This window comes from Myotis yumanensis, unplaced genomic scaffold (genome assembly GCF_028538775.1).
Source record: "Myotis yumanensis isolate MYYU_CA2020_CCGP unplaced genomic scaffold, mMyoYum1.0.hap1 SCAF_10, whole genome shotgun sequence".
Lineage (NCBI taxonomy): Eukaryota > Metazoa > Chordata > Mammalia > Chiroptera > Vespertilionidae > Myotis > Myotis yumanensis.
This window is the reverse complement of record NW_027223761.1, coordinates 51,430,263-51,502,003: the sequence shown is the minus strand read 5'-3', so window position 1 is coordinate 51,502,003 and position 71,741 is coordinate 51,430,263. Positions and strand designations below refer to the sequence as shown.

Here is a 71,741-nt window from a genome sequence, read left to right as displayed (position 1 = left end):
GTTTTTTAAGTACCATAATAGTGCTGATGTTTGATGAAGTAATACTTTGGGTGGTAAAAAATAATTAAAATATCCAATACATTTTCTCTACTAGTTCCTTTGTACTTCTTCCATGCCACACGTGATATAGTTCTGGTGGATTCAAAGGAAATGGTTTTGATAAAAGGAAAACAGGAACAATACTGCTTGTTCTATGAAGTCTCAGGAGGAGCTGGAGGATGACAGCAGTTTGGGGTTCTCTTAGGCAACTCTCAAGCACAGCAGCTGTAATGAGGGGCCTTACTTTCTAAGAGAAGGGATGAGTACTTTTCCAGCTGTCAATCATACTTTGCTGGATCAGTCTGATATTCTTGGTAAATTCCTTCAGGGATTTCACTTGGTTCACCTTGGCTACTTCCTCAGGCTACACTGAAATCACCAGCTAGTGATTTCATTTTAGTCTCTCCCACCACCTTGAGTCTCCTCCCCACCCCCCGACAAGCATTTATAGTTATAATTTTCATCTCTGAAAGTGAGAATCATAGCTCTTGATTATCAACCCCTCTGTGAAGCCAAGTTCTCACCTCTGTTTACATGCTTTCTCCTACATGAATGCCTCCTGCAACCCTCTCCAGCACTATGCTGGGCACTCCCTCCACATGGACTCTTCTTTACCTTGTGTGGGCTCTGCCATGTCCTACCCATTCCTCACTGTGCTCTGGCTCTGACACTCATCAGAGAACTCCCTCCCCGCCCCCCCCCCCCCCCATGGACTTTCACCTCCCCCATATCCAGCTGCCTCCAGGGATTGGCATCCCTTTCCTGCTTGGGCTCTGATCTCTTACAGTGGGCCACCTCAGTTCTACTCCTACACACTGTTCCTCTGACTGCCAATACAGTTATCAATTTTGCTCTGCCTACCTCAACAGTTTAAGACTGGGTTTTTCAGGAAAACAAAAGGAAGGGAAGGGAAGGGAAGGGAAGGGAAGGGAAGGAAAATGAAAAAATAAAAAAGGAATGGGAGAGGAGGGAAAGGCTATTCCTGCTTTTTAAAATAAAAGAAGGATGAAATTATCACAATTATTTTACTCTAACCTCTACTGTTCTACCTCCCCACCCCTTTCCCTCCTCCTGGCCTCTTTTATCCCACTTTCCTGTCAAGAAGCACAGCTCTCTCCATCCACACCTCCTCTGTGGAGTAGAACCTTTCACAGAACACTAACTTGGTCTTTTCTTCAAATTGCCTCCTCCTCCAACTTTGGACTGACTCCATAGGCAGGGCTTCCAGACTTACCTTTATTTGTGCTGTGGAGCTGGGTCTCTTCCTGTTCTGTGGTAGCTCTGATTAAGGACTTTTCTCTCAGGAGCTCAGGGCTGGGAGCTGGAGGCGGTCTGGGTTAGAGGAAGGAGGTGCAGAGGTGCTGAAAGAAAGGAACTTCATGAGACTGAGGTTCATTCTCTGATGGAATTTGAACTTGGGCTGGGACTATATGTGTGGCATATCTACGATAGGAACAAGTATTAAATTCCACAAAACAATACTGTGAGGTCTTTTATCATCTCTACTTTAGAATATGAAACTGATAACCAGATATATATCTTGGTAAAGGTCATGAACAAAGAGTGCATATAATTAGATAGATTGATTTCCTACAAATTAATGATTAACATCATCAACTGAATCTGAAATGCTGTCTACCAACCACACAAGTTTCCTTGAACATGCTCTACATCCACTTACATACCTTTTCTTTCTTCTCAATCCTCCAACCTCATCCTGTAAGTCTTTTCAACTGCCTCATTTTATTGACCAAAGAAGCCACTGGATGAAAATCTTTTCATCTCCTGTACATCAGATCTAAATACCTATACCCACTCTCCCCAAAACAAAGCCAAACTTCATCTATCTTTAATTTCCTCCTTTTCTGTTGTAATGGAGAACGTAGTTTTCTACCTTCATGCCCTAGGACTTCCTATCATTTTGTGAACTAATAATTTGTGTATTAAATTCTATTCTTCTAAAAGCCTGTAGAGATTTTCCCATTTTCTATATTTTATACTGACTGTTACACTCAAGTCCCAGTTTTCTCATCTGTTAAATGGGTTCAGTAATAATAACTGCAACACCAGGGAGAGATGGGTCCTTGCTTGGGTTCCACACTTTAGAGGCCTCACATGTCACAAATTCATACAAAATGCATTTATTAAGAAAATGTAGACAACACTTTCACATGGTATTCAGTGCTCAGTACAATGTGTATCCTCAAACTTCCATTCTCATAATTAACCAGTATTCAGGCCCAGGGAAACATACCTCCATATTTTTGTTCTACGTCCTCAGAACTAAACTGTATGTGAATGTAGTGAAAGTTTATGGTTTGTATTGTAGATTTTTTTTTTGTGTGTGTGTGTTTGTGTTTGACAATTTCAAATACAGTTTGATTTAAGACATTCCACTTACACTACAGTGCCCAGAAAGAGCAAGGTTATTTCCTTTCTCTGTGCACATGTTCCATATTCATGTATTGAGAATTCTAGTTACTTATGGTAGCAGTTCAGCCTTAAAAGTGCCATGGAATTTGCTATAAACTTTGGTCTTTCGATACTTTGTATGGAACAACAACTAAATGCATGTTCAGGTTGGCATGATGCACCTCTTCTTTGGTGGGCCCAGAAGAGGAACCACCAAGTGAAAGAGTTCAATCACTTGAGAAGCCCCAGGCATTTCTCCTGGCTTACCTCCTGCACTCTGGGACAGCTTGAGAATCATAGGGCTGCAGACTTTCTCCAACTCTTTCTGCAGATACTCAAATTCTTCCTATTTTGCACTCTGATTCCTATCAAGGCAGTTGAGTATCCTATATAATAACCCTGTATAATAAAGAGGTAACATGCAAATTGACCATCACACCAACACACAAGATGGCCCCCCCATGTGGACACAAGAGGGCCGCCACAAGATGGCCAGCAGGGGAGGGCAGTTGTGGGTGATCAGACGTGCAGGGGAGGGCAATTGGGGGTGACCAGGCCTGCAGGGGAGGGCAGTTGGAGGTGACTAGGCCCTACAGGGGAGGGCAGTTGGGGGCAACCAGGCTGGCAAGGGAGGGCAGTTAGGGGTGACTGGACCAGCCTAGAAGGGCAGTTGGGGGTGACCAGGATGGCAGGGAAGGGCAGTTAGGGGCAATTGGACCCATAGGGGAGCAGTTAGGCATTGATAAGGCTGGCAGGGGAGTGGTTAGGGGGTGATCAGGCTGGCAGGCAGAAGTGGTTAGGGGCAATCAGGCAGGCAGGCAGGCGAGCAGTTGGGAGCCAGCAGTCCTGGATCGTGAGAGGTATGTCTGACTGCCTGTTTAGGCCCAATCCCACCAGGATCGGGCCTAAATGGGCAGTTGGACATCCCTCGAGGGGTCCCAGATTGGAGAGGGTGCAGGCTGGAGTGAGGGACATGCCCCCCCGCCCCCCCCCCCACACACAAATTTTGTGCACCAGGCCTCTAGTTTTATTACAGTTGACAAGAATCTTCTGTTTATCCTCATCATTGAGCTTAACTTGAGGTTTCTCATCTTTGGCAGTTGCTTTTATTGTTGATTGTAAAGAATTTAAGGGAATTTTGGGAAGATACCTTGTGCCATCGCTTCTCATATTCAGCTTTGTATGTCACTGCTTCTTGGCCGCATGTGTTTGCTTTCTTCCTTGGTCAAATGGTTCTTGTGGTTAGTGATGGTAATCTTGTTCTCTTTTTCTGTACTTTTATGCATCAAAGACATTGAAAGTGCCATTGGCATCAAGATCAAAAGTCATTTCAATCTGAGGAACACCATGAAGTGCAGGTGGTATATCTGTGAGTTCAAACTTGTCAAGTAGGTTGTTATCTGTGGTTATGGTGCATTTGTATTCATAATCCTGAATGAGCACACCTGGCTGGTGGTCAGAGTAGGTAGTGAAGGTCTGCATCTGCTTGGATGGATTGATAGTGTTGTGCTTGATAAGGACAGTCATGACTCTGCCAGCAGTTTCAAAGCCAAGAGAAAGAGGAGTGACGCCCAAGACTTGCAAATCTCTAATGTTTTCCGAGTTGTCTCCAGATAGGATGGCTACCTGGACCTCTGCACAGCAAGCTACAGCCTCATGAAGGTTAATACTCTTACGCAGTTTCTTTCTGTTGAAGAAGTCATGTAGAAGTTTCTGAATCTTGAGAATATGAGTAGAATTACCCAGCAGAACATTATTATGGATCTGGTACTTGTCTAGCTTTGCATCCCGAAGGGCTTTCTGTACAATGTCCAGTGTGCCACAGAATAAGTGAGCATTCAATTCTTAAACTTGGGCATTGGCAATGGAAGGAAAGAAGTTGTTTCCTCATAGAGTCACTCAACCTCAATACTGGCCTGGATGCTGGACGAGAGAGTACCCTTAGCATGTTCACAAGCAGTACAGGGATGATGGTCAGCTCTTTTGTTCTCACTGATATTCTTCTTATGCTTGCACTTGAACTCTGCCACAAAATGTTTCACCATTCGATTGTAGCAGTCCTTTGCACCTAAGTGGCTGTCTCCAACTGTAGATATAATCTCAAAGATAAGACTCCATCTTCAATGGTGAGGTTTGACCATCAAAACTGCCACCCCTCACTCAAAGATCAGCTCATTTCTTTCAGTTCTAACCTTTAGGTTTAAGCTATAAGCAAAAGCAACAGCAGTTGGATCCATGGCTTTGTCCAGAAGAACATCTGGAAGGTTTCCTGGAAGGTCTCCCAGTTTAATTAGCATATTACTCTTTTATTAGTATAGATATATTTGTCTATAAATATGGTTATGATTGCAGATATTAGTAGGACCAGGTAAAATTTTATAGAATGGGCCTTTTATTACAGATGGTTTGCCATGTATGCATTTTTTCTAAAGAAGTAAAAATTACTTTAAAAAATGTTTCAGGAAGACTTTGAGAAATTTACAGTATCTGCTTTTCTTCCAAGAAAGTCGTCACTTTTATGCCAGAGTGAGAATTATTTGTATGCTTTGTATGTCAGCATTGGGCCACTGTGAGTGGGGGGCACTTAGCTTGACTTGAGAGTAATTATCTTGCTCACTGGCTGGAGGGAGGGTGTGTGGCAGAGGAGATAAATACTCGGTTCTGGATTATTCATAGATTGCTGACTTTCTGGATTGATTGTGCAAGCCCCTCCTTTTATTGATGTCCACCTTCTATTGACAGACATCTACCCTGGGAGAGAAATGAGATGAAACTCTCTTTCTTTTCATTGTAAAAAGCATTTGAATTCCTAAGGTGTGATAAGGCCACCCAGCCATCCACAGTCAAGGTACACATTTTCATGGAGGATGTTCCCACTCTTGAATAAATGAAAACAATTTTTTTCTTTTAATTTAAACTTTCTTCTATAACTGTTTTCTTGTTACTTAAAAGCTAGTTTTTTTGAAAGCTTTTCAAGCTGCATATGTCCTTAGAATGAATTTATAAATAAGAATTGAGCCTGGCCAGTGTGACTCAGTGCTTTAGCATTGACCTATGAACCAGGAAGTCACAGCTTGATTCCAGGTCAGGCCACATGCCTGGGTTGTGGGCTTGATCCCCAGTATGAGGCATGTAGGAGGCAGCCAATCAATGATTCTCTCTCATCATTGACGTTTCTATCTCTCTCCCTCTCCCTTCCTCTCTGAATCAGTAAGAATATATTTTAAAGGAGAGAGAGAGAGAGAAAGAAGAGTATATATGTTTGTAAATAAGAAAACATGTATTTGATGCTCTTAGAAAGTCTTATTTTCTTTCATTAAAACTTGTGCAGTATAGGGAACGCCATAGATTCTCTTAATTTGAAGAAAGTTAGAGGGAAAGGTACTAATTCAGAGTTCCTTGGGAAAATGTGTCACTTATATATTTTTTATGTTTATTTTTTTTAAATCAAAAATTGAAATATTTTCTATTCAGAAAATATATTTGGATCTAAATATCTTCTATAATTTTAACCCTAAAATATCAATTTAAATATTTTAAAAATGGTTGGGATGTTTGTTTGTTTTTAAATATGTTAGGTTACTGGAGTTCTACATGTTACTGGATCACCTGGGGTAATTTTCTGATGGGAAAATTAAGAATTATAGTCAGAGGGGAGGACATGAGAATTTTTAAAGAACATATTCAATTTACTTTAGAAGACGAACCTCTCTTATTATGTGACTTGTTTTGTATGTTTGTTAAACTATATTATCACATAAGCATTGCTGCTATTGGGGCAAACAGTGACAGTTGATTCAGGTCATTTGAATGTCCCTGTCTGTTTTAATTTGTGTGTTCGTTTTGACTTTGTCATATGCTCAAACTTCAGTGGAAGTCATGAGAACCTATTATTTTTGCCTGCTCTCTCCTTTATGTTGGAAATATTTTCTTTTACTCAGAGGGACGTTAACTTTGATGTGAGGGATTGTTTCCATTGCCAACTGTTTTCTTCCTTGCCAAGTAAGAGAGTTGTTGTGAACTCTTCAGTGATGCCTTCCCCAGGATATTTGCAGATGTGGTTGGGAAAAGTCATTTCATCCCCCACCTTTGCATGTCAGGTGCTGGGGTGCTGGGGTGCCGCCTGGCCTGTGCCCCAGCCCTCTCTCCCTCTGATCACCATGGTGACCACAGGAGGCAGGCCAGGTGGCACCCCCGGGCCCCTAGGGGTGCCCCCCGGCCTGCGGCCCAGCTCTCTCTCCCTCTGATTTCTGCCACCCGGCTCTTGCCTGCTGTCTGAGTTTCCAATCACTGTTCTTCCATCCTTCCCCTTTCCACTCCCATCATTGTGCCTACATATGCAAATTAACCGCCATATTTGTTGGTGGTTAACCGCCATCTTTGTTGGCAGTTAATTTGCATATCACCCTGATTAGCCAATGGGAAGCGTAGCGGAGGTATGGTTATTTACCCCTTTTGTCTTTTATTAGATAGGATAGTTGTTCATGGTACTTTCTTACAATCCTTGGTATTTCTGTGATGTCAGTTGTTACTTTGCCTCTTTCATTTCTGGTTTTATTTATTTGGATTCCCTGTCTTTGCTTCTTGGTGAATCTGACTAAAGGTTCATCAATCTTGCCTATCTTTTAAAAGAACCAACTTTTGGTTTCATTGTTCTTTTTTTTTTTTTGGTTTTATTTTTAGACTCTGTTATTTTTTTCAACTGTGATCTTTATTACTTTCTTCCTTATGCTTACCCAGGGCTTTTCTTGTTATTCCTTAGCTAGTTCTTTTAGGTGTAGAGTTAGATTGTTTGAGATTATTTTTGCTTCTTGAGGTATGCTTGAAATGTTGTGAACTTCCCTCTCAGAATTGCTTTCACCATGTCTTTTAGATATTGAGTAGTTGTGAGTTCATTTTCATTTATTTCTAGGTAATTTTTTATTTCTTCCTTGATCTCCTTGGTACCACCTTCATTGCTTAATAACATGCTATTTAGCCTCCATTTGTTTGAGTATTTCTGAGTTATTTTTATTGTAGTTGATTTCTAGTTTCATGCTTTTGAGATCTGATATTTCATATGATTTCAATTTTCTTGAATTTGTTAGGACATATTTTGTGTTTTTTTTTGTTTTTTTTTTAATTTTATTTTTTATCATTTTGGGTTTAATTTGCTTTTTTATTTTTATTTTTGGTGGAAACTTTCGTCATTGATTTTATTTTATTTTTTTTATTGCTTAAAGTATTACAAAGGCTATTACATATGTGTCCTTTTTCCCCCCACCCTTGACAATCCCCTATATTTTGTGTTTTAACATGTGTTCTGTCTTTCAGAATGTTCCAGATATACTCAACAAGAATGTATATTCTGCTGCCTTGGTTCAGCATGGTGTTTAAGGTCGTTAATTGTTTATTTGTTTTTTTGTTTTGGTCTGGAAGTGCTAGCCAGTGTATTGTAGAGCAGTGCTAATGTCCCATACTATGATTTTATTGTTGATTCTATATTGAGTGAGTGTATTTTATGAGGGTATGTTTTCTTGTTGGATTGATTCCATTAGTATTATGTAGTGACCTTCTTCATCTCTGGTTATGGCCTTTGGAGGTCTATTTTGTCAGATAGAAGTATTGCTACCCTAGCATTTTTTTTCCATTTTCATTTGCATAGAAAAATTTTTCCCTTCATTTTCAGTCATTGTGACTCTTTTGTTCTGAGGTGGGTCTCTTGCAGATAGAATATACATGGATCATATTTTCTTATTTAGTTAGTTACCTATGTCTTTTGATTGATCATGTAATCCATTTAGATTTAAGGTTATTATTGATAGACAATTATTTATTGCCTTTTTAAAATACATATATTCAACTTTTGCTATTTCTTCTTTTTCTTAAAGCAGTCCCTTTAACATTGCTTGCACTATTGGTTTGATGGTAATGAGCTCCTTTAGCATTTTTTCGTTTGTTTGTTCTGGGGAGCTCTTGGTTTCAGATAATCGCTTTTCATTACTTTGCATACCATGCCAATTCCTTCTGACATGAAGTTTTTTTGTTGGAAAATCAGCTGACAGCCTTGTGGGACCTTCCTTGTAGGTAACTAACTTTCTCTCTTGATGCCTTTAAGATTCTCTCTTTGTCTTTAACATTTTTATTTAAATTATGATGTGTCTTCCTGTGGGTCTCTTTACGTTTTTCTAGATTATCAGTCTAGAAAAAGTTGTGCCAGAGCCTGGATCTATAGCTGACGTGGACATTGTGTATGGGAAGTCCAGCAGACAAGTCTCAGAGGTAGGAGCTGTAGTTGGAGCTAGCTCCAATGGCTGGTAGTCCCAGGAGAAAGCCTGCTAGGGTCCAGAGCTGAAGCTGGAGTGGATATGAGCCACAGAGAGTCCTGGGGCAAGCAGGGGCGATAGGAAGTCCTAAGGGCAAGCTTCTATGGGCCCAGAGCTATGCCTGGAGAGGGCATGGGCTACGGAAAGTCTTGGAAGCATGGCATAGAACTGAGGTGGGTCTGGGACTATGGATGTACAGGATAGCCTTGGTGGGCCATCTAGAGTTCCTGGACTATACTCTTTCTTGTACAATCAAGGTGGACAGAGAGTGCAACAAATGATGTTTTCTGGTACCTCTGAAAAAATGAAAGGGTACACTCAGAAAGATTCCTGACACCTCATGCCTCACATTAAGAATTGCTTAATGTGGCCTGTGGTGCACTTCACGCAGTTACAGCAACAAAACACCAACACACCCAGCTCAATGCTGACTAAATGGACTCAATCCCACACACTAGTGGCTTGACAGATGGCAAAGTGAGCTATTTAAATGTATAAATATTACTTCTCTCATTTTCTCCTGTTCTTTTGCATACAATGTCCATCATTCAGTCAAAAATTATGAGATATGCAAAAAGCAAGAAGAAAGAAAAAGTTATTGAGAAATAAGGCAGTGAATACAACCAAACAAGATAATGACCAAAATTTGGAACCACCAAGCAGGATTTTAGGTTAACCATGATTTACTGCTAGGGTACAAGATTGGTACAATATTCACAAATCAATTAATATGATACATTACATAAACAAAATGAATGATAAAAATTATATGATTATATTAATAAGTGCATAAAAAGCTTTTTTACTAAATCCAGCATCCATTTATGATAAAAATTCTCAGCAAAGTGAGAATACAGGGAACATGTCTCAGCATAATAAAGGCCAAATAAGACAAATCCTCAGCTAACATTAGACTCAATGGGGAAAATCTAAGAACATTTCCCTTAAGAGCAGGAACAAGAGAGGAATGAGCACTTTCACAACTCTTATTCAAGCCACAGCAATTAGACAAGAAGAAGAAATAAAAGGCATCCACAATCATTTTTTAAAAAATCTTTATTGTTGAAAGTATTACATATGTCCTCCTTCCCCCCCCATTGACCTCTTCTAGTCTGCTGTCACCCTACAAAAGGCATCCAAATTTAAAGAAAGAAGTAAAACTGTTATTATTTATAGGAGAACCCTAAAGATTCCATAAAAAAAATTCTGGAACTGATGAGTGAATTCGTAAAGTAGTATGATACAAATAAATATTTAAAAATGCTTTAAAAATATGTTTTTTAAAAATAATTTCAGAAAGGAAGGGAGAGTGAGATAGAAACATCAATGGGACGTCAATCAGCTGTCTCCTGCACACCCATTGGGTATAGAGTCCACAACCCGGACATGTGCCCTCACAGGCAATTGAACCAGCAACCTTTTGGTGTATGGGATGACACCCAATCAACTGAGCCACACCAGCTAGGGCAGATTGGTTGCATTTTTTTTTTAATTAAATCTTTATTTTTCAGATTATTACAGTTGTTCCTCTTTTCCCCTCCCATAGCTCCCCTCCACCCATTTCCCACCCCCCTCTCCGCCCTCACCCCCCCACCCCCCTACTATCCTCATCCATAGGTGCACTATTTTTGTTCAGTCTCTTCCCACATCCCCCACACCCCTTTCCCCCCCGCAAATAGTCAGTCTACTCCCTTTCAATGCCTCTGATTCTATTATAATCACCAGTTTATTTTGTTCATCAGATTATTTATTCACTAGATTTTTAGATTCACTTGTTGATAGTTGTGTATTTGTTGTTCATAATTTGTATCTTTACATTTTTCTTCTTCTTCCTCTTCTTAAAGGATACCTTTCAGCATTTCATATAAAACTGGTTTGGTGGTGATGAACTCCTTTAGCTTTTCCTTATCTGTGAAGCTCTTTATCTGACCTTAAATTCTGAATGATAGCTTTGCTGGATAAAGTAATCTTGGTTGTAGGTTCTTGGCATTCATCATTTTGAATATTTCTTGCTACTCCCTTCTGGCCTGCAAAGTTTCTGTTGAGAAATCAGCTGACAGTCGTATGGGTACTCCCTTGTAGGTAACTGATTTTCTTTCTCTTGCTGCTTTTAGGATTCTCTGTTTGTCTTTTGCTCTTGGCATTTTAATTATGATGTGTCTTGGTGTGGTCCTCTTTGGATTCCTCTTGTTTGGGGTTCTCTGCGCTTCCTGGACTTGTAAGTCTATTTCTTTCACCAGGTAGGGGAAGTTTTCTGTCATTATTTCTTCAAATAGGTTTTCAATATCTTGCTCTCTCTCTTCTTCTGGCACCCCTATAATTCAGATGTTGGTACGCTTGAAGCTGTCCCAGAGGCTCCTTACACTATCTTCGTATTTTTGGATTCTTTTTTCGTTTTGCTTTTCTGGTTGGGTGTTTTTTGCTTCTTCATATTTCAAATCTTTTACTTGATTCTTGCGATCCTCTAGCCTGCTGTTGGAACTCTGCATAATATCCTTTATTTGAGTCAGTGTTTGCTTAATTTCTAGTTGGTCCTTTTTCATAACCTCGAGGGTTTCACTAGATTTCTTGAGGGTCTCACTACATTTATCGGTGGTCCTACCAGTCTTTTTGAGGTTCTTACTAAATTTATCAGCGGTTTCTAGAAAGTTCTTGAAAAACCTTAAAAGTGTGATTTTGAACTCTATATCCAGTCATTTGCTTTCCTCCATTTCTGTCATCAGTGACCTGTTTCTTTGTCTCTGCATTTTTTATGCTTCCCTGTGTTGGTAGAGTGGCTTTGTGTGCTAGGTGTCTTATAGGGCCCAGTGGCTCAGCCTCCCCAATTACCTGAGGTAGACACTCTTGGTGCACCCCTTTGTGGGCTTTGTGCACAGTCTTGTTGTAGTGAAGTCTTGATTGTTGTAGGTATCAATGGGAGGAATTGACCTCCAGGCCAATTGGCTGTGAGATTCAGCTGTGTCTACGGTGGGAGAACTTCTGTGCTGAAGACACCCTTATGAAGCAAGGCTTGCTTCAGTGGGGCTTTGGTGCTCACTGAGTCTGTCCCCTGAGTGTGTCCCTTATGGATCTGAGGAGTTGTAATTGGATGGTCCCACTCTGACCACTGGGTACACTGGCTGTTGGATCTAAGGAGGTGCTAATTTAGGCTCTGCCTAAGGCTACCCATCAGGAGTTATGAAGAGATATGCAGATTCCCCTTCCTTCTTTCTGGTTTGGACGTGCCCAAATGTGGTCCAGCTGTGAAGCAATGCAAGCTGCTGTGGGGACTTGGGCCTTCTCTTGGAAGTTCTGGGTCTGTCTGGCCCAGCTTCAGTTTGTTAGGTAATTTTCAGATTGCAGAGGGCCAGGGCATTCATATGCAAAAGCCTCTGCTGCAGTTTGGGTGGGGTGGGGTCTCAGGGAATCAACAGGGTGGAGCAAGCAGCTATGGCTCATCCTCAGCCCTGCTCTAAGGGACCCCGCCTCTCAGTGTCCTGGTAATTGGTAATTGGTAATCGCTGCAAGCACCTTTGAGAGAAAGCTGCCCTCACTTCCGAGTTCTTCCTGCTTTCAGACAGTCCAGTTTCTCCCTGTATGAGTCTGGGTCCCCAGAGACTCACCCGGAACTGGAGTTCAGAGTAGTCAGGAGCTTGTGACTCCCTCCCGATTCAAAAGGCAGCAGTATCCTCAGTTGCCAGCCCTTGCCGTATGTGCCTCTATACCTCTGCACTTCCGCACCTCCTCTGAGTCTCAGTGTGCTTTTCTCTTTCCTTCTAGTTGTAGAATTTCCACTCAGCCAGCCTTCCTGTGGTTCTGGATGATGTCCGTTTTGTCTTTTAGTTGCATTTTTTGAATTTGTTGAGGGAGGTAGCAATTTCCAGTGTTTACCTATGCCACCATCTTGATTTCTCTCTAGTTGCATTTTTATACACCAATAATAAACTATCAGCAAAGGAAACTAAGAAAAAATTCTTATTTACAATTGCCTCAAAAAATAAAATACCTAGTCATAAATTTAACCAAGGGGGTAAAAGACCTATACTAAGAAAATTATAAGAAGGAATTAGAAGAAAATACAAATAAATAGAAGCATATACTGTGCTCATGGATAGGAAAAATTAACGTTGTTAAAACACCCATACTGCTCCACCAATCTATAAATTTAATGTAATCCCTATAACAAAAAACAATGTAATTTTTCACAGAACTAGAACAAATAATCTAAAAATTTATGTGAAACCACAAAGGACTCTGAATAGCCACAACAATCTTTGGAAAGATGAACAAAGTTGAAGGTATCACACTTCCTGATATTGAACTGTAGTATAAGAAAATAGTATGGTACTGGTATAAAATCAGACACATAAATCAATGAAACAGAATAGAGAACCCAGAAATAAAACCATGCCCATATGTTCAATTAATATATGACAAAGGAGGAAAGAGTATACAATGGGGTTAAGAGAGTTTATTTAATAAATGGTATTGGGAAAATTGGACAGATACATGCAAAAAATGAAACTAGACCACTTTCTTACACCATACACAAGAGTAAATTCAAAATGGATCAAAGACTTAAATGTCTCAAGCTATATAACACCCAGAAGGAAACATATGCAGTAAAACCTAACATTCCCCTTAGCAATATATATATTTTTTCTGATATAACTCCTTGGGCAAGGGAAACAAACATACAAACAAAAAAATAAATAGGACTACATCAAATGAAAAAGTTTTTGCACAGAAAAGGAAACCAACAAAATGAAAAGAGAACCTGCTAAGTGGGGGGAGAGTGGGGGGTGGGAGAGATATTTGGCAGTGATCTATCTGTTAAGAGGTTAATATCCAAAATGTATAAAGAACTCACACAACTCATTACCCCCAAGTCCTCACAAATAATCCAATTAAAAAAATAGGCAGAGGACCTGAATGGACACTTATGCAAAAATGACATTCAAATGGCCAATAGACATATGAAAAGACACTCAACATCACCAATCACCAGAGAGATGCAAATTAAAATTACAATGAGATATCACCTCAGATCTGTCGAATGGCTAATAAATGAATATGGTGAAAAGGGAACCTTAGTGCACTATTGGTGGAAATACAGATTGGGGCAGGCACTATGGAAAGAAGTATGGAGGTTCCTCAAAAAATTAAAAATGGCATGGCCAGTTGGTTGAATGTCACCCTACACACCAAGAGAGCATGGTTCCATTCCCATTCAGGGCACATGCCTGGGTTGCTGGCTCGATCCCCAGTAGGGAGTGTGTAGGAGGTAGCCGATCAATCTTTCTCTTTCACTGATGTTTCTATCTCTCCCTCTCCCTTCCTCTCTGAAATCTGTAAAAACATATTAAAAAATTTCCTTATGACCCAGTGATTCCACTTCTGGGTATATATCTGGAGAAACCTGAACCAATAATTCAAAAGATTATATATGCACCCCATTTTCATTGCAGTATTACTTTTAATAGACAAGGTATGAAAGTAGCCCAAAGGCCCATCAAGAGATTACTGCATAAAAAAGTGGTGGTACAAATATACAGTGGAATATCACTCATCCATAAAAAGGAATGAAATCTTACCATTTGCAATAGCATAAGTGGATCTAGAGGGTATTGTGCTAAGTGAAATAAGTCAGACAGAGAAAGGCAAATGCCATGATTTTCCTTACATGTGAAATCTAAAGAACAAAATAAACAAACAAAATAGAACAGACTCATAAATACAGAGATCAGACTAATGATTGCCAGAGGGGAGGGGTGTTAGGGGCCTGGGTGAAAAAGGTGAATGGATTAAAAATTACTAATTTGTGGTAAAAAAATAATCACAGGGATATAAAAGTACAGCATAGGGAATCTACACTAATAAAAGAGAAACATGGTAATTGGCGTACGACCGCTACCCTTCCCATTGGCTAATCAGCGTATCCTTATGCAAATTAACTGTCAGCCAAGATGGCGGCCGGCAGCCATGCACTGAAGCGAGGAGGGAGACTTGCTTCCTCCAGGGACTGCAGTCTCCAACGTTCCGTTCCCCGCCTCACTTGCCGGCCTCTCAACTGCAACTCTAAGCAACTATTACTATGTTGCAAATAAGAAGCTAAACAAAACCGGCTTTCAGTCAGCCCCGGACTGCAACATTGTATCCATGTTTCCAGCAGCGAGGCCTCAGAGCTAAAGCTGGCCCAGAATAAAAAAAAAAAAAAAGAAAACAAGGAGCAGTTGGGAGCTTTTAGTCAACTGCCAGCGGGAAAACAGCCCTCAGCCCCTCAGCCAGACTGGCCAGGCACCCCAGTGGGGACCCCCACCCTGATCCAGGACACCCTTCAGGGCAAACCAGCCGGCCCCTACCCATGCACCAGGCCTCTATCCTATATAGTAAAAGGGTAATATGCCTCCCGGCACCGGGATCAGCGTGACAGGGGGCAGCGCCCAAATCTCCTGATCAGCCCTGCTCTGTGCCTGATACGGGGGGAGCTCCCCAATACCCCGATTGCCCTGCGGCTCTGTGTGTGACAGGGTGCAGCGCACCAACCCCCTGATCGGCCCTGCTGTGTGTGTGACAGGGTGAGGCACCCCAACCCCCCGCCCCCACGGGCCCTGCTCTGTGTGTGACAGGGTAGAGCCATAACCTCCCCATTGGCCCTGCCCTGAGTGTGACAGGGTGCAGCACCCCAACCCCTTGATCCGCCCTGCTCTGTGTGTGATAGGGGGCGGTGTCCCAGCTCCCCTATCGGCCCTACTCTGTGAGTGACAGAGGGGAGCTCCTCAACCCCCTGATGGGCCCTGCTCTGTGAGTGACAGGGGGTCGCGCCTCAACCCCCCTGATGGACCCTGCTCTGTTAGTGACAGGGGGCAGCACCCCAACCCCCTGATTGGCCCTGCTCTGTGAGTGACAGGGGGCAGCGCCCCAACCCCCTGATTGGCCCTGCTCTGTGCGTGACAGGGGGTGGCGCCGCAACCTCCCCATTGACCCTGCCTTGAGTATAACAGGGGGCGGTGCCCCAACCCCCCAATCAGTCTATCCTGAGCGTGACTGAGGGTGGCATTGCAACCTCCCGATCTGCCCTGCTCTGTGCATGACAGGGCGGCACCCCAACTCCCCAATCGGCCCTGCTCTGAGCCTGACCAGGGGCTGCACTTAGGGATTGGGCCTGCCCTCTGCCACCCAGGAGCAGGCCTGAGCCAGCAGGTCATTATCTCCCGAGGGGTCCCAGACTGTGAGAGGGCACAGGCCGGGCTGCCCCCCCCACCCAGTGCACAAATTTTTGTGCACCGGGCCTCTAGTCTACACTAATAAAAGAGAAACATGGTAATTGGCGTACGATCGCTACCCTTCCCATTGGCTAATCACTGGCAATATGCAAATTAGCTGCCAACCAAGATGGCAGCTAATTTGCATATTGCCTGCAGGATGGGGCAGCGCCATCGTGCCTGCCTCTCCACCATCCAGGCCTGCTATCTGTGACCTGGATGGCCAGCGACCCAACCCAGGGCTGGCGGGGCGTGACCACAGCTGTCCCCTACTGGCCAAGACCCCAACCGGCTCTCCCACCAGCAGACTGAGGCTGGCCTGGCGGCTTTGGCTTCTGCCCACAGTCACGCCCCCCAGACCCCCTGCTGCTAGCAGACCAAGGCTGGGGAGGCAGAGGCTCCCAACCCGCTCCCCCCGGCAGACTAGGGTTGGGGAGGCGGCTGCTGCAATCGCCCGCACTCACGCCCCCAACCCGGTGGCAGACTGGGCCTGGCGCATTGCCCTGGACTCGCATTCCCCTGTGTGCACCTGCCTGTGGGATCACAGCCGCGATCACGAGCAGGAAAGGGCAGCCTGCAGCCAGCCCCTGTGTGCACCTGCCCGTGGGATCACAGCCGCGATCACGAGCAAGAAAGGGCTGTCTGCAGCCAGCCCCTGTGTGCACCTGCTCTTGGGATCACAGCCGCATCACGAGCATGAAAGGGCGGTCTGCAGGCAGCCCCTGTGTGCACCTGTCCATGGGATAGCAGCCGCGATCACGGAGCATGAAAGGGCGGTCTGCAGGCAGCCCCTGTGTGCCTTTCCCTAGGTAGCCCTGGGGATCCCACAGTAGGGAAGGGCGCCCACCCTGGCCACAGCTCAGGGGAGAGTACAACATGCAGTGGAGGCCAGGAGCCTGAGTGATCAACAGAGAGGGGTGCCTGCTTGAAGCCTTCAGGGTGTGGCTGGTGGTAGGCCTCCAGCAGACACACACACACACACACACACACACACACACACACAGACACACAGCGCCCACTCTGAGCTTCCAATGTGGTTGGGAGCAGACCACCAGTGGACACACACACCCAGCAACTGCTCGGAGCCTATGTGGTGGGGCTGGGGGCAGGCCCCCAGCAGACACACACACACACATGGGGACGGCTGCACCGAGCCTCTGCTGCCAGACTGTGGCCATCAGTAGGACATCCACTGAGCGCTCCCAGACTGAGGGGCAGGCTTGGCTGAGGGAACCCCATCCCCCAGTGCACAAATTTTTGTGCACCAGGCCTCTAGTATAGTCAATAATATTGTAGTAACTATGTATGGTGCCAGATAGGTACATGATATATAGGGGGAGAAGGGACCACATTGTAAAGGAAATGATTATCTAACCACTATGTTGTACACCTGAAACGAATACAAAATAATATTGTATGTAAATTGTAATTGAAAAATAAAATTTAAAAAATCTTGAGAGGCTCAGATAATATAATCACTAGAAGCTTCTTTAGTGATAATAAACATTTAAATGTCAACATTTTAAAAAAATCAAATAAAAAGCAAAATGAAAAGAATGAGAAGGAATACAAAAAGATAGCTGTCATTAACATGCTAAAAGCTAGTGGAAAAGGTAGACAACATGCAAAAACAGATGGGGTATTTCAGCAGGAAGATAGAAATGATGATAAAAGATATCAAGGCTGGAAGTAAAAAAAAGTGTACTATCAAAGATAAAGAATTACTTTTACCCGCTTATAGTAGACTGGACACAGTCAAGATAAATGATCCAAACTGAAATAAAAAGAGCAGAAGGAGTGGAAAAAAACCACACCCACAAAACCCTAAATAAAACAGAACATCCAGAGATGTGTAACAATATTTTAAAAAATTCTAACACTCATATGTAATTAGAATCCCAGAAGGGAGGGAGGGGAGAAGGAGGGGGTGAGAGAGAGATGAGAGAGAGAGAGAGAGAGAGAGAGAGAGAGAAAGAGAGATCAGGCAGGAAATATTTGAAGAGATAATGGCTGAGGTTTCATTTGCAATTTCTGTTCATCAAGTAAACAACCTTCATCTTTTATAGTCATTTTTTCTTGGATGTTATCTTTATAAGTTTAATTAATATGCTTAAAATATTTTGCAGTTGTAGATATTTTTAACCAATTTGAGATATAATTCACATACCACACAATTCACCCTTTAAAAGTGTATAATTTAATGCTTCATATTCTATGCATAGAATTGTGTATTTATCCCTACAATAACTTTTAGAACCTCTTCATTACTTCAAACAGAAATACACCTTAGCCATCACCCCATATATTTGTCAGGTTTTCCCAGAGAATTACCTTTTGTGGCTTTTGTGAGGAGTGGCAATTCTGAAATTTTCAGATATAGCTATAGGCTGAAAATTCTAGAAGGTATTTGCAAAATCCAGAGTAGATATTGCAGTATTAAGTTTGAAAGCAGTCTGGATGTAGAATTCCTTCCTCTTTGAGAGATCTCAGTCTTTTAAGGCCTTTGATTGATTTGATGAGCCCCACCCACATTATAGATAGCAGTCAGCTTCACTCATAGACTGTCAATTTAAATGTTAATACATCTAAAAAGTACCTTCACAGAAATATCTAGAATGGTGTTTGTCCCAGCAACTGGACACTGTAGTCACTGGTTCTGAGTGACTGATTATGAACACTTCACACTCCCCGAAAATATTCCCCTCTTCCTATAAACACCCATATCCTGAGCTCTGCTCTCCTAGACCCTCTGCCAAGAGATGAGATCCTAAACGTTTTAGGGGACCAAGAGAAAGGTGGGCTCCAAAGACACACACACACACACCCACACACCCACGTTAGGGAGGAGACGTATACTGGGAATGGGACTGATGAGGAGAGGAGATAGAGAAACAGAAAGTGCAGTAGCAGAGACAGGCAGAACGAGTGTTTGAGGAGGATGAAGGAAGAGACTCTTACTATGATCTTGCAACAGTTTCTTCAGTTCCACAGAAAAAGAGAAGCAAGAGTGTATGACCAAAGTGAAATGAGACATATATGATAGGAGTGGGATTCGCAGGAGAAAAATGAAATGGTTGTTTTTTTACTTTCCAAGTTCAATAGAATAAAAATCAGAATAACGAATCTTACACATTTTAGTATGGGCAGAAACTCAGCTTCAGTGTTTCCTCCAGTAATTTCTGGGAAACGTGAAAATCAAAAGGGAAAGAATATATTACCTTCTATAAAGTCTTCATGAATGTTGAAAGATTCAAAATGTAACAAATAATTATAAGCCAATATTGGCAGGAATACCAAATATTATTTCACAACTACCACTATGTGTTTCTTCTTCTTTGACACAATCAGCACAGATCCAGGCTTGCTTTGCTTGAGATGATTCACTTCCTTCTGTCAGCAAGCTTCTTTCATGATGCGCTGTTCTTGAATCTGGCTGTAGATCGGTTTTGGTAGATGGCGGTGACAAGCAATACGTTTTATATGAGGATGATGTTGAAATTTGTCCTTCAACTTCTGGTTATAATCTTTGGCTGCCTTTTCTTGTGATGTAAGCACACCCAATTTTTCAGAAGCATTAGCTTTCCACAGAGGAATATTCATTTCATCAGATCCACACATAATGTACTTGCTATCCGAAGTCCATTTTACACAGATAACATGTTGCATTCTCTTTGTGTGATATACTTCCCTGCTTCTACTTTTGTCCACAGGAAAGATTCGAATAGATGTTTCAAAACTAGCGGACACAAGCTCTTTCCCAGTGGGAGAATAATCCACGTCCAGCACTGCAGACATGTGATCCATGTGCACCATCACAGGAGTGTCCAGTGCATGCATATCAAAATCATGTAAGTTGTAATCTTCATTTGCTGCAGTAAAAATGAAGGCTTCCATAGGGTTCCAACAAATTGTATTTGTTCTCATGTCTAAGATGACCTTTTTAAGAGGAGTAGCTTGCCTCATAACATATAGCACTACTAGTGCCCCTGTGCACGAAATCATGCACATTAAAAGAAAATTAATTAGAGGAAATATTTTAATACTGATATTTACCCTTTGACGGGAGCAGGGACGTGAGCCTAACATCCCTGGGCCAGCACAGGTGGCAGGGACATGAGCCTCATGTCCTCCAGGCTGGCCCAGGGGGTGAGGACATGAGCCTCAAGTCCCCGGGCTGGTGCAGGTGGCAGGGATGTAAGCCTCACATCCCGGGCCCATTGCCGAGAGCAGGAACATGAGCCACATATCCCAGGGCTCATTTCTAGGGGTGGGGATACAAGCCTTGCATCCCCCAGGCCAGCCCAGAGGGCGGGAATGCAAGCCCCACATCCCCAGGCAACGCAATTCCCTGCCAACCGATGCTGCAAGCCCTGCCCATCTGCTCCTGCTTGACACACAGCCTGCTGATCATTCATTAAGTGATGGCATCCTGACCAATTTGCATATTATCCTATTATTTAGATAGATATTCCTGTAGAAGCATAACTTCCCAAGAGAAATATCTCAATTGGGTTAAATTTAACACTACTTATACTGTCAAATCCCCAGGTCACTGAACATATAGGAATGGTTTTCGTTTACCCCAAATGTCTACTTGCTGTCCACATGTGGCAAAAATTCCTTCTTTAGATGCTTTGCCAAGCAATTGACTCCATCTCGGTTACCATCCAGAGAAGCAAGGAATGGTTTTTCAAATACCCATTCTAGTTTGGTAGCATTTAAAGCTCTTACATATTCTTGTGGGACTTCAAAAGGATGTAAGGTAGGATCATAGTTTCTTGGAACTCTCTGTAAGTTCAACTTGGTTTCACAGACACAGTTGTCTGGATCCCGGCTCAGCATCTTCACCTTCATCTTGGCTGCCAGTGCTTGCCCACTCCATGATCCTTTCCCTCTGGGTTCCGAGTACTGCCCTCTCCCCTAATACCCCCTCACTTAAAAAAAATCAAGGTTAATAGTTTATTACTAGAGGCCTGGTGCACAAAAATTTGTGCACTCAGGGGGATCCCTCAGCCCAGCCTGTACCCTCTCACAGTCTGGGAACCCTCAGGGGATGTCCACCTGCTGGCTTAGGCCTGCTCCCCAGGGGATTGGGCCTAAGCTGGCAGTCAGACATCCCTCTGGCAGCCTGGGAGCCTTCAGGGGATGTCCACTTGCCAGCAGGGAGCAGGCCTAAGCTGCAGTCTGACATCCTTAGCACTGCTGAGGAGGCAGGAGAGGCTGCCGCCACCATCGCTGTGTTGGCAGCCATAAACCAGGCTTGTGGTTGAGCAGAGCTCCCCCTGTGGGAGCGCACTGACCACCAGGGGGCAGTTCCTGCATTGAGCGTCTGCCCCCTGGTTGTCAGTGTTGTCATAGTGACCTGTCATCCCCAGTCGTTCTGCAGTTAGGGTCAATTTGCATATTTCCATTTTATTATATAGGATAGAGGCCTGGTGCATGGGTGGGGGCCAGCTGGTTTGCCCTGAGGGTGTCTTGGATCAGGGTGGGGGTCCCCTTGGGGTGCCTGGCAAGCCTGGGTGAGGGGCAGAGGGCTGTTTTCAGGCTGGCCACAGCCCCTTCAGGGTGGGAGAATCCTGCTGGGGTGCTTGGCCAGCCTGGGTAAGGGACTGAAGGCCGTTTTCAGGTTGGTCACACTCACTTCAGGGTGGGGGTCCCCACTGGGGTGCCTGGCCAGCCTGGGTGAGGAACTGATGGCTGTTTTTAGGCTGGCCACACCCACGGGCTGGAAGGAGGTATCTGGGATTTATTTATCTTCTATAATTGAAACTTTGTAGTCTTGAGTGGAGCTCAGGGCCAGCTGGGCAGGGCCGGCTGGGCTTGACTTCCTCCATCGCCAGGGGCAACACAAGCCTCCTGCTTGCTCCAGCTCCATGGCTGCCGCCATCTTTGTAACAGAGTGATGAAGTGAGGGAGTGAGGGAGTGACAGTTAATTTGCGTATTGCTCTTTTATTAGATAGGATACTCTGGATAGAGATATTGAGGGAGCAGAGAACTCTGCTGTACACAGGGTGTGTGGGACATTCATTTACACATTGGATACACTTTACAATAGTGGAAGGCACGAATACCCATGGGAAATTAAGGAAGAGGAGACACGGGAGGTCTTCATGTCAAGGACACAGACCCTCCCTCGGGGCCTGACAGGTTACAGGTTAACACTGAGTGGGGCAGTGACTGGTTAATGAGGGTTAAGGGGATCCTGGTTGGGGACACTTGAGGGGCACACTTATGGGAAGGCCCTATGCCTTCTGGTTCCCAGGGACCAGGAATGAAGAAAGGGTCCTCCCCAGGCTGAGCTGGATGGGTGGCGGGGCTCACCTATGACCTGATGGTGAGGTTGTGGGTGCATCTGTGCCATTTAATGCACATGTAACATGTGAAGAGGCCAGTTCTACTGACTCATCAGACCAGGGCCAGCTCTCTGGGATACTGGGTGCCCATGACCATGGGGAGGGCATGTTGCCACCAGACCATCCATTTGAAAGCAAAGGTGCTCTGCTTCTCGGGTGTCCAGGACGGGAATTGCAGGGAAGCCCAGGTTCATGACTCCCATGGGCTATGAGTTTCACACCCTCTGGCCCTGATTTGTATACAGGCCCATCCATCTTCATCCAAAAGGTAAGGGGCCAGCCCCTGTCTACTCCCTGATTCCCACAGGGGTAGATGTAGGGCTCCCAGGAACCAGAACCTCAGGCCTGGGGGAGCCAGCAGTCCCTGTGGTCACAGGCACAGAGGAGGAAGGTCGCCTGAGGGTCCAGGTGGAGTTTGGCACAGGAATGAGGCACTTGCATTTGGTGCTTTGGTAGGAACAGCAGGGGGCCCACCACCCTTTTGGTCCCAGCCCCTCCCCAAGCTTTGGGCCCCTTTGACAGGAGCCTACCAGGCTAGTCCCTGTCCCTCACTCTTTTCTTTTTTAAATTAAATCTTTATTGTTCAGATTATTACATTGGTTCCTCTTTTTTCCCACCATAACTCCCCTCCACCCCGTTCCCACCCCTCCCTCCACCCTCACTCCCCACCCACTGTCCTCATCCATAGGTGCACGATTATTGTCCAATCTCTTCCCACATCCCCCACACCCCTTTCCCCCCAAGAATAGTCAGTCCATTCCCTTTCTATGTCCCTGATTCTATTATAATCACCAGTTCATACTGTTCATCAGATTATTTATTCACTTGATTTTTAGATTCACTTGTTGATAGGTGTGTATTTGTTATTCATAATTTGTATCTTTACATTTTTCTTCTTCTTCCTCTTCTTAGAGGATGCCTTTCAGCATTTCATATAATACTGGTGTGGTGGTGATGAACTTCTTTAGCTTTTCCTTATCTGTGAAGCTCTTTATCTGACCTTCACTTCTGCATGATAGCTTTGCTGGATAAAGTAATCTTGGTTGTAGGTTCTTGCTATTCATCACTTTGAATATTCCTTGCCACTCCCTTCTGGCCTGCATGGTTTCTGTTGAGAAATCAGCTGACAGTCATATCGGTACTCCCTTGTAGGTAACTGACTTTTTTTCTCTTTCTGCTTTTAGGATTCTCTCTTTGTCTTTTGCTCTTGGCATTTTCATTATGATGTGTCTTGGTGTGGTCCTCTTTGGATTCCTCTTGTTTGGGGTTCTTGGCGCTTCCTGGACTTGTAAGTCTATTTCTTTCACCAGGTAGGGGAAGTTTTCTGTCATTATTTCTTCAAATAGGTTTTCAATATCTTGCTCTCTCTCTTCTTCTGGCACCCCTATAATTCAGATGTTGGTACGCTTGAAGCTGTCCCAGAGGCTCCTTACACTATCTTCATATTTTTGGATTCTTTTTTCATTTTGCTTTTCTGGTTGGGTGTTTTTTGCTTCTTCATATTTCAAATCTTTGACTTGATTCTTGCGATCCTCTGGTCTGCTATTGAGAGTCTGTATAATATTCTTTATTTCAGTCAGTGTATGCTTAATTTCTAGTTGGATCTTTATCATAACATCAAGGGTCTCACTAGATTTCTTGAGGATCTCACTATATTTATCAGTGGCTTCTAGACAGTTCTTTAAAGACCTTAAAAGTGTGGTTTTGAATTCTATATCCAGTAGTTTTCTTTCCTCCATTTCTTTCGTTTGTGTCCTGTTTCTTTGTCTCGGCATTTTTTATGCTTCCCTGTGTTGATAAAGTGGTTTTCTGTGCTGAGTGTCCTCTAGGGCCCAGTGGTTCAGCCTCCCCAATTACCAGAGGAGGACACTCTTGGTGCACCCCCTTGTGGGCTGGGTGCACAGTCTTGTTGTAGTTAAGCCTTGATTGTTGTAGGTATCACTGGGAGAAATTGACCTCCAGGCCAATTGGCTGTGAGAATCAGCTGTATCTGCAGTGGGAGAATTTCTGTGCTGGAGACACCCCTCTGGGGCAAGACTTGCTTCAATGGGGCTTTGGTGCTCACTGAGTCTGCCCCCTGAGTGTGTCTTTTATGTTCCCAGGGAGCTGCAAACTGGATGGTCCGAGTCTGACCTCTGGGCTTCCTGGCTCCTGGATCTCTAGGGAGGTGCTAATCTAGCCTTTGCCTGCGGCTATCCAGCAAAAGCTTCCCTGCAGGGCTTGGGTGGGGCTGGTCCCACAGGATCAACAGGGCCGGGCTAGTAGTTATGGCTGCTCTCAGACTTGCCCTCAGAGGTTCTGCTTTTCAGTGTCCAGGTAATCACTGCAAGCCCCTCGGAGAGAAAACTGCCCTTGGGTTCCAACCAATGCCAGACAGTCCCGTTTCTCCTGTATGAGTCTGGGTCCCTAGAGACTCTCCTGGAATTGGATCTCAGAGCCTGAGACTCCCTCTGGATTGAAAACGACAACCGCACCCTAAGCCGCTAGCCCGCTCCACATGCACCTCTGCACCTTAGTATTTTACTTCCGTACTGCGTCTCCTCTGAGTCTCGGTATGCTTTTCTCTTTCCTTCTAGTTGTAGAATTTCCACTCAGCCAGCCTTCCTGTGGTTCTGGATGATGTCTGTTCGTCTTTTAGTTGTATTTGTGAAGTGGTTGTTCGAGGCAGCAAACTCCGGTGTTTACCTATGCCGCCATCTTGGTTTCTCCCTGTCCCTCACTCTTGATTGGAAGAGCTTAGGCTCCGAGTCTTGTGTGATTGGCTAATTTAAAGAAATAGGGAGGGGTTGATCTTTGCCATTACAAAATGGCAGCCCCCAGGGGAGCTGCAAGTCAGGGAGCCAAAATGGAGGCTGCCTAAACTCCTCTCTTTGACAGAAAAGACAGCCTGGCTGTAGATTATTTGTAAGTTCACACAGGATATTTCCCTCGAGATCCTTCTGTAAATAGGGGCCAATGGGCAGGTCAGTGAATCTCTTCATACTGCCAAGGAGTTCCACCTTCTTCTCAGGGTCATATTTGGACGAGATCGGAACCTTCACAGGAGCTTTGGAGGCGCTGGAGTAGAGGGTGTCAGGGGCCTCAGCCGGGGCGCCCCAGGTGGGTAGATGTAGGCGGGTAGGGTGGCAAGGCCGCCCCAGGCGGGTAGGTGCAGGCGGCTTCTGGGTCAAGGTCTGCATCGGTGGCCTTGGGGGTGTCTGCTCCCATGGCAGCATTGCCAAGGGCGGTCCCAGGTGGATCCACGCTGGCACCGTCCTTGTCAGGGCTGGTATTGTGGTCCTCCTGGGTGGCCGGGGCTGTCCCTGGTGGGTAGGTGCAGGCCGCCTCTGGGTCAAGGTCTGCATCGGTGGTCTTGGGGGTGTCTGCTCCCATGGCAGTGTTGCCAAGGGTGGTCACGGGCGGGTCCGCGCTGGCACCGTCCTGGTCAGGGCTGGTATTGTGGTCCTCCTGGGAGGTGGGGGTGGCCCCGGGTGTGTGGGCCCTGGCACCGTCCTGGTCAGGGTTGGTGGTAGCAGCACAGGCTTAGGCCAGGATGGCAGGCCCAGGGGAACTGGCACTGGCGCCATCGGAGTTGGACTCAGCATAGAACTCCACGTGGTCAGCAGGGGCTGCAGCATAATCCTTAGTCACGGGAGGGACAGCCTGGCAGGGGCGATGTTGGGTGTCGCACTGGTTTTTACCGCTTCTAAAACACGAGGAAACAAGTTTGCTTTTTGCTCAGAAAAGAAATTTTATTTCTCAAGGTTGCTCACTGCAAATTCAGCCTTGAGAAATGATAAAGAGAACCCCGGACATTGCATTCATTGCACACTTAGGAAGAATGCCCAGGGCAGAGCTGGGACTAGTGTAAGCAGGTGATGTGAAGTAGAAGGAGGCATTTATTCTCAGTGTCATGCAAGAACAGGGGCAGCATATATGTAAACCTGAGTTAGTGTTTCCCTAAATGTTGTGTCTTAGCACCTCCCTTACTTCAGCCTAGTCCCGGGAGGAGTGCCTGGATGCTCAGGGCCCATGATAGCCTGCCTCTCACTTTGAGTTTGGTCTTCCTAAGCTCTTTTCCTTAGCCTCTTGGGCAGGCTCTAAGGGCAGGAGGACCTTTAATAGGGTCATAGAAGTCAAAGGATTATTTCCATTTGTAGAAAGAATAATACATATCCTTCCAGCTATAATGAAGTAACTGGGACTAGACATGCCCTCCTGGCATCAACACTAATAAAATCAGATAAGACATATTTTAAAACTGTTTCAGACAGTAAATAATAGCCCCACAGGTTTAAGATCCTGCAGCAAAGAACAACAATACAATTTTCCAACCTACTGTATTGAGACTATTTCTAGACTGCAGAGCAGGGAAGAGAATCCTGTGGATAGAGCTGCCTTGTAAGATGAAGAGACAGAGATCAAAGTTCAGGGAGGCTGATGGGGTAAAATTTTTGAAGCAGAATACCAGAGAAAAGGGAGAGAGAGAGAGAGAGATCCAGAAATCTACACAGGGATTTTCTGAACTGGTTGCTGAATACTGTGCTATATATGAGGTGAGGCAATGTACTAATGGGAACTTTAACTGGACAGTCCTCAGAGTTCACACAGAACTGAAGGACATTATACTAGTAGTTCCAACTAGTCAGAGTGAAGATACCTTGCTTTTTAGTAGAGATCCCAGAAAGATTGGCAGGAATAGGACTAAACTAGCTTTAGCAATAAAGGATACTCTAGACTTGCTCTATATCCAATGAAAATAGCCTTAAGAAAAAAGAAAGAAAGAAAGAAGTGGAAAGAAAGGCTTCTTTGACAAACAAAAGCCATGCACAATTGTTACCAGCATTCACACACAACAAGAAATGTAAGTTTCTTCAGGTAGAAGGGCAATGATATTAGATGGAAATTAACACATTTATAAAGAACCCATAGATCAAAGAAGAAATAACAAGGGAAATTAGAAAATGTTTGAACTGAATACAAAAAATACAATACATGCCCTGGCTATTTGCTCAGTGGTTAGAACATTAGCCGTTGGACCAAAGGGTCATGGGTTTGATTTATAGTCAACGGCACCTACCTGGGTTGCACTACAATTCATGAGATACAGCTAACGCAATATCTAGAGGATATTTTATTTGCACGTTTTATTTACCTTATTTTGAATTGGGTTCAAAGATTTTTTAATGGAGAAACCAAAATGGTGGCATAGGTAAATACCGGAAATTGCTGCCACCGACAACAACTTCAAAAATACAACGAAAAGACAAAACGGACATCATCCAGAACTACAGGAAGGCTGGCTGAGTGGAAATTATACAACTAGAAGGAAAGAGAAAAGCACACTGAGAATCAGGAGCTGTGGAAGTAAAGTGCAGAGGTAGAGTCTTGAGCGGGCATGGAACAGGGCGGGCACCTGAGGACGTGGCTTTTTGAATCTGGAGGGAATCACAAACTCCCGACTGCTCTGAACTCCAGTTCCAGGCGAGTCTCTGGGGACCCAGGATTCATACAGGTAGAAACTGGACTGTCTGGCAGTGGGCAAAACTCGGAACTTGAGGGTGGCTTTCCCTCAGAGGTGCTTGCAGCAATTGCTGGGACACTGAGACACTGGGCCACTTAAAGCAGGGCTGAGGATCAGCCATACCTTTTTGCTCCACCCTGTTCATTCCGAGACCCTGCCCCACCCAGGCTGCGGCAGAAGCTTTTGCATATGAATGCCCTGGCCCTTTGCAATCTGAAATGTAAATAACAAACTGCAGCTGGGCCAGACAGACCAAAAACTTCCAAGAGAAGGCCCAAGGCTCCACAGCAGCTTGCATTGCTTTACATCTGGGCCTCATCTGGGCACCTCCAAACCCCCCAGAAAGGAAGGGGAATCTGCATATCTCTTCATAGCTCCTGCTGGGTAGCCTTAGGCAGAGGCTAAATTAGCAGCTCCTTAGAACCAACAGCCAGTGTACCCAGTGGTCAGAGTGGACCATCCAGATTACAACTCCTCAGATCCACAAGGAACACACTCAGGGGGAAAACTCAATGAGCACCAAAGCCCTACTTAAGCAAGTCTTGCCCCAGAAGGGTATCTTCAGCAAAGAAGTTCTCCCACTGCAGACTCAGCTGATTCTCACAGCCAGTTGGCCTGGAGGTCAATTCCTCCCAGTGATACAACAATCAAGGCTTAACTACAACAAGACTGTGCACACAGCCCACAAGGGCGGTGCACCAAGAGTGTCCACCTCAGGTAATTGGGGAGGCTGAGGCACTGGGCCCTATAGGACACCTAGCACACAAAGCCACTCTACCAACACAGGGAAGCATAAAAAATGTGGAGACAAAAAAACAGGTCACAAATGACAGAAATGGAGGAAAGCAAATGACTGGATATCGAGTTCAACACCACACTTTTAAGGTTTTTCAAGAATTTTATGGAAACCACCAATAAATTTAGTGAGACCCTGGAGGATATGAAAAAAGACCAAGTAGGAATTAAGCATACACTGACTGAAATAAAGAATAATATACAGAGATCCAACAGTAGACAAGAGGATCCCACGAATCAAGTCAAAGATTTGAAATATGAAGAAACAGAAAATACCCAACTGGAAAAGCAAAAAGCAAAAAGAATCCAAAAATATGAAGATAGTGTAAGGCACCTCTGGGACAACTTTAAGTGTACCAACATCAGATTTATAGGGGTGCCAGAAGAAGAGAGAGAGCAAGATATTGAAAACCTATTTGAAGAAATAATGATAGGAAACTTCCCCTACCTGGTGAAAGAAATAGACTTGCAAATCCAGGAAGCGCATAGAACCCCAAACAAGAGGAATCCAAAGAGGACCACACCAAGACACATCATAATGAAAATGCCAAGAGCAAAAGACAAAGAGAGAATCCTAAAAGCAGAAAGAGAAAAAAAGTCAGTTACGTACAGGGGAGTACCAATACGACTGTCAGCTGATTTCTCAACAGAAACTTTGCAGGCCAGAAGAGAGTGGCAAGAAATATTCAAAGTGATGAACAGCAAGAACCTATAACCAAGATTACTTTATCCAGCAAAGCTATCATGCAGAAGTGAAGGTCAGATAAAGAGCTTCACAGATAAGGAAAAGCTAAAGGAGTTCATCACCACCAAACCAGTATTATATGAAATGCTGAAAGACATCCTCTAAGAAGAGGAAGAAGAAGAAAAATGTAAAGATACAAATTATGAACAGCAAATACATATCTATTAACAAGTGAATCTAAAAATCAAGTGAATAAAATATCTGATGAACAGAGTAAACTGGTGAATATAATAGAACCAGGGGCATGGAAAGGGAGTGGACTGACAATTCTTAGGGCGAAAGGGGTGTGGGGGTGCAGGAAGAAAGTGACAAAAATCTTACACCTATGGATGAGGACAGTGGGAAGGGTAAGGGCAGAGGGTGGGGTAGGAACTGGGTGGAGGAGAGCTATGGGGGGGGGTGGGAAAGAGGAACACCTGTAATCTGAACAATAAAGATTTAATTAAAAAAAGATTTTTTTAATGATAGATTTTAAAATGATAGTTATGGGTATTTGAGAGAATTGGTCAGCTACTGTGGAATAGTCTAACTCAGTGGTTGGCAAACTCATTAGTCAACAGAGCCAAATATCAACAGTACAATGATTGAAATTTCTTTTGAGAGCCAAATTTTTAAAACTTAAACTATATAGGTAGGTATATTGTTATTAACTTAATTAGGGTACTCCTAAGGCTTAGGAAGAGCCACACTCAAGTGGCCAAAGAGCAGCATGTTGGTTCTCGAGCCACAGTTTGCTGACCCCTGGTCTAACTCATCTAAAATGGAAGGTTCTGATAGTTGCAATGTTAAAGTTTTATTTTTTTCAAGTTCAATATTATTTTATATTAGTTTCAGGTGTACAGCATAATTGTTAGACATTTATATAATGTATGAAGGGATTACCCTGATAAATCTAGTAGCCATCTGACACCATATATAGTTACTATAATATTATTGACTATATTCCCTATGCTGCACTTTACATTCCTGTGCCTATTTTGTAACTAAGAATTGCTACTTCTTAATCCCTTCACCTTTTTTACCCATCCATCTAACTACCTTCCCATATGGCAAACATCATTTTGTTCTTTATATCTATGAGTCTGTTTCTGTTTTTCTTGTTTGTTATTTTGTTCTTTAGGTTCCAAATATAAATGAAATCATATGGTATTTGTCTTTTTATGCCTGATTTGTTACATTTAGCTTAATACCATTCTAGAAAGAAATTCATGATATTGAATGTTTAAATGCTCATATTAGGAAAGAAGAAAAGTTTAAAAACAATCACTTAAGAAGAATCTAACTCAAGAAACTAACAGAAGAGCAATTTAAACACAAAGGAGGAAGAATATAATTAAATTAAGAAAAAAAGTCAATGAAAGACTATTAGAAAACAAAAATTTCAATGAAATTAAAGATAGTTCTTTGGAAATATTGATGAAATTTATAAATTTCTAGTTGAATTGAACAAGAAAGAAAGATAAAGCATTCAAAATTCTAATATTAGGAGTGAGAGGACATTACTACAGATTGTGAGACCGCTTAGTAAGACCCTCAATAAGTCTACTGAGACCCTCGAGGATATGAAAAAGGACCAACTAGAAATTAAGCGTACACTGATTGAAATAAAGAATATTATACAGAGATCCACCAGGATGCACAGAGAACCCCAAACAAAAGGAATCCAAAGAGGACCACACCAAGACACATCATAATTAAAATGCCAAGAGCAAAAGACAAACAGAGAATCTTAAAAGCAGCAAGAGAAAAACAGTCAGTTACCTACAAGGGAGTACCCATACAATTGTCAGCTGATTTCTCAACAGAAACTATGCAGGCCAGAAGGAAGCGGCAAGAAATATTCAAAGTGATGAATAGCAAGAACCTACAACCAAGATTACTTTATCCAGCAAAGCTATCATGCAGAAGTGAAGGTCAGATAAAGAGCTTCACAGATAAGGAAAAGCTAAAGGAGTTCATCACCACCAAACCAGTATTATATGAAATGCTAAAAGGAAATCTTTAAGAAGAGGAAGAGACCCTCCAAGATGGCGGCGATATAGGCAGATGTGTCCCAGGTCCTGTCCCGGAGCAAATGGAGTAAGCAGCTGAAACTAATAACACCCACCCCAAATTGGCGAAATTACTCAGCTGGTGAGACGGTTTGCAGCCAGGAAGGGCAGAACTCCCCTGGAAAGGTAAAAAACCAAGGATCTGGGCAGGAAACTTTGCCAGACCTCTGAGCCCAGAGGGTCAAAGGGAGACCGCGTGGCAGACAGCCGAGTCCCCTGGGACAGGCAGAGCCCCTGACTGGGGAAAGGAGAACCACAGGATTCCTGGCGCTGGCGGATTTGAGATCTGGGTTCTGTGATCACGGAGGACTGAGCCTAAAGGGGGCAGCCTGAAGAGCTGACAAGACCATGCAGTGCTGGTAAGAAAAGAGCTTACAGAAACTCAGCCTTCCCCGTTTCCGTGGCCGGCATTTGTTTGTTTGTTTTCACTGAATCCTGTTCATAAGACATTTCGGATACAGTCACTCACCTGTGCTGAAGAGAGGGAGAAGGTCCGGACGAGTGGAATCTGGGGAGAGACTGAAGAGAGAGGGGGGACTGGGAGAGGTGGTAGCGAATTGAGTGCTGAGACACCCCTGGGCCCAGGATCCGGGCAGCCATTCTCTCCAGAGGGTGGGACTCCTCTACCTAGCCCCCAGGCAAGGAGCACAGCCACACCCAGATTCCACCCTGAACGAAATCAAGGAGTAAAATAATCTGATCAATCCCTGGGAGTTAACCTGGTCTGGCCTATAGAGGGATTTTCAATCCCAGCAACAACACAGAGCAGGGTAACGATTAAAGAACCAGTTCTGGATAGGACTAAGGCGAGCCAGACTGACGAGTAGAAGAACCAAAGGACCTTCACTACTGCAAATTTTTTTTTCTTTTTTCACCTTTTAACTAAGAAACCAATTTTTTCCCTTCTTTTTCCATCACCTGATTTTACCCTTTTAATTACTACATTTTTATTTTTAACCAGTATTATTACTTTACCATTTTACCAATTTTTAAAGTGCCATTTTATTTTCTCTTTATTTTATTTTGGGATTAGTGTTCTCCATTCTATTTTCATTGTTCCTTTAGCATCAATTTTTCCTACCTCAATTTTACCTCTATGCTAAAACACTCTCCCTCACTTTTCCCCTATTGTTGTCCTGTTTCTCTTACCCTATTCCTGCTTTAAATTTTCCCGATTCCTTCTCTTTACCTCCTGTCAAAATTTCACCCTATTTATATATCCTATTTCCAATCCACTGCTCTAAATCCTTATACACATATCCCTTATCTTTCTTCACTATCCAAAATTTTTTTCTTCTTTTATCTTTCTATTGTTTTGTTGCTGTTTGCTTGATTGTTGAGTATTTTGATTTTGTTTTTTTGTTTTTTGTTTGTTTGTTGTGTGTGTGTGTGTGTGTGTGTGTGTGTGTGTGTTTTAGGACTGGTTGTGAGGCTGTTTTGCTTTTTCTCTTTATTTTTTTCTGCTGGTTTTTCCCCTCCCTCCATCCGCCCCCCCCCCCCCCCCCCCTGGTTATTTTTGTGCTTCTGTTTTCCTTTGCTTCTCTTGATATTATTGGTTGTTTCTAGTTTGCATTCATCTCTAGGGAACTGTTGCTGGAATTTGTTGGGATTAGTGGCGGTTCTATAGGAGTTTTCTCCTCATATAAATAGTCTCTTCCCCGCTTCTACTTCATTCTCTCTTTTTGATTTTTTTTTCCCCTGCCTCCTTTTTCCCAATTTCATTTTTGCATGCCTTTTTCCCCCTAATTTTCTTTTCTTTTTTTCTCTTTTATCTTTTTCTCTTCTTTGTTCCTTATCCTCTAATTCTCTTAATTAGGGTGGTTACCTTTATTTGGGGTTATTAATATCGTCAATATATTTGTGTTTAGTGCCTGGTACGTGGTGCCTTGTTGTGTTTTATTTTGTGCCTTTAAATCAATGCAATAGATCCAAGCAACAGCAGCCTCCTGAGCACCACACCCTCTGTCTGAGGAACAGCAGCTGTACATGAAGCCCTCCCCCACCAGCCAGAAGAGCCACCACAGCTGTGAACAACACCCACCATAGGAGCTGCTGCCAACTGAGGAGCAGCTGCTACCGCAACCACCTGAAGAGCAACCACAGCCCAAGGAGCCACTGCCACCCAGGGAGCAGCCACTGAATGACTCAAAGTCTAGATATGTCAGTGAGATCAAGCATGGGTAGACAAAGAAACCCCCAAAGGAAAGAAAAGGAGGACTTGCCAGAAAAGCACCTAAGTGATACAGAGTCATACAACATGACAGAAAAAGAATTCAGAATAAGTGTCCTAGAGTGCATAAACCGGACAGAGGAAAAAATCAATAACATATGCAAGAAGCTAGAAGAAACAGATGAAAAAATCAACAACTTAAGTAAGACCCAAGGATAAATGAAGAGTGATATAGCTGCAATAAAAAACACCATTGAAAGTATCAACAGTAGACTAGGAGAAGCGGAGAACTGAATTAGTGAATTAGAAGACAAGGAAGCAAAACACACCCAAACTGTACTGCAATTGGAGAAAAAAATAAAAGACAGGAGGAGAGCCTAAGGGAGCTTTGGGACAACATGAAACGAAACAACATACAAATAATAGGGGTGACAGAACAACAGAAAGATGAACATGAATTAGAAAACCTACTCGAAGAAATAATATCAGAAAACTTCCCTGAGGTGGGGAAGAAAAAAGTCACACAAGCCCAGAGAGTCCCAAACAAGATGAACCCAAAAAGACCCACACCAAGACACATCATAATTACCATGGCAAATGTTCAGGACAAAGGGAGAATCTTACAGGCTGCAAGAGAGAGACAGAAAGTACCATACAAGGGATCTCCCATTAGATTATCAAATGATTTCTCAACAGAAACACATCAGGCCAGAAAAGAATGGACGGAAATCTACAAAGTGATGCAAAGCAAAGGACTGAATCCAAGAATACTCTATCCAGCAAGGCTATCATTCAAAATTGAAGGGAAAATAAGAAGCTTCACAGACAAAAAAAGGCTAAGGGAGTTTGTCACCACCAAGCCAGCCATGCAAGAAATGCTAACGGGACTGGGGTAAAAAGAAGAAATAAAAAGCTCAGAAAGAAAACAGCCACACACAAAAAAAGAAGTGGCTACAAACAAGTACCTTTCAATAATAACTTTAAATGTAAATGGACTAAATGCTCCAACCAAAAGACATTGAGTGGCTGAATGGATAAAAAAACATGACCCATACATCTGCTGTCTACAAGAGACACACCTCATTAGAAGGGACTCAGACAGACTGAAAGTTAAGGGATGGAAAAATATCTTTCAGGCAAATGGAAAGGAAAAGAAAGCTGGGGTAGCAATACTTATATCGGACAAAATACATCTCAAAGTGAAGGCCATAACAAAAGATAAGGAAGGCCACTTCATAATACTAAAGATCAATATAACAAGAGGATATAACCCTGATAAACATATATGCACCCAATGCAGGAGCACCCACATACATAAGAAAACTCCTGGAAGATATCAGGGGAGAGATCCACAACAATACAATCATAGTAGGGGACTTTAATACACTACTGACATCACTGGATAAGTCCTCTAGACAAACAATCAGCAAAGAAACAGCAACCCTAAATGACTCACTAGATCAGATAGACTTAATTGACATCTTCAGAACACTTCACCCCAAAGCCATGGAATATACATTCCTCTCAGGTGCTCATGGGACATATTCAAAAATAGGCCACATATTGGGTCACAAGCAAAGTCTCCACAAATTCAAGAAGATTGAAATCATACCAAGCATCTTCTCAGACCACAAGGGCATAATATTAGAAATAAACTACAATAAAAACAACTCGAAATACTCAAACACTTGGAAGCTTAATAGCATGTTATTAAATATTGATTGGGTTACCAATGAGATCAAAGAAGAAATTAAAAACATCCTGGACACTAATGACAATGAAAACACAACAATCCAAAACCTATGGGACGCAATGAAAGCAGTCCTGTTGCTATGGTTTATAGCTCTACAGGCCTATCTCAACAAACAAGAAAAAATGATAGTAAATCATCTAACTCTTCAACTCAGAATTAGAAAGAGAGCAACAAGAAAACCCCAGAGTGAGCAGGAGGAAGGAGATAATAAAGATTAGAGCAAAAATAATTGACATAGAGACCAAAAAAAACGATACAGAAAATCAATGAAACCAAGAGCTGGTTCTTTGAAAGGATAAACAAGATTGACAAACCTTTAGCCAGACTCACCAAGAAGCAAATAGAGAGGCCCCAAATAAACAAAATCAGAAACAATAGAGGCGAAATAACAACAGACCCCACAGAAATACAAATGATTGTTAAAAAATACTATGGACAGGTCTACTCCAACAAACTAGACAACCTGCAGGAAATGGACAAATTCCTAGAAATATACAACATTCCAAAACTCAATCAGGAAGAATCTAAAAATCTCAATAGGCCAATAACTATGGAAGAAATTGAAGCAGTCATCAAAAAGCTTCCAGCAAACAAAAGCCCAGGACCAGACGGCTTCACAGGGGAGTTTTACCAAACATTCCAGGAAGAACTAAAACCTACCCTCCTCAGACTACTACCAAAAATTCAAGAGGAAGGAACACTTCCCAGCTCATTCTATGAAGCCAGCATCACCCTAATACCAAAACCAGGTAAAGACAACACAATGAAAGAGAATTACAGGCCAATATCCCTCATGAACATAGATGCCAAAATCCTCAACAAAATCTTAGCAAATCGGATCCAGCAGTACATCAGAAAGATCATACACCATGACCAAGTAGGATTTATTCCAGGGATGCAAGGATGGTACAATATCCACAAATCAATAAACGTGATACATCACATAAACAAATTGAAAGAAAAAAACCACATAGTCATATCAATTGATGCAGAAAAAGCATTTGACAAAATCCAACACTCATTTTTGATAAAAACTCTCAGCAAGGCGGGAGTAGAAGGATCATACCTCAACATAATAAAAGCCATATATGACAGGCCCACAGCCAACATCATACTCAATGGACAAATCTAACACCATTTCCCCTAAAAACAGGAACGAGACAGGGATGCCCACTCTCACCACTCCTGTTCAACATAGTCCTGGAAGTATTAGCCATTGCAATTAGGCAAGAAGAAGAAATAAAAGGCATCCAAATTGGAAAAGAGGAAGTAAAACTGTCCTTATTTGCAGACGATATGATATTATACATACAAAACCCTAGAGATTCCATCAAAAAGCTACTAGACTTAATACATGAATTTGGCAATGTAGCAGGATACAAAATTCACCCCAAGAAATCAGGCATTTCTATACACCAATAGTGAACTTTCAGAAAGAGAGATTATAAAAACATTCCCATTTACCATCGCACCAAAAAAATTAAGATACCTAGGAATAAACTTAACTAAAGAGGTAAAAGACCTCTACTCAGACAACTACAGGTTGTTGAAAAAAGAGATAGAGGAAGACATAAACAGATGGAAGAAAATACCGTGTTCATGGATTGGTAGAATCAACATCATTAAAATGTCCATACTACCCAAAGCAATCTATAAATTCAACGCGCTTCCCATTAAAATACCAACAGCATACTTCACAGATCTAGAACGAACTCTCCAAAAATTCATATGGAATAAAAAAAGACCCCAAATAGCTGCAGCAATCCTGAGAAAGAAGAAAGTAGGTGGGATCTCAATACCAGATATCAAGATGTATTACAAAGCCACTGTTCTCAAAACTGCCTGGTACTGGCACAAGAACAGGCATATAGATCAATGGAATAGAATAGAGAGCCCGGAAATCTGCCCGAACCAATATGCTCAATTAATATTTGACAAAGGAGGCAAGAACATACAATGGAGACAAGATAGTCTCTTCAATAAATGGTTTTGGGAAAATTGGACAGATATATGCAATAAAATGAAACTAAATCACCAACTTACACCGTACACAAAAATAAACTCAAAATGGATAAAGGACTTAAATGTACGACAGGAAACCATAAAAATTCTAGAGGAATCCAAAGGCAACAAAATCTCAGACATATGCCAAAGCAATTTCTTCACTGATATAGCTCCTAGGGCACTTGAAACTAAAGAGAACATGAACAAATGGGACTACATCAAAATAAAAAGCTTCTGCACAGCAAAAGAAACCATCAACAAAACAATGAGAAAACCCACTGCATGGGAAAACATATTTGTCAATGTCATATCTGATAAGGGCCTAATCTCCAAAATTTATAGGGAAATCATACAACTTAACAAAAAGAAGATAAACAATCCAATAAAAAAATGGGCAAAGGACCTAAATAGACACCTTTCAAAAGAGGACATTCAGAAAGCCAAGAGACATATGAAAACATGCTCAAAGTCACTGATCATGCGAGAGATGCAAATCAAAACAACAATGAGGTACCATCTCATACCTGTCAGAATGGCTATCATCAACAAATCAACAAACAACAAGTGCTGGAGAGGATGTGGTGAAAAAGGAACACTTGTGCACTGCTGGTGGGAATGCAGACTGGTGCAGCCACTATGGAAGGCAGTATGGAGTTTCCTCAAAAACTAAAAATGGAACTCCCATTTGACCCTGTGATCTCACTTCTAGGAATATATCCCAAGAAACCAGAAACACCAATCAGAAAGGATATATGTACCCAGATGTTCATAGCAGCACAATTCACCATAGCTAAGATCTGGAAACAGCCTAAGTGCCCATCAGCAGATGAATGGATTAGAAAACTTTGGTACATCTACACGATGGAATACTATGCTGCTGTAAAAAAGAAGGAACTCTTACCATTTGCAACGTCATGGATGGAACTGGAGAGCATTATGCTAAGTGAAATAAGCCAGTCAATGAGGGAAAAATACCACATGATCTCACTCATTCATGGATAATAGAGACCTTTGTAAACTTTTGAACAATAATAGATACAGAGGCAGAGCTGCCTCAAACAGATTGTCAAACTGCAACGGGAAGGCCGGGGAGGGTTGGGGGGCAGGAGCGAGGCGGGTAGGAGATCAACCAAAGGACTTGTATGCATGCAAATAAGCATAACCAATGGACATAAGACAGTGGGGGGTAGGGGAGGCCAGGGGATTGTCAAGTGCGGGGGGTGGGGAAAAAAGGACACACATGCAATACCCTTTGTAATACTTTTAGCAATAATAAAATAAAATAAAATAAAAAAAGAAGAGGAAGAAGAAGGAAAAGGTAAAGATACAAATTATTAACAATAAATACATATCTATCAACAAGTGAATCTAAAAATCAAGTGAATAAAAAATCTGATGAACAGAATAAACTGGTGAATATAACAGAATCAGGGGCATAGAAAGGGAGTGGACTGACAATTCTCAGGGGGGAAAGAGGTGTGGGGGTTTGGGAAGAGACTGAACAAAAATTGTACACCTATGGATGAGGATAGTGTAGGGGGTAAGGGCAGAGGGTGGGGTGGAAACTAGGTGGTGGGGGGGGAGCTATGGGAGGAAAAAAGAGGAACAACTGTAATAATCTGAACAATAAAGATTTAAAAAGAAAAAGAAAAAAAAGAACCCCCCCCCAAAAAATTAAAGGAGTAATAGGAAAATGTTTTAAACAACTCTGCCAAATTAAGAAGTTCAAAACACAGAGCTTCCTATTGAATCAACTGAACTTCTATTGAATCAATTTAAAGTACAGCAAGAAGCCAAGGGGAAGAGCTTATTTAGATAAACACACTTAGGAGAGTTTGCAAGCGCACCATGCAAATCCTGTGTTGAGCAGTGTTCATATGTCCTGTTTTTCTCAGCTTCATCAACCCTCTTTGCTGATTTTATGGTTTTAAAGACTAAAGGATCTTGAACAGAGGGTCCAATGAACATACCTGTAGGGCAAGTATACCCAGCATAGTTGTAGCTCTTTGTTGGCCTAATGAGAAACTATATTACCCATATTTCTTAGGCAAAAGATGTATGATATCAAAATGAGTATTACCTATGGGTGGTCAATTTAAGAACCCATAAATGAGTGCCCCATATGCCTCATGTATATTGAATGTATTATGAATATTTGTCCTTCTCTCACCTTTCCATCCCTTTCTATCTTCATCCTTCTTCTCCCATAACATTAATAATAATAACAACAATAATAAGGATAGGCTTTGTTGAATGCCTTTGTGTTGATGCAAGCAAGAATGCTTCATGTAAAGCATTTCTTTTAACTACACAGAAATTCTATAAAGTTTACTTTCCATATTTTATGGTTGAGGTATTAGAATCTCATTGGAATGACTTCCTCTGAGTAGAACTTTGCTGATTTTGATATTGCTCCTAAGCAGAAAGGGGAAGTTGGATACCTATGAGAAGGGATATTTGTATATTAAAAAAAGAACACCTTTACCTGTTTTTGGCCCGGTTTTTGAGCCTGATGTTCAAACAAAGTCCAGTGGAAATCAGGATTATCAGAAGTGCTGCCGAAGCTATACCCACTCTCCTAATCATGGACTCATTGACTGTTGTACTGTCGGGCTCAGCAACTGAAAAACAGATGTCTCACAAGCAGTTTCCCAAGAGAGTTGTTCCCACATTCACTTCTTAGTCAATCCCCAATTGTGTTCCCTCTAACAGTAATACATTGTGATTCCTCCCTTTACCTCCATTTCCCTCTCAAATTATGGTTAATTAGTAAGTTCAAGCCTCCATTAAAATATTATGTTACTTAGCTTATTTGTTCAGAAAATAAATGTAAGCAAATAAATTCATTTCTTCCATGGGAGAGTAGCAATGTAACAGAAAATTGACAAAATAGTAGGTCAGGGAGGGTTTAGATGAAGCTGAAACTGGTAGGTAGCCTGGCATAGTGTGAAAGAATCAAAGGATCAGAGGTCTCTGTGAGACTGAAAAGACTGTGTAAAAAGAGGTAAAGTATAAAGTTTAAAGAATTAGAAGTTGTGTTCAAAGAGAGAGACATTGGGATTTAATGTTTAGAACTGAAACATGTTCACTTTTGGGTCAAGCCCAAGGTCTGACACTGGCTGTGGGTGATTGAAGTGAAGTGGGTCTCTGCACTTCCCTATTCCTGGAACACTTGTTAACTTTCCCCTTTACCATTCCTATTGGACAACTTCTATTCAGTCTGTCATCAGGTGCAAAATTACCTCAAAAAAGCTTTTGGTGAGAAAAAGTGCCTAAAATATGGAAATAAGGCAAAACCAAATTCCATGTCTTTTTAATAATATGCTAAAACATTACCTAATAAGTTTATCTAATGATCATCTGACTTAGGAAAATAAAGCTTTATTATGGTTTTATTAACCTATAGCATTCCCATGAACTTAGCAGTCTTATTGTAGGATTGAATTTTGTGACTAATTTTGAACCAGTTATGTTATCTGCTCTTTTTCTCACTTATGAGTTAATTGAAATGATGGCCCCTGATTTCTATGTATTTTTATGAGAATTATGTTTTTTAATATTTTTAAAGTTGCACTTTGAACTATTCTCTTCCCCTTTCCATAAGCTATCTCTCCTTTGAGTTTTCATGGCATCCGCTGCTTGCTCCATACATTGTACTATAACTGAGTTTAATTTGTTCAAATAATATGTATTGAATTCCTCGTAGTTGCCCCATGCAGTGTTAGGTATTGGTGATACCACAGTGAACAAGGCAGATATGGTCTCGCCCTAAAAGTTTTTTCTTTTGCACAGCCTTTTCCTCCTACTAGAGCAGTGGTTCTCAACCTTCCTAATGCCGCCACCCTTTAATACAGTTCCTCATGTTGTGGTGACCCCCAATTTCATTGTTACAAATTAAACATAATTAAAGCATAGTGATTAATCACAAAACAATATGTAATTATATATGTGTTTTCCAGTGGTCTTAGGTGACCCCTGTGAAAGGATCGTTCGACCCCCAAAGGGGTTGCGACCCACAGGTTGAGAACCGCTGTACTAGAGTGTATGATTCATTAGTATAGACTATGTCTTAGCCATTATGGCCTTCTCGAGGTTAAGCATTGTGTTGGGCCACAAAGTTGTTCAATAAATATTTGTAGGATAAGTGTGTGGATAAATACATAATGGTGGAAATATAGCATTTACAGAGCTGAGATGCTAGTGTGTTAGATGAACTGTCTCCTTGGACTTGAAGTAATCTAAGGTGATGGCAAGTATTGAGGTGGAGAGGCAGATTATAACTCAGTAATAAGTAAATGAAGAGGAGTGGCTGGCTGTGACAAAACCTTAAAAAAACACCAGGAAGTATTTCCATGATTGGAAAAGAAGAAAGGGCTGGAATTGGTCCTGGGAATTGAATGTAATGCCAGGAAGGAAAGATCCTTAGGAAATTTCTGTTTTAATTAAGGAAAGAAGGTAGATGGAATTTGAGGGAAAAGATGGAATATGGCTTGGAAGTTATTTTCAATGGAAATAAATTTCTAGAAGGCCCTGAGGAAAAGTTTGGATTGTGGGTTTTTGGAACAGAGGGCAATTTATTCACTTTAGAGGATGAATGGGGGTGAGTAGCCTATATCACAACTTAAAACGTGATAATATAAAAAATTTATGTTTTGACTTTGTGTGATAGTATTACCCTTTTATTTTCTGCTGCCTGGTCTCATGGTTGGCTATTCTCCCCATTCATTGATGCACCAGGCCCTGTCTTCCATGATACCCTCCAGGCCAAGGTCTGCCATTATCCTCAGAGACTTCACTGTCCACATGGACAAGCCCTTCAAAACCTTCATTTTTATCTTTATTGAACTCTTTAACAACAAATATTTACTGAATGCTTTCTTTGTTCCTTGTACTACAAGGTATATTAGACAGTGGGTTTTGAATGATTAAAAAAATCTTGTCCCCATCTTCAAGAATCTTACTACATACTGAATGACACAGATGATAAATATAAATGCACAAGGAAATATATGTACAATTGCATCATTTTAGTACCAATGTTATGAAAACATAGTGGACTATAAAAAAGAATAATGCTGGAACCTAATTCAGCTAGATGGGCAGTAAAAGAAACACTCTCCAAGGAAGTAATAATTCATCCACGACTAGAGAATACGTAGTAGTTAGCCAGATGAAGAATAGAGAGAATAATTGAAAAGCTACCGCATAGAAATGGGATTCAATGTTCTGAGGAACACACTGACTTATGCAGCCATATTCATATTAGAAATCTAAAGGTTTGAATTTAAGTCAGATGTGGGACAATCCTAGGTGATGACCAGCCCAGAAATGATCATCAGAGCAAGGGGAGGAAAGTGAACATAAAATGAAGACCTAGGTAATTTGTCCTCTCTCTAGCTCCCAAACTTTATCTCACTTCATTTCTTTCTCTGAAAATAATTCTGGGCTAAGAGACTGAGAACTTGAGTTTGGTGCTCAGCTACACCTGGTTTAGATGGACAATTAGCCTTAGAGAAGCCTTATTCCCTTTCTACCTGTCAGTTTCCTCTGCTCTTTAGAATGTATGTGGATATTGTACTGGCTGATACACATTGTTTTCATCATCCTTTTACTTTAATCTCTTTCTAAGGACTATGGTTACTAGATGAAAGGCCCTTAGTTTAGCTGAGGCTCTGATGGGTCTGGACCAGCAAATTTGCAGGTAGGAGTTAAAGAAAGTTGAATTTTCCTTTATAATAGAAGTAAACAATTCAGTGTGTATGTGCAGGGGTATAAGACACAGTTCAGGAAGGAAGGGATGAAGTAATAAAGGGAGGGTATGGATGGAGAAGACTGAGACTGGAACTAGGGACATAGCAGGATTTTGATGTGTCCCACCATGTCACCTTCTCAAATTATAAATAACTTATACTAATAAGGAAGCCAGGATAGAGTGTTGCAGTCAGAGTGGAGAGCAAGTGTATAGGCCCCATGTAAGGCAATGCTTGATGCCTTTGAGGACCTAGTCAGAGCCAGTGTGCTCAGAGCTCAGTGAGAGAAAAGGAGAGAGAGCTAGAGAGGGCAAATGACATAGGTCTTCACTTTGACTCCTCTTTTCTCTATGTACTCTCAGTGGTCATTTCTGAACTTGTCATCACCTAGAATTGCCCCACATCTGACTTAAATTCAAACTTTTAGATTTCTAATATGAATATGGCTGCCTAAGTCAGTGTGTTACTATTCTTTGGAAATAAAAATGCTAGGATGGGGGGAAGGGGGCAGGGAGAAAGTAAGAAAGAACAAAAAAAAACTGTGAATATCAGACTTTAAAATAGGTGTGAAGGTTGCTAAAAGCAGATTTGATCACACAGAAGCTATGTGGGAGAAAGTGAAGAGAGGTGTGGAGAATGGTGAGAACACCATGCAGTGGCAAATATCAGGAAGCACTAGCAAAAATATCCTTACTGAGCATGAGGGGCCTAACTTGAAGCATTAAAGCTACATGCTTGTTTGTAACAAATGGTTGAGGAACTGAGGAGTGCATCCTAGACCTATTTTTATTTAGAGAGGCAGAGAACATGGGATATTCAACTATTCACACACAGGAGCATGTTGGTAGGAAGAAGCCTGTCTCTGTGGCTGCAGTTGGATGTGAGAATTATCTACTCTGGAAGACTGCGCTAGCCTCCCTGCCTCACAAGGAACTTGTGAAATAGCTGGTCCAGGAAAATTCAATGCATGTAATAATGAGTAAGACAGTAATATTGGCATAGAAACATTCCATGTACAAAGATTACACATGGAATTATGAGAAAAAAGATAATCAAGATTTGCTAGAAAAATCCTGTCATAGCATAGATGAATATTAAAGCCAAACATTTAGCCATGAATTTTAAGACTATTAAAGAATAATAGCTTCTATGAAGGAATAGCACAAAGCAGAAATATAAAAACTTAAGAAAACTGTGGCAAGACAATAGGACTTGGCAGAAATCAGGAAGTGAAATCAGGAAGATATAACAAAACCATAACTGCATGTTAACAGAAAATTGATCTACATTTATGGTCATAGCATTTTTGCAATATGTTATGTAGGAAGAGCGAGAAAAGAACATAAAAACGCTGAAGAGAAACATTGTAGAATGAGAACCAGGAGAGATGGGCCTATTGGAGGGCTAGTAAGGAGAAAGTATGAAAATGATATCTGGTGTAGAGTGCTCTGGTTTGAATATTGTGTCCCCTCAACAATCATATATTAAAATCCCAAATGCCTAATTTGTGGTTCTGAACCCATTGACTTAAGGACAATTAGAGTCCTTAAAAAAGAGACCACCTCATACCCTACTTGAGCTCCCTAGGACTTTCTACCATATGAGAACACAAGGAGAAGTTGACTGTCTGCAACTCAAAAGAGGGCTTTTACCAGAACCTGACTATGTGTACACATTCATCATGAATTTGCAGCCTCCAGAACTGTGAGAAATAAATTTTTGTTGTTTATAAGCCATCTAGTCTGTGGCATTTTGTTATACCAGCCTGAATGGACTAAGATAAGAAGGTCCTGTTCCATAGAGAGGTTAAATAGGTGAAGACTGAAAAATTAGCCAGGAAAGGATGGGAGAAGTTAGAAAAAAGAGGAGGGGAGTTGGCTCCTGGCAGCAAGATTGGTGTGGATGTGATGAAGAGAGCAGAACCAAGCTTATGTGCTTCGAGTTGACACCACCATGGATGTGAGCACAGTGAGGGGAGAGAGAAAGCTGACCTGTTATGGAGAAGTGTTCTTCCTTTTTCTGATTCAGAACTGGGTTCCAGACAGAACATGTCAGATTCTTCTGAGAAGTTTCTCTGAGTAACAGTGATGTTGTTACATGGAACAAGCCACATTTGTCCTGGGTATGAGTCTCAGAGTTAGCTGGAATTTCTCTTCCCTCAGAGTCCATCCACTGGACCTTTGGCTGAGGGAAACAGCCCTCTGATGTGCACTCTAATTGGAGTTGGCCGGACCTAGTGACTTCCACATGGAACTGAGGATGTGATCCGAGAGCTGGGAAGAAGAACAGAGAGAAGTCAGGTCCTAAGCTCATTTTTCAGTACATTTATCCCTCTCCTTCTTTTATTTATTTATTTATTTATTTTTATTTTTAAAATATATTTTATTGATTTTTTACAGAGAGGAAGGGAGAGAGATAGAGAGTTGGAAACATCGATGGGAGAGAAACATTGATCAGCCGCCTCCTGCACATCTCCTACTGGGGATGTGCCTGCAACCCAGGTACATGCCCTTGACTGGAATCGGACCTGGGACCTTTCAGTCCGCAGGCCGACACTCTATCCCCTGAGCCAAACCGGTTTCGGCCCTCTCCTTCTTATGAAGAGTTTGTGCTGCTGACTAGACCTCAGTGTGCAGAACAGGGAACTGAGGCTCTGAGGAAGTTTTTGCAACAAAGGATGGGACTTAGACTCCTGGGTGAGAGAGAAGTACAACACAATCCAAAACAAATGGCCCCTATTTCTTGACTTCTATGCATCTCTATTATCTTTAATTTAGATCCAAGCATTGATATATGGAATAATGGGGGTGATTAGAAGTAGTTGCCATCTCCCTTTATCATATGACTTCTTTATATTTCCCAGGAAAATTGGATCAGAAGAAGGAGCCCATCCCAGAATAAACTCACCCCTGTGGGGTGTCAGAGCAATAAATGTGGGCCATTACCTGCCACTTTCAGCTCAATCATTGTATCACTGTAGAAGGAGCCATGTTGGATCACACAGCGATACTGCCCATTGTCAGAGGGTTGGACATTGAGGATTTTCAGGACTACTATCCCCTTATGCATAACATTTTTCACAAGCTCTGTCCTCCCTAAATACTCCGCCACAGCTTCCTCAGGCTTGTCCCTCCCATCCTCATAGAGGTGCACCACTCGGGAGGGTAGGGATCTGGTCCAGGTTATTTTCATATTTTTAATTCTTTGAGGAGGTGAGAGGAAGCAGGGCAGCTCTGCTTCACCACCCAGCATGGCCACCAAGGGGTCATGGGGCCCCTGGACTTGGAATGCTCCTGAAAAGAGAACAGAGATAGAATCAGGGTGGGCTGGGGGCAGGATTTGGGCAGATGAAATGGTGTTGACTACACACATGTTTGGCTATTTCCATCTTAACCAACTGGGGAGAAGGTCTGAAAGGGAATAGTTGTTGAATCTTAGGGAGTCCCTTTTCTGACCTGAACATACACTCAGAGCTAGCAGGAAGCTGGAGGTGTTGGACATAGGAAATCTAGGCCTGGCTATGCTGAGGCAAGCAAAAGACTTGGGGCATAAATGTTGACTAGGCACTTACTTTTGGGGCACATGTCCAGGGTCAACAAGATCCTGAAAGAGAGTGCCTCTTAAAATTTGGGCCCTAGCCTCCTCTCTTAACTCACCCTGTGGGGAGGGACCTGAGGAATGTAATTGCAGAGAAGGGGGAATAGACATGCTAACTCCTTCAGGTCAGGTTCTGTCCTTGTCCATAGGAGGGGGAGATCACACAGGAACTCTAATAGCTCTGGATGGATAGTAGGATATCTGTTGAGAAAGAATCTGAAGCAATTCAGTGGAAAAGACATTTGGAAATCATTAATAATGTTTGCCATGAATGTGGCATGAGAAAATGGGGCAAACAAGCTAATTTTTGTCAATCTTATTCTACATTGTCTTGAGGCTCTAAGAACTTATGCTTCTTTATTACCATATGGGCACTTTCATTCTCTCTATTTTTATACCACCACATCACATGCACTCAGATGTATACACACACACACACACACACATCAACAGGCCTTGACCAGGAGATAGGGATGCAAATGCTTAGTACACTGCCTGGTACTTAGTAAGTGGAATAAAGTTATCTTCTTTACTTTTCCAGGATCTCATAGCATTTGTGTTTTTGTCAAACTTTTCTTCCATCTCCCCTCCCTTTTCCTTTTCCTTCCCTTACATAACGGAGAATTAGAAACTCATAAGAATGCATACCTATAACCATTTGGAAGCAGAGGTAGAGTGAGATGAGGCTGCCATGATAAATTGTAGAGATTTTCTGCCTCCTCAGGTGACCGAGGCAGGGTGATATCAAGGGTTTGTGCTGATGACTCATTGGAAAAGGAGGAAAACACTGTAATGAGGAGAGAGAAAAAAGGAGAACGCTGAAATTTAATGAAGGGTCAGAGAAAGGAAGGAATTTAGGAATTTTACTCTTGGACAGGTAAGGGGCATGTCTTATCTATGGGAATAAGGTGAGGGGCAAAGTAAGATTCATGCTCCTTTTTCTACAAGTTTTGTGACTTTGATTTTCAGGAATGTATAGGGTACTCATGGCTCTAGATACCTTCTACATACTGATGACTCACGCCAAAATGTGCATTGTCTGTACATAATGTGACCCAGTGGCAGGACCTTGCTTTCTAGAGGGATCAAGAGCTAAGGTGTTCCTCTGCCTTGGACCAACAAAAATAAACAGGTGGCTTCTATCATTTCCCACCCCACTACCTTCTTCGCCTGGCCAAGGCAGGCTTCTAATGTCCCATTCTAGAACTTGGAAATTAGTAGTAGTAGTAGGGAAGGGCCTGTAACATACCTCATCAACCACTAAAACTTAGAATTTGGTGGCCATGGCTGTGAAGTTTGTTACCCAGAGCCCAGGGCTCAGAGATCTTGCTGCGGAGGGAGTTTCTAGGAAGGCTCGCCCAAAGAAGGGAGGGGAAGGCATTCCAAAGGCCATATTCTCTTTAGGTGGAGTGGAGGTAATATGTGGGGGAATGGATCCTGAGCTGGTAGAGGCATCTATTTATATAAAAGCCTAAGCGACCATCACAACCGAACGGGTGCAGGCTGGGCTGATGGGACCAGCCCAGCCTGCACCGCCTGTGAATGAATTTCATGCATCAGGCCTCTAGTGTGGTATATAATTGTGCAAGGTCTTAAGGACCATGGAAGCACTACAGAGATGGAGCATATATTACTTCTCCATGGACTAGGCAGCACTTCTCAACCTTTTTGATATTATGGCACATAGAGAAAATGATGTTATTTGTTGAGCACACTGTAGTAAACTAGAATGGGATTAGGCTATATGGGCTTCATGGGAAAATTATTTTCTCTATATTATTTAATTATAAGAATAATAAAATTGAATTTTATATATATACTAGAGGCCCATTGCAGGAAGATTCCTGCAAGAAAAGGGCTTCCTCAGGCCTATTCCTGCAAGAATAGGGCTTCCTGCATCCAGAGTGAAGCAGAGAAGGGATCGAAGCCCGCCAGTGCTCCACTCCCATGTCCGCTTCCTCAGCTCCCTCCCTTCTCTGCCACTTCACTCCCTTCTGCAGTGTTTGACTTCCTTCTACGCTGTCTTCAGTCTTCGCTCCGTGCTAGTCTATGCAAATTAACTGCCATCTTTGTTGGGTTAATTTGCATTCTCACTCTGATTGGCTGGTGGGCATAGCAGAGGGATGGTCAATTTGCATGTTTCTCTTTTATTAGTGTAGATGTGCCCAGCTGGTGTGGCATCATTCCATGCATTGAAAGGTTGCTAGTTTGATTCCTACTTGGGTTTCAGGCTTGATCCCCAGTAGGGACGTGCAGGAGGCAGCCAATCAATGTTTCTCTCAGATGTTTCCATCTCTCTCTCTGTCCCTTCCTCTCTCTCTAAAAAAATCAAAGACATATTTTAAAAAAGAAATATGTTAAATATAAATTTAGAAAGAATATTCCTAAAAATCTAAAATTTTTTAGTTTGCTTCATTAAATATAGCTTTAAAAATGTTTTTATATGAGTTTATCTGAGCCAAACTGATGAAGCACGCCATGGTAAAAGATCTAAAATACTCCCTAGAATAACAGTTTTTCAGCTTCTCTTATGCATTTGAAACTAAGAAGGGGAAGTAAGGAAGATTACATGGAGGTAGGATTAAGCAAAGTGAGAGTTGAATTGCAGGATAGCTACCAAGATATGTGCTCCCTTGAGAGTAGTATGGCTTATTTCAAATGTGTTAGCCATATTAACACATTTTGAAAAATATTAATTATTTTGAACAAATATAGGTTTTTGACTGCTGATTGTATATTTGAAATAACTACAGATAATTATCAATGTTCAATCATAATGATTAATTATGTCTTCAATTTCTTCGTAGTCACCATTGGTGAGATATTTTAGTTCACAAGTAGATTATACAAATTTTAAAACCTTTTTCATTCCAATTCTTTTATTTTTTTAAAAAGATTTTTTATTGATTTTTAGATACAACCAGAGAGAAAAAGAAGCATCCATGTGAGAGAGAAACATTGGTTGTCTGCCTCCTGCATGTCCCCTAATGTGGATCCAGCCAGCAACCTGAGCATGTGCCCGGACCTGGAATTGAACCAGCAGCTTGCCAATGCATAGGATGACATACAACCAATGAACCACACAGGCCAGGGCATTCTCATTCTTTTACATTGTATTTTAAAAGTTTAGGGCTCTTTCTTTCCTTTGTTTACAAATGTAATGGATTTAAAATCCAATTGAATTTTTTCATCCAATATTTCAAAATAAGGAGTTTTTGAGGTGTGCAGCGGGCAGGCCTGGATGGGATGGGTTCACGTGGGCCTCAGAGCCTCTCGCCCTACCAGAGAAGAGGTCACGGGGTGAAGCTGCAGCTCCTGCTGCCGCTGCTGCCGCTACCACCACGAGGTCTGAGCACTGGGTTGCAGCCATGGCCTACTGCCGGCAGGAAGGGAAGGATCGAATTATATTTGTGACCAAAGAAGTCGATGAAACTCCAAGCAATGCAGAGCTGGTGGCTGACGATCCCAATGAGCCATACGAGTAGCATGGATTGATCCTGCCCAATGGAGACATTAACTGGAACTGCCCGTGCCTTGGGGGAATGGCTAGTGGCCCCTGTGGGGAACAATTTAAATCAGCCTTTTCCTGCTTCCGCTATAGCACGGAGGATCTCAAGGGATCAGACTGTGTAGACCAGTTCCAGGCCAGGCAGGAATGCATGCAGAAGTACTCAGACCTCTATCCCCAAGATGAGGAGGAGGAGGAGGAGGAAGAGAAGAAGCCAGCAGAACCTTTCGAAAAGGCAGCTCCCGCTGAGGCCACTGCAACCAAAGAAGAGAAGGAGTCAAGCTAATGAAGGCCATGCTGCAGCACTGGCTCCAGGCCTTCCACTCAGAGTGATATGAACCTTTTGCAAATGCCTTTCAGTCACTCTCCAAGAAAGTCTTTCCCTCTACAGTTCTGTGCACTGTAATGTACAAAATAACTTATTCTGATGATCAGGGGATTTTTCTCCTTGACATATACACTGAAAGACATGGGGTTATATGTCTGTGTATCTCACATAATTACCAGTGACTGTGGCTGCTGTTTTCGAATTCTTCTCTGAGATTACCTGTAAGTTTGCCACTTTGAAATAACGTGCTGAATACTCTCAGCAATTAGAAATCATTATCTAGTGTCTCTTGTGAGTGAGCTGATTTATTCTGATTCACTATCTCCCTTTTAGTAGATTTTATACCCGTTTGGTAAATGAAATAGAAATAAAAACATTTTCCTTCATAAATGCTGGAATGGGGCCATTCCTAATACAAGAGGCCAGATAATCAGATACTTATTTCTCAAAAACCATCTTGACCTTGAGTATATGAGGTACTATGCTTCATTTCTGATACAATTTGGTTTCCATTTTTATATTGAGGCCCAGGTTTTCTTTCTAGAGAGTGGAGCTTTGGAACCCCCAACTCACAGACGCTTTCTAAAAAGCTGGTTTTGCTGTTCTTGTTATTCCAGAAGCCCGGGTTGGGGCCTGTGTTCACACTGGCTGTTCAGATGCAATATTCTTGAGAGGTCGGGACCTACTTGTTACCAAAGTAGCGACCAAGAAGGAAACATGAATTAAAAGGAGAGCACAGTTTTACCTGAAAAACAAAAAAACAAAAACAAAATAAGGAGTTTTTGTTGTATGTACATACAATGAATGTTAAATTAATCACTTTGCACTACAAATTGACAAAAAAAAATCTGATGTCAGTGAAGACAGAATTTGGGTGCTGCTGCCTTGAGCACCAACAGGAACCTGTGCCAGGCCTCTTTGTTCCTCCCATTCACTCCAGGTAGGATCACATATGGGCTCCTTTTGCACCTGCACTTTGAACTCTTCCTGTTACTCTATGAGGTCCTTTTCCTGAAGGGCAGTATTCAGTGCAGTTGGCTGAAGACTAAATCCAGGCTGTCAATCAAGCAGAGTGTGTAGTCGTTATCACCAAACAGAGGTTGACAGAAGTTGCTCTTGCCATTTGCTGCTCATCTTGCAAAGCCATCTGAAGGATGCTACTGGTGGGAAATTGGTATAAAGATATGTTTAAAGATGAAGCCTGAAGGCCTACTGGTATCTGTACTGGTACATGGTACCTTCAACTAAGTGGGGTCCTGTTTCCTAATCTCTTGAAAGTGTAGGAAATGACTGGTTAGGGACAAAATTTTGTGGCAACTAACTCACGTGGGCAAGAGAAAGTTATTGTGCCCCTTTCCCCCACCAGGGCAGAGCCTGCTTCCCACCAATGGCAGGGAGGAGACACTCTGGAAACAATGCAGAGACCTAAGAATCTGTTGAGAGACCTGATAGAGAAAAGTGGGGAGGATCTTAGCAAAGAGTTCCAGTCTGTTAGTGCCAAGCTCTTCAGAGCTATGTCTTGACCAAAATTTCTTTATAACTCACTGCAAAATTAAAGTGCCCAATACAACTTTTCCAATAGTTCCCTTGTACTTCTGCCACACCACATATGATGTATTTATGGTGGAAACAAAGGAAATGGTTTTGAAAAAAAGGAAAGTAGGAACAAGACTTACTGTTCTATGAAAACTCAGGGGGACCTGGAGGATGATGTGGCCGTTAGGGGTCCTCTCAGGCAACTCTCAAGTGGCAGCACCCCAGCTCTAGTTATGGGCCCTTACTTTTTAAGAGCAGGTGTTTTGAGTACTTTACCAGCTGTCACTCATACTTTGTTGGATCAGTGTGATGTTCTTGGTAAATTTCATCAGAGACTTCACTTGTCCACCATGGCTACTTCCTCAGGCTACACTGAAATCACCAGCTAGTGATTTCATTTCAGGTCCACACACCCTTCAGTATTTGTAACATTCTTCTCTGAAAGTGAGAATCCTAACTCTTGATCCTTAATATATTTATACTAGTGGCCTGATGCACAAAATTCGTGCACATTAAAAGGGAATTAATTTGAGGAAATATTTTAATATTGCTATTTGCCCTTTCTCTGTAATAGAAGTGTGAGAGATGAAAGGGCATTTGTAAAATGTATATGAAAATAATATATAAACTTATTAATAAATAAACAGTAACAAAATGATATAACAACAACGGAGGCATGATATAAAAACAACAAAAACATGGTATGAAAACAACAAAAACATGATATAAAAACAACAGTGATGCAAACAATGACTGAAACAGTGATTAAACTTATTCTAATATCTCCCTGTACACCACATTAAGAGTGAAAACACTTTCAGAGTGCTTGACTAATTTCCCTTGTGATGAAGTATTTAGAACTTTGACTTTAACGTCACATGCTCTTTGAACCCGAGAGAAAGCAACATGTAACTGACTATGTGCAAAAACGGGTTAAGGTAGGAACATGCCTACTCTGTCTAGAGTTTGTCCTTGTGATTTATCAATAGTCATCATGGAAAACTATCATCGAATCAATATAAGTGGGAGGCCAGTGCCAGATGGGGACAAGTCAATTCTTGGAATCAGAACAACCTCTTCCTCTGCAGATCCTGTTAATATTTCAGCTTCGATAATCTCAGGTCGTAATCTTTTGATAATAAATTTGGTACCATTACAAAGACCACATTTACTATTAAGATTTCTCAATAGTATAATGATTGCACCCACTTTCAATTTTAATTTATGACACAGCATTCCTGAAGGAGTAATACTATTAAGAAGTTCGATGGCAAAATTTTCCTTTTCAGCATCATCTGTTGAATCAATGGAATCATCACTCAAATATGTGTGAAAATCTCCATTAAGTATATCCAAAATTTCTTCATTTAATTTTTGAACGTGCTCATTTTTTGGATAAAGAATTGCATGTTTAGATATATTTTTGATATTATCTATAGATATACTACTTCCAAAGGTAGCTTCAATAATAGACTCATTACAAATCATTTCACAGGGGATTTCAATAATATCCATTCCTCAATGAAAACTATCAAGTTTGCCATCTCCAAGTTTTACTATCCATTCACTATAAGCAGAATCCTCTGATCTCATATTTGTTGTAAGAGACAACTTTCTGAAACATCCCCAAACATTATAGTACTTTAAACTCGTTTTTACTATGGCATAGCATGCGGTACAATACTGAGACATTGTCGAAAATCCCCTCCAAGAAGGAGAACTTTCCCACCAAATACAACATTCAAATTCATAATTTCTCTTACTAATCTGTCTATGGCCTTTATAGCATGACTGGATGCATGGTGCATTCATCAATAATGAGAAGTTGGGCTTTTTTAATAGTTTTAGCAACTTTACTGTTTATATTGAGTCTAGAAATTGAAGTTTCATTTAATGGAATTGGTAATTTATATTGGGATTGAAAGGTTCTTCTACCGAGAAGTAAATTTGCAGCAATTCCTGTAGACGCTGTGGGTAAAACAGTACCACCATGACCTCTCATATAATGTATTAAAACTTTATAAAAATATGCCTCCATGCTCAGAGGGCAGGTTCCTCCCTCAAACCTCGCCCTTGCTGGAAACAAGGGAGGGCGCCTCAGGCTGGTGGGACTGATGGAAGTCAGGGGGTGGCATGGAAGTGGTTCCTGCACTTCTGATCACTTACACACTGTGTTTTATACCACAGCATGTGGCAGTGGCTGTGAAGGTCACCACAGCAAACCAGCGCTGACTGCAGGACTGACTTCCAGTTGGTTGAACCTCAGTTGTGATGGGTCATTACACCCAGGGTTTTTATATAAGTAGATTTTTGATCAACCCCTGTGTGTGAGGCCAAGTTCTCACCTCTGTTTATATGCTTTCTCCTACATGAATGCCCCCCTCAACCCTCTCCAGCACTATGCTGGGCACTCCCTCCACATGGACCCCTCCTTACCTTGTGTGGGCTCTGGCATGTCCTACCCCATACCTCACCATGCTCTGGCTCTGACACTCATTGGAGAGCTTCCTCCCCCCATGGACTTTCTCCTCCCCCATGGACTTTCTCCTCCCCCATGGACTTTCTCCTCCCCCATGTCAGGTTGCCTCCATGGGCTGGTATCCCTTCACCTCTCAGAGGGCTCTGACCTCTTGTTGTGGGCCACCTCTGTTCCCCTTCTACTGGCACATCCAGTCCTCACTGCACTGCCAGAACAAATGTCGACTTTACTCTGCCTTATCCAAACAGTTTAAGATTGGGTTGTTCAGGAAGGGAAGGGAAAGAAAGCTAAAGAGAAAGAGGGAAGGAGGGGAAGAGGGGAAGGCTATACCTTGCTTTGTAAAATTTTTTATTGTTTAAGGTATTACAGATAGTAGTACACATGTCTCTCTTTTTTCCCCATTGACCTTCCCCCGGCTTCCCCTACACCCCTGGCACTTGCCCTCACCACCCACCCCCGCCCCACAGTTCTTGCCTCTGTTGGTTGTGCTTATATGCATGCATACAAGTCCTTCAGTTGATCTCTTACATCCCCTCCAACCCTCCCCTTGCTTTTTAAAGTAAAAGAAACACAACTGTGAGAGTTGGAATAGAAAATAAGCCTCTCCAACCATTTTGGAAGAGCCCATATGGGATTTGAGGGTACACACATTCACCGGGTTCACACCACTCCTATTTGAGTATCTTGCAGATCCTCAAGGTGTATGTATACTATATCTTGAAAACCACTGATCTAGGCATCACAGACTAATAATAGCGTGCAAACACCTAGGAAGAGATTTCCCACCCCAGAATCCTGGCAAACAGGCCCCCAAGCCTTTTAGTTACCACAATTATTTGACTTTAGACCCTAACCTCTACAGTTCTACCTCCCTTCCCTTCGTCTGTCCTCTTTCATCCCACTTTCCTGTGAAGAAGCACAGCTCTCTCCATCCATACCTCCTCTGTGCAGGAGAACCTTTCACAGAACACTAACTTGGTTCTTTTTTCAAACTGCCTCCTCCTCCAACTTTGAGACTGACCCCCTCCATAGGCAGGGGCTCCAGACTTACCTCTGCCTCTGCTGTGGGCTGGGTCTCCAATCATCTGTGGTAGGTCTGGTTAGAGATGTTTCTCTCAGGAGCTCAGGGCTGGGAGCTGGAGGTGGTCTGGGTTAGAGGAAGGATGTCCAGAGGTGCTGAAAGGGGAGGAACTTCATGAAAATGAGGTACATTCTTTGATGGCCTTTGGACTTGGACTGGGACTGTGTGTTTGGCATAGAGGGGAATAAAGCACTACATTTCACAAACCAATGTTACGAGGACTTTCTATCTCTCTTCTTTAGAGTATGAAACTGATCACCAGTTATGTATCTTGGTAAATTTCATGAACATAAAGAGCATAGAACTAAGAAAATTTTTGGCCTATAAATTAATTGTTAACATCATCAAGTTTAAACAAAGAGCATATAACTAGGAAAATTGATTACCTGTAAATTAATGACTAGCATCAGCAAATAGATTTGAAACACTGGCTCTCACACCAGTTTCCTTGAACATTGTTCCACATCTACTTTCATACGTTTTCTTTCTTCTCAAACCCCATACCTCACTGCTAGTCTTCTCAGCTGCCTCATTTTCATTGAGCCAAAGAAGCAATCAAATCTTTATATCTATACTTACTCACTGCAAACAAAGCCCAATTTCATCTTTGTATAATTTCTCCTTTTCTGTGTTAATGGAGAAAATATGTTTTTATCTCCATGTTCTAGGCCTCCCAATCAATTTGTGAACAAATAAATTTTGTATTAAATCCCATTCTCCTTGAGCTCTCCAGAGATGTTTCTATTTCCTATATTTTATGCTGACTGATACACTAAAGCAGTGGTTCCCAAACTTATTTGGCCTACTGCCCCCTTTCCAGAAAAAAATATTACTCAGCCCCTGGAGATTAATTTTTTTAAAATTTTAATAGCAGTTACTCATCGCCCCCAAATGCACCTGTGGCCATCACCGCCCCCTCCCTGGATCGCTGCAGCGCCCCCCGGGGGGCAGTAGCGCCCACTTTGGGAATCACTGCACTAAAGCCCCAGTTTTCTCATCTGATAAATGGGTTTAATAATAATACCTACAACATCTAGGAAAGATGGGTCCTTGCTTGGGTCCCACATTTTGGAGGCCTCACATATCATAACTACTTACAAAATGCATTTATTAACAAAAATGAAGACAGCACTGCCACTTAGTAATCTGTTCTCAGCACAAAGTGTTCCCTCAAGTATCCACTCTCATAATTAACATTATTCAGGCTCAGGGAAACATACCTCCATAGTTTTGTCCTATATCCTTAGAATTAAACTATATCTGAATGAAGTAAAAGTTTGTGGTTTATAATGAGGTGGAGTTTTATTGTGGCTGTTTTTTTTGTGACAATTTCAAATACAGTTTGATTTAATACATTGTGTTTTATCCTTACACTGCAGTGCCTAGAAAGTGCAAGGTTATTTCCTGTCCCTGTGCACATGTTCCATATGCAAGTATAGAGATTGCCAGTTACTTACTATAGCAGCTCATCCTTAAAACTGCCATGGAATTTGGTGCAAATTTGGGTCTTTCAATGTTTTGTATGGAACAAAAACTAAGAGGTGGATCAATTTGCCATGATCCACCTCTTCATTGGTGGGTCCAGGAGAAGGAACCACCAGATGGAGGAGCTCCATCACTAGGGAAGCCCCAGGCATTCCTGCTAGCTTACCTCCTGCTCTCTGGGACAGCTTGGGGATCATAGGGCTGCAGATTTTCTCCAGCTCTTTCTGCTGATGTTCAAATTCTTCCTTCTCTGCAGTCTGATTCTTATGAAACCAGTTGATGATTTCATTACATTTGTTAAGAATCATCTGTTTATCCTCATCATTGAGCTTAACTTGAAGTTTCTCACCTTCAGCAGTTGCTTTTATGTTGATTGCAAATAATTTAAGTGAATTTTTGGAAGATTCATTGTCCCACTGCTTCTCCTCTTTAGCTTTGTACTTCTCAGCTTCTTGGACCCTATGTTCTCTGTCTTCGTTGCTCAAATGGTTCTTGTGGTTAGTGATGATAACCGTATTCTCTTTTCCTGTGCTTTTATCCACAGCAAAGACTTTAAAGGTGCCATTGGTATTAATATCAAAAGTGACTTAAATCTGAGGAACATCACAGAGTACAGGTGATAGGTTTATGAGTTCAAACTTGCTAAGTAGATTATTATCCTTGGTTATGGTGCACTGGTCATCATAAACCTGAATGAGCTGCTGGTCAGAGTAAATAGTGAAGGTCTGTGTCTGCTTCAGAGCCAATTTATGAGACTGGTAGTTCTTATTTAGGAAGGCTATTAATTATTGATTCAATGTCTTCTTTTTTTTTAAATTGTTGATAGTATTACAGATGTCAACTATTTTACCTCCCTTTGCTCCCCTCCACCCAGCCACCGCCCCACCCCAGCTTTCAGCACATTATTGTCTATGTCCATTGGCTATGCATATATACATATATATTTTTGTGTTATCTCTTCCAGTCCCTCTCACCTTTACCCCTCTGAGATCAGTCAGTCTGTTACATGTATCCATGCCTCTAGTCCTATTTTGTTTGTCCGTTTATTTTGGTTCAATAGATTCCATATGTTAGTGAGATCATGTGGTACTTACCTTTCTCTCACTGGCTTAGTTCACTCAGATCTTAGAATAATAATGACCAGGTCTCTCCATGCTATTACAAACCTTTAGAGTTCCTTCGTTTTTATAGCCATGTAGTGTTCCATTGTGTAAATGTCCCACAGCTTTTTTATCCACTCATCAATTGATGAACACTTGGGCTGTGTCCAGATCTTGTCTACTGTAAATAAGGCTACTATGAACAAAGGGTACATATATTCTTTCTGATTGGTGTTGGGATTCTTAGGATATATATCCAGAAGTGGAATCATTGGGCCAAAAGGCAGTTCCATTTTTAATTTTTTGAGGAAACTCCATACTGTTTTTCACAGTGGCTGTACCAGTTTACATTCCCACCAACAGTGCACTAGGGTTCCCTTTTCTTCACCTCATGGCCTACATTTGTTATTTGTTGATTTATTGATAGTAGCCGTTTGATAGGTGTGAAGTGATACCTCATTATAGTTTTAACTAGAGGCCTGGTGCACAAAAATTTGTGCACTCAGGGAGGGGGTCCCTCAGCATGGTCTGTGCCCTCTCACAATCTGGGACCCCTTGGGGGATGACCATCTGCTGGCTGAGGCCTTCTTCCCAGCGGATTAGGCCTAAGCTGGCAGTCAGACATTCCTCTGGCATCCTGGCAGCCCTCGGGGGATGTCCACCTGCCAGCAGGGAGCAGATCTAAGCTGCAGTCGGACATCCTTAGCGCTGCTGAGGAAGCAGGAAAGGCTCCCACCACCACCGCTGTAGCGGCAGCCATCTTCCTGGCTTGTGGCTGAGCAGAGCACCCCATCTGAGAATGCACTGACCACCAGAGGGGAACTCCTGCATTGAGCGTCTGCCCCCTGGTGGTCAGTATGTGTCATAGTGACCAGACATTCCCAGTCTTTCTGCTGTTAGGGTCAGTTTGCATATTACCCTTTTACTATATAAGATAGAGGCCTGGTGCACCGGTGGGGGCCAGCTGATTTTCCCTGAAGGGTGTCCCGGATCAGGGTGGGGGTCCCCACTGGGGTGCCTGGCTAGCCTGGATGAGGGGCCGATGGCTGTTTTCAGGCTGCCCGCACCCTTTTCAGGGGGGTGTCCCCACTGGGGTGCCTGATCAGACTGGATGAGGGGCTGATGGCTGTTTTCAGGCTTCCTGCACCCCCTTCAGGGTGGGGGTCCCCACTGGGGTTCCTGGCCAGCCTGGATGACGGGCTGAGGGCTATTTTCAGGCAGGCCAAGCCTGCAACTGAAGCTCCCAGTCTCTCCTTTTTTTTCTTTATTTTTTATTCTGGGATTTATTTACCTTCTGTAATTGAAACTTTGTTGCGGCTTCAGCTCCAAAGCTGGCTGAAAGCAGGTATCTGTGTTTGTTTAGCTTCTATAATTGCAACATTGTTGCATCCAGAGCTCAGAGCTGGGCCACAGCAGGTGGGGAACCTTGGCTTCCTCCATTGCTGGGGCAACCAAGCCTCATGTTTGCTTCAGCTGCCTGGCTGCCGGCCGCCATTTTGGTTGGCAGTTAATTTGCATATTGCCCTGATTAGCCAATGGGAAGCATAGCGGAGGTATGGGTAATTACCATGTTTGTCTATTATTAGATAGGATTGGATGAAGCTCAAGGACTGACACTGGCAGTGGGCGATTGAAGTGAAGTGGGTCTATGCACTGTGCCTATTCCTGGAACACTTGTTGCCTTTCCCTTTACCATTCTTACTGGACAATTTCTACTCCCTCTTCAGTCATCAGGTGCAATATTACCTAAAAAAAGTCTCTGTTGAGAAAAGTGCCTGAAACATGGAAATGAGGCAAAAATAAATTCCATGTCTTTTTAATATCATGCTATTACATTATCTGAAAATAATCTGACTTAGGTAAATACATCTTTATTATGCTTTTATTGACCTGTAGAAAATTAACTTAGAAGTCTTATTTTAGAGTTGTATTTTTTTTTTTTACTGTTTTTGAGCCAATTTTGTTATCTGCTCTTTTTCTCACTTATGAGTTAATTAAAATGATGGCACCTGATTTCTCTGTATTTTTATTAGAATTATGATTTTAAAAATTTGAAAATTGCAGTTTGATCTCTTCCCTTTGCCTTTCAATATATATCTCTTCTTTGAGTTTTTAAGACATCCTCTGCTTGTTCCAGCTGCTGGTGCAGGAGTTGCTGGCATATTGGGGGCTTCATTTGGACCTTTGTCCAGACAGGTTACAAGGCCTGGGGACAGCAGCAGTTCATCCACTGCCAGGGATACTTCGGGGGTCAGAGCATTATTTTCATGACGTAGTTTCTGCAAGTCCGACAATGTTTCCTGACTCCAAAGGGGCCCCATGAAGTGTTCTGACTGTGGCTCCTCCATTTCAGCTCCCAGGAAGGCAGTGTGGCTGTCAAATACAGTTCCTCATGTTGTAACCTAACCATAAAATTATTTTCGTTGCGACTTCATAACTGTAATGTTGCTACTGTTATGAATCGTGATGTAAATATCTGATATGCAGGATGGCCTTAGGCAACCCCTGTGAAAGGGTCATTCTACTGCCAATGGGGTCGTGACCCACAGGTTGAGAACCGCTGCTTTAAACACCGAGAAACCAGCCAGGGCTGCATCCATAAATGTGTCTTAGGCACCTCCCTTACTTCTCCCCAGTCCTGAGATGAGGGTCTAGACTCTAGACACTCAGGACCCATGGCAGCCTGCATCTCATAGCTCAGGGCCTAAGGGAGAATGACCTATTTTTAAAATATATATATGGCATAGACACAGGTACCAAGTGGGGGTGGGGAGCTGACCTATACTTGCAGGGGATATATATATATATATATATATATATATATATATATTAATGATTTCAGAGAGGAAGGGAGAGGGTGAGAGAGATAGAAACATCAATGATGAGAGAGAATCACTGATCAGCTGCCTTATGCCTGCCCCCTACTGGGGATCTAGCCTGCACCCAGGCATATGCCCTTGACCAGAATTGAACCCAGGACCTTTCAGTCTGTAGGCTGATGCTGTATCCACTGAGCCAAACCAGTTAGGGTGGGCTGGATCACCTTTAATAGGGTCACAGAAGTAAAAAAAAAATATTCTTCTGTAAAGGAAGCATAATAGACATTCATCCAGCTGTAATGATGTAACTGGGATCAGACATGTCCTCCTGGAATAAACAATAATAAAATCATTCAAAATATATTTAAGGAACTGTGTCAGACATTAAACAATCACCAGCACAGGGCTGTGACTTTGCAGTAAAGAGAGATAATACAATTTTCCCAACCTACTGTGTTGAGACTATTTCTAGACTGCAGAGCAGAGAGGAGAATGCCATGGGCAAACCTGCCTCATTAAGATGAAGAGACAGAGATCAGTGTTCTGGGACGTTGAGGTGGTTAGAATTTTTGCAGTAGAATAACAGAGAAAAGGAAGCTAGGCAAAGAGAGAGAGCCCCAGAAATCTACACAGGGATTCTCAAATTGGGTGCTGAATATTGTACTATATATGTGGTGAGGCAAGGTACCAATGGGAGTTATAAGCTGGACAATCCTCATGGCTCACACAGAACTTAAACACATTAGAGGGCCAACTAGTCAGAGTGGAGATACCTTGTTTTTTAGTAGATAGTCCAGAAAGATTATGACAGGAATAGGACTAAACTAGCTTTAACTCTAAACTTGCTCAAATCCAGAGGAAACAGCCTTAAAAAAATAACAGAAAGTAAAAGAGGCTTATTTGACAAATAAAAGCCAAGAGAATTTGTTACCAGCATAAGCACACAATAGGAAGAGTTGAAGTTTTTTCGGTGAGAAGGCCAATAATACCAAATGGAAATGTGAATCTACCAGAGTGGGGAACCTCTGGGCCACAGACCATATAAGGTTGGCAAACTCATATGGTCTAGTCCTGCCAGGCAGTAGGAGTGAATTAGTGAAATGTTCAACCAAATATAGCAGCCTACTTTTTAAAGTTGATAATTTTATATAGCACTCATATGATGTTATAAATATCCAAATGGCCCTTGGCAGCAAAAAGGTTCCCTACTTCTGATACACAGAAAAGATAGAGTATTGGAAATGGCAGTGTTGGTGCATTTTATTTATTTATATATTTATTTTTTAAATTTTATTTTATTGTTTAAAGTATTACAAATAGTAGTACATCTGTCTCCTTTTTTCCCCCATTGACCTTCCCCCAGCCTCCCCTACCTCCCAGCACATGCCCTCACCCCTGCCCCCAACCAGTGACTTGTGTCCATTGGTTATGCTTATATACATGCATATAAGTCCTTAGGTTGATCTCTAACCTCCCCCACCCCCCCGCCCCCAACACTCCCCAGCCTTCCCGCTGTACTTTGACAATCTGTTCGATGCTTCTATGACTATCTTTTTGTTCATCAGGTTATAATGTTCTTTATTATCCATAAATGAGTGAGTTCATGTGGTATTTTTCTTTCACTGCCTGGCTTATTTCACTCTGCATAATGCTCTCCAGTTCCATCCATGCTGCTGCAAATGGTAAGAATTCCTTCTTTTTTACTGCAGAGTAGTATTCCATTGTGTAGATGTACCACAGTTTTCTAATCCATTCATCTACTGATGGGCACTTAGGCTGTATCCAGATCTTAGCTATGGTAAATTGTGCTGCTATGAACATAGGGGTGCATATGTCCTTTCTGATTGGTGTTTTTGTTTTCTTGGGATATATTCCTAGAAGTGGTATTACTGGGTCAAATGGCAGTTCCATTTTTAAATTATTGAGGAAAGTCCATACTGTTCTCCACAATGGCTGCACCAGTCTGCATTCCCACCAGCAGTGAAGGAGGGTTCCCTTTTTTCCGCATCCTCTCCAGTACTTGTCATTTGTTGATTTGTTGATGATAGCCATTCTGATAGGTATGAAGTGATACCTCATTGTTGTTTTGATTTGCATCTCTCAGATGATTGGTGACTTTGAACATGTTTTCATGTGTCTTTGGCTTTCTGAATGCCCTCTTTCAAAAGTGTATATTTAGGTCCTTTGCCCATTTTTTGATTGGATTGTTTAGCTTCCTTTTGTTGAGTTGTATGAGTTCCCTGTAAATGTTGGAGATTAAACCCTTATCAGTGATAACATTGGCAAATATGTTCTCCCATGCAGTGGAGGTTCTTGTTGTTTTGTTGACAGTTTCTTTTGCTGTGAAGAAGCATTTTTTTTTTTTAATCTTTATTGTTCAGATTATTACATTTGTTCCTCTTTTTTCCCCCCATAACTCCCCTCCTTCCAGCTCCCACCCCACCCTCCACCCTCACTCCCCACCCACTGTGTTCATCCATAGGTGCATGATTTTTGTCCAGTCACTTCCCGCATCTCCCACACCCCTTTTCCCCCCAAGAATAGTCAGTCCATTCCCTTTCTATGTCCCTGATTCTATTATAATCACCAGTTCATTCTGTACATCAGGTTATTTATTCACTTGATTCTTAGATTCATTTGTTGATAGATGCATATTTGTTGTTCATAATTTGTATCTTTACCTTTTTCTTCTTCTTCCTCTTCTTAAAGGATACCTTTCAGCATTTCATATAATACTGGTTTGGTGGTGATGAACTCCTTTAGCTTTTCCTTATCTGTGAAGCTCTTTATCTGACCTTCAATTCTGAATGATAGCTTTGCTGGATAAAGTAATCTTGGTTGTAGGTTCTTGGTATTCATCACTTTGAATATTTCTTGCCACTCCCTTCTGGCCTGCAAAGTTTCTGTTGAGAAATCAGCTGACAGTCGTATGGGTATTCCCTTGTAGGTAATTGAGCCTCTTTCTCTTGCTGCTTTTAAGATTTTCTCTTTGTCTTTTGCTCTTGGCATTTTAATGATGATGTGTCTTGGTGTGGTCCTCTTTGGATTCCTTTTGTTTGGGGTTCTCTGTGCTTCTTGAACCTGTAAGTCCATTTCTTTCTCCAGGTGGGGGAAGTTTTCTGCCATTATTTCTTGAAATAGGTTTTCAATATCTTGCTGTCTCTCATCTTCTGGCACTCCAATAATTCTGATATTAGTCCGCTTAAAGCTGTCCCAGAGGCTCCTTACACTATCTTCACACTTTAGGATTCTTTTTTCATTTTGCTTTTCCAATTGGGTGTTTTTTGTCGAATCTTTGGTTTGATTCTTGAGCTCCTCTGGTCTGCTATTGGGTATAATATTCTTTATTTCAGTCCGTGTATGCTTACTTTCTAATTTCTTTATCATAGCATTGAGGGTCTCATTAGTTTTCGTGAGGCTCTGCACAAATTTATGGCAAGCCCTCAAAATTGCGATTCTTAGCTCCATATCCTCCATTTCTGTCATGTTTTTTTGTCTCCGCATCTTTTATGCTTTCTTGGTGCACCCCCTTGTGGTCTCTGTGCGCAGTCTTGTTCTAGCCAAGCCTTAATTGTTGTAGTTAACACTAGAGGGATTTGACCACCAGGCCGACTGGCTGTAGGAATCAGCTGAGCGGGAAAACGTCTGTCTTCTGGGGAGGCGCTAATCCAGCCTTTGCCTGAGGCAATTGGCAAATGGCTGTGCACAGGGCCTGGGCGGGGCGGGCTCAACAGGGCGGGGGGAGGGAGCCGCTATGGCCACTCTCAGTCCGTCCCCAGGGGCTCTGCCTCTCTGTCCCCACAACCGCTGCAAACCTCGGAGGGGCCGTAGCCAGACAGTCCCGCTTCTCCCGTTTGAGTCTGAGACTCACTCCTGATTGAAAACGACAACCGCGCCCTCAGCCGCCAGCCCGCTTTGCGCGCACACCACCTCACCACCGCACCACCGTACCTTTAAATTTTCCACACTGCGCCTCCTCTGAGCATCGTAATGCTGTTGTTTTTGCTTCTAGTTGTAGAGTCTCTCTTCAGCCAGCCTTCCTGTGGTTCTGGTTGATGTCCGTTCCGTCTTTTAGTTGTATTTTTGAAGTGGTTGTTAACGGCGGCAATCTCCGGTGTTTACCTATGCCGCCATCTTCGATTCTCACACCTGAAGAAGCATTTTATATTGATGTAGTCCCATTTGCTTATTTTCTCCTTAGTCTCTCTTGCACTAGGATATGTGTCTGTAAAGATATTTCTACGACATGTGTCTGCAATTTTGCTGCCTATGGAGTCATGTAGGATTTTTATGGTTTTCCATCTTATATTCAAGTTGGTTAGCCATTTTGAGTTTGTTTTTGTGTATGGTATAAGTTGGTGGTCTAGTTTCATTTTTTTGGATGTATCTGACCAATTTTCCCAGAACCATTTATTAAAGAGGCTGTTTTGACTCCATTGTATGCTCTTGCATCCTTTGTCAAATATTAATTGAGTATAATGGCTTGGGTCAATTTCTGGGTCCTCTATTCTGTTCCATTGGTCTATACATCTGTTCTTGTGCCAGTACCAGGCAGTTTTTGAGAACCGTGGCTTGGTAATATAGTTTGATGACTGTTGTGATCCCTCCAACTTTGTACTTCTTTCTCAGGACAGCTGTGGCTATTTGGGGTCTTTTTTTAATTCCAGATGAATTTTTGGAGAGTTTGTTCTAGATCTTTGAAATAGGCCATTGGTATTTTAATAGGTATTGCATTGAATCTGTAGATTGCTTTAGGTAGTATGGACATTTTAATGATGTTGATTCCACCAATCCATGAACATGGTATGTTCTTCCATTTGTTTAAGTCTTCCTCTATCTCTTCTTTCAATGTCCTGTAGTTTTCTGATTACAGGTCTTTTATGTCCTTGGTTAAGTTTATTCCTAGGTATCTTATTTTTTTTGCTGTAATGGTAAATTGGATTGTTTTTTTCATTTCCCTTTCTTTGAGCTCATTATTGGTGTATAAAAAGGCCATAGATTTCTGGGTGTTTATTTTGTATCCTCCTGCATTGCCAAATTCATTTATTAGGTTTAGTAGTTTTTTTGATGGAGTCTTTGGGGTTTTCTATGTATAGTATCATGTCACCTGCAAATAAGGATAGTTTTACTTCTTCTTTTCCAACTTGGATGCCTTTTATTTTTCCTTCTTGTCTGATGGCTATGGCTAGTACTTTTATTACTATGTTGAACAGGAGTGGTGAGAGTGGGTATCCTTGTCTTGTTCCTGTTCTTAGGGAAAATAGATTTAGTTTTTGCCCATTGAGTATGATGTTGGCTGTAGGTTTGTCATATAGGGCTTTTATTATGTTGAGATATGTGCCCTCTATTCCCACTTTGCTGAGAGTTTTTTTTTATCAAGAAAGGGTGTTGGATTTTGTCAAATGCTTTTTCTGCATCAATTGATATGGTTATGTGATTTTTGTCTCTCAGTTTGTTTATGTGCTGTATCACATTTACTGATTTGCGGTATTTTACCATCCTTGCATCCCTGGAATAAATCCTACTTGGTCATGGTGTATGATCTTTCTAATGTATTGCTGAATCCAATTTGCTAGAATTTTCTTGAGGATTTTAGCATATATGCTCATCAAGGATATTGGCCTATAGTTCTCTCTTATTGTGGTGTCTTTGTCTGGTTTTGGGATTAGTGTAATGCTGGCTTCATAGGAAGAGCTTGGAAGTGTGCCCTCCTCTTGAAATTTTTGGAATACTCTGAGGAGGATAGGTTTTAGCTCTTCTTTGAATGCTTGGTAGAACTCTCATGTAAAGCCATCTGGACTAGGGCTTTTGTTTGCTGAAAGATTTTTGATCGCTGTTTCAATTTCTTCGGTAGTTATCAGCCTCTTTAGGTTTTTTGATTCTTCTTGGTTGAGTTTTGGGAGCTGGTATTTTGCTAAGAATATGTCCATTTTGTCTATGTTATCCTTTATGTTGAAATAGAGTTGTTCATAATATATTTTTTTCATAATCATTTGTATTTCTGTGGGATTGGTTGTTATTTCACCTCTTATATTTCTGATTTTGTTTATTTGGGTCCTCTCTCTTTGCTTCTTGGTGAGCCTGGCTAGGATAAATCTTGTTTATCCTTTCAAAGAACCAGCTCTTGGTTTTGTTGATTTTTTGTATTTTTTTTTTTTGTTCTCTATGTTGTTTATTTCTACTCTGATCTTTATTATTTCCTTCCTTCTGCTTATGCTGGGCTTTTCTTATTGCTCTTTTTCTAACACTTAGATTTGTAGGATTAGGTAATTTATTACCATTGTTTCTTGTTTGTTTTTTTTTTGCCATAGATTTGTAGAGCTATGAACTTCCCTCTCAAGACTGCTTTCGCTGTGTCCCATAGATTTTGGATCATTGTGTTTTCATTGTCATTTGTTGCCATGATTCTTTTTATTTCTTCTTTGATGTCTCTGGCAAACCAGTCATTGTTTAATAACATGCTATTTAGCCTCCAGGTGTTTTATTTTTTTGATTGTTTTTATTGTAGTTGATTGCTAGTTTTATGCCATTGTGATCTGAGAAGATGCTTGATATGATTTCTATCTTCTTGAATTTGAAGAGACTTTGCCTGTGACCCAATATATGTCTATCTTTGAAGATGACCCATGTGCACTTGAGAAGAATGTATATTCTGTGGCTTTGGGTGAAATGTTCTGAAGATGTCAATTAATTCCATCTGATCTAGTGAGTCATTTAGGATTGAAGTTTCTTTGCTGATTTTTTGTTTAGAGGATTTGTCCAATGGTGATAGTGGGGTATTAAAGTCCCCTACTATGACTTTATTGCTGTCAATATTTCTCTTGATATACTCCAAAAGTTTTTTTTTTATGTATTTGGGTGCTCCTGTATTGGGTACATGTATGTTTACCAGAGTTATTTCTCCTTGTTGGATTACTCCCTTTAGTATTATGAAGTAGCCTTCCCTATCTCTTGTTATGTCCTTCACTTTGAGATCTAATTTGTCAGATGTAAGTATTGCTATCCCAGCTTTTTTTTTTTCATTTCCGTTCTCCTGAAAAACCTTTTTTCATCCCTTTACTATCAGTCTGTGTGAGTCCTTTTTCTGAGGTGGGTTTCTTATAGACAGCAGATATATGGGTCATGTTTTCTTATCCACTCAGCTACCCTATGTCTTTTGATTGGGGCATTTAATTCATTTACATTTAAAGTTATTATTGATAGGTACTTGTTTGTTGTCATTTTTATTCTTTATGCCTGTATTCCTTCTTCACTTCCTATTTCTTGTTCTTATAGCAGACCCTTTAGCATTTCTTGCATTGCTGGTTTGATAGTAATAAACTCCCTTAGTCCTTTTTTGTCTGTGAAGCTCATGATTTTACCCTCAATTTTGATTGATAGCCTTGCTGGGTACAGTATTCTTGGGTTCAGACCCTTCCTTTGCATGACTTTGTATATTTCATTCCATTCCCTTCTGGCCTGATGTGTTTTTGTTGAGAAATCAGTCACTAGTCTTTGTAGGTAACTTTCTGTCTCCCTCTGGCCGCTTTTAAGATTCTTACTTTGTGGATGGTGTTGGCCAATTTAATTATAATGTGCCTTGGCGTCGGTCTTTTGGGGTTCATTTTGTTTGGGACTCTGTGAACTTCTTGGATTTGTGTTAGTTTTTCTTCCCTATATCAGGGAAGTTTTCTGTCATTATTTCTTTAAACAGGTTTCTATTCCTTACTCAGTTTCCTCTCCTTCTGGCACCCCTATTATGCAGATATTGTTTCATTTTGTGTTATCCCAAAGTTCCCTTAGGCGCTCCTCCTTTTTTTTTTAATTTTTTTTTTTTTTTTTTAGATGCTGCTCTGCTTGGGTATTTTTTCCTACCTTGTCTTCTAGCTCACGAATGCAGTATTCTGCTTCTTCTAGTCTACTCTTGATGCTTTCTATTGAGTTCTCTATAGCAGCAATGTCATTTTTCATTTCCTCTTGGTTCTTACACATATTGTTGAATTTGTCTTCCATTCTTTTCAGTGACCTTATGACCATTTCTCTGAATTCTTTCTCTGACATATTGCTTGCCTCCATTTTGTTTACTTCCTTTTCTGGTGATGCCTCCTTTTCTTTCATATGCAGACTGTTTCTTTGTCTTCCCATGATCTCTCATCTCTGGGTATCTGGTTATGTAGCTGTCTCTCTCCTGCGTTGATTTAAAGGCACAAAATACAACACAACATGGCACAATGCACAAGGCTCTGAACACAAATGTATTCACAATACTAATAACCCCAAATAAAGGTGACCACCAGAGAACAGAGAATTAGGGTATAAGAAAAAAAAAAGAGTGAAAAATGATATTGAGAAAGGAAAAAAAGTAAGAGAGAAAAGAAAAAGAATAAAAAAGAAGTGGGGGAAAAGCTATTTATATGAGGAGTAAACTCCAATAGAACAACTACTAATCCCAGGAAATGCAAACAACAAACACCCAGAGATGAATGCAAACTACACACAACAACTAATAACAAGTGAGGAGAGGAGAAACAGGAGCAAAAAACAAACAAAAACAAAACAAAAAAAGAGAAACACTCTCACAAACAAGCACACACACAAAAAATACCAATCTAATCAACAATCAAGCAAACAACAACAATAGGACAGAGAGAAATCAAGGCAAAACAAAACAAAATAAAACCAAAAAGCCTAGGACAAAACAAAAGAAAAAAACCAATAACAATAACAACAAAACAAACTAACAAAAAGGGAAGAGAGAGAAAAAATTTGGATAGTGAAGGAAGAGAAGAGAGAGGTGTGTATGGAGTTAGAGCAGGAGATCAGAAATTAGATATATAAGTAGGATGAATTTTTAACAGGGGGTAAAAAGAAGGAATAGGGATAATCTAAAGCAGGAATAGAGTAAGAGAAACAGGACAATAAAAGGGGAAAAGTGAGGAAGAGAGTGTTGGCATAAAGGTAAAGTTGATATAGAGTAAAATGATGCTAAAGGATAAATGAAAATAGAATGTAGAACACTAATCCCAAAATAAAATAAAGAGAAAATAAAATGACACTTTAAAAAAAATGTAATATAGTAGTAGTAATAATACTGATTAAAAATAAAAATATAATAATTAAAAAGGTAAAATCAAGTGAGAAAAAGAGAAAAAAATTAGTGTCCTAAGTAAAAGATGAAAAAATATAAATGTGCAATAGTAAAGGTCATTCACTTCCTCTACTGTTCTGTTTGGCACGCCTGTTTCCTTTCAGGTACTCAGGATAGTATTGAAGTTCCCTGAATTCCACTGCTCCTCTGTGTTGTAAGCCACAGTCCTGATTTTCAAGCAGGCAGTATTTCTTTGTTTCTTAGACTCCTTTATTTGTGTTTACACAAGAGTCAATTTGTGATTCAACCCCTGGGTGGCAGTGTTTCTGGATTGACCTCTTGGGCTATAAGTCCTCTCTAGCCAGTATTTAGATTTTGTTTTCCCTGTTGCACTTAATACTGGTTTGGGAGAATGGACTGCCCCAGAGCTGGTTCTCTGATTGTTACTCCCTGCTCTGATCCCCAGGTTCCACAAAAACAACTTTCCCCTGCAGTCTCTTAGAATGTCCCCAATTGGTTGATCCTATGTACTGGGCTTAGTAATCAAAAGCAAGGATTTAAAGAAAAAAAAAAGAGCCAGAGTAAGTGTGCGAACTTGTGACTTTTACCCTCCCACACTGTGTGCAACTCTGTGAGCGTCTTTATGTATGTCTTTTTTCTCCTGGCACTATGCAGCCAGCACACTGGTAAAAATTGCAGGCTGCCTTTTTGCACCCAGTCCATCTATGGGTTGATTTTTAGAGTTCCCTTCTGACAGCAGCCCTGCAGATCCCCTTCCACATTCGTGGATCATGCTAGCCCCCCGGAGGGGAGGGTGTGTCCCTCAGCCCAGCCTGCACCCTCTCCAATCAGGGACATCCCTCTCACAATCTGGGACCGCTGGCTCCTAACCACTCACCTGCCTGCCTGCCTGATCACCCCTAACTGCCTCTGCCTGATTGCCCCTAACCCCTCTTCCTGCCTACCAAATTGGCCCTAACCTCTCTGCCTCCCTCCCTGATCACCCCCAACTGCCTCTGCCTGCCTGCCTGATCACCCCCAAATGCTCTCCCCTGATGGCCAGATCTCGACCCCAACTGCCTCTGCCTGTCTTATCACCCATACCTGCCCTCCCCTGCCGCTCTGATTTCACCTAGTTTCTGTCTCTCTTTGTTTTTCTCAGCAGTCCTCCAGGCCTCCCTGCCTCTCTGTCTCCCTCTTCCTCTTTCCTGGCTGGGAGGGGGTGGGGCCAGGGGGGGCCGCTCCACCCTCTGCTTGCCCTCCCTTCCATCCAGGCCTCTGCAGGCCCAGTCTGTTTTGTTTCCATCTCTCCATCCCAGTCTCTGTCTCTCTTTGTTTTTCTCAGCAGTCCTCTAGGCCTCCCTGCCTCCCTCTTCCTCTTTTCTGGCTGGGAGAGGGCAGGGCCTGTGGATGCTGGGCAGGTGCTAACCCTGTTGGTGGGGTCCTCTCAGGCCCTCAGCACACAGGGAGCCGGGCTGCCCACTGCAATGCCTGTGGTGCTGCCTGCTTCCTCTGGAGCCAGGTGAACTCGGAGGGCGGGATCTTCACAGAGGCCAAGCTGGAAGCAGGTCTGGGAGGGCGTTGCAGGGTCAGTGGGACTGAGGGAAGTGCAGTGG

General features: G+C 42.0%; 1 protein-coding gene, 1 long non-coding RNA gene and 4 pseudogenes across 10 annotated transcripts in view; 1 reads left to right on the top strand and 5 right to left on the bottom strand.

The window, feature by feature from the left end:
- The window catches only part of LOC139017387 (uncharacterized), an 8,627-nt gene extending 7,215 nt beyond the window's left edge, over positions 1 to 1,412 (bottom strand). For all 3 annotated transcript variants that reach the window (XR_011472853.1, XR_011472852.1, XR_011472851.1), the window contains exon 1: positions 1,274 to 1,412. This is a non-coding gene — a long non-coding RNA (uncharacterized lncRNA). The remainder of the gene's footprint in view (positions 1 to 1,273) is intronic.
- A 1,149-nt stretch (positions 1,413 to 2,561) lies between these two features.
- LOC139018463 (heat shock cognate 71 kDa protein pseudogene) lies at positions 2,562 to 4,748 on the bottom strand (annotated as a pseudogene).
- A 14,552-nt stretch (positions 4,749 to 19,300) lies between these two features.
- Positions 19,301 to 20,854, bottom strand: LOC139018462 (DDB1- and CUL4-associated factor 13-like; annotated as a pseudogene).
- A 2,190-nt stretch (positions 20,855 to 23,044) lies between these two features.
- On the bottom strand, positions 23,045 to 55,936 carry LOC139017379 (putative selection and upkeep of intraepithelial T-cells protein 1 homolog). Of its 7 annotated transcripts, none has more exons than XM_070425702.1 (8): positions 55,862 to 55,936; positions 55,625 to 55,749; positions 51,132 to 51,303; positions 47,371 to 47,509; positions 46,071 to 46,418; positions 45,117 to 45,398; positions 39,861 to 39,996; positions 23,045 to 26,039 (listed from the first exon to the last, which is right to left on the bottom strand). In XM_070425702.1, the coding sequence occupies exons 4-8, from the start codon at positions 47,489 to 47,491 to the stop codon at positions 25,877 to 25,879; spliced, it is 1,050 nt and encodes a 349-aa protein (XP_070281803.1). In that variant the 5' UTR covers positions 47,492 to 47,509; positions 51,132 to 51,303; positions 55,625 to 55,749; positions 55,862 to 55,936; the 3' UTR covers positions 23,045 to 25,876. The 7 variants fall into 7 exon arrangements, with proteins under 7 accessions (XP_070281803.1, XP_070281802.1, XP_070281804.1 ...); XM_070425708.1 differs by adding an exon at positions 31,918 to 31,967 and having other exon boundaries at positions 25,897 to 26,039; positions 55,625 to 55,907; XM_070425701.1 differs by having other exon boundaries at positions 55,625 to 55,907.
- Positions 50,091 to 50,784, top strand: LOC139017381 (mitochondrial intermembrane space import and assembly protein 40 pseudogene; annotated as a pseudogene).
- A 1,190-nt stretch (positions 55,937 to 57,126) lies between the features above and the next one.
- Positions 57,127 to 69,008, bottom strand: LOC139018461 (heat shock cognate 71 kDa protein pseudogene; annotated as a pseudogene).
- Positions 69,009 to 71,741: the final 2,733 nt, after the last annotated feature.

What these genes read in the sequence shown, in the direction of transcription:
- LOC139017379 (XM_070425702.1), bottom strand. Translation starts at nt 47,491, where the DNA reads ATGAGTCATCAGCACAAACCCTTGATATCACCCTGCCTCGGTCACCTG. An exon ending in CTGCTTCCAAATGGTTATAG is followed by an intron (nt 46,419 to 47,370) that starts GTATGCATTCTT and finishes TTCTCTTTTCAG; the next exon opens with GAGCATTCCAAGTCCAGGGG. An exon ending in AAAAACCGGGCCAAAAACAG is followed by an intron (nt 26,040 to 39,860) that starts GTAAAGGTGTTC and finishes CTCGTGTTTTAG; the next exon opens with AAGCGGTAAAAACCAGTGCG.